General features: G+C 41.8%; 1 long non-coding RNA gene across 1 annotated transcript; it reads right to left on the bottom strand.

Annotated features, from left to right (window-relative positions):
* Positions 1-33,203: 33,203 nt before the first annotated feature.
* Positions 33,204-70,752, bottom strand: LOC113910200. The gene is made up of 4 exons (XR_003515962.1): positions 70,645-70,752; positions 69,110-69,236; positions 64,335-64,463; positions 33,204-33,318 (listed from the first exon to the last, which is right to left on the bottom strand). It is a non-coding gene; the product is annotated as an uncharacterized LOC113910200 (long non-coding RNA).
* Between the last annotated feature and the right edge of the window lie 1,337 nt (positions 70,753-72,089).

Here is a 72,089-nt window from a genome sequence, read left to right as displayed (position 1 = left end):
AAATAAAGGAAATTTTCAACTTTGATGTTCATGAGCCCTGCTCCTGGGTTCCCAGGGAAGCTATTCCCTAACATTTACTAAGGTCAAAATGACTCAGCAAAACCTCAAACCATGGGCTCTATTTCTGCCCCGAGCACACATTGTACATATGCTTTGTTAAAAATAATAATAATAATAGCCAGAAAGGAGTATTCCAAAGATAAGACAAAGAAAAAAAACCTGCTTGGTTCCTATGAGATTAAAGTCATACAGCCTTGCACATACCAAAAACATAAGATAAAGTCTGTAACTTTCTGGAATGTCCTTCGTCATGGTCATTTGTAACTCTTTGTGTAAAGAACAAAACAAAACAAGTGCACCGAAAGCTCCTTCCCTCAAGCACTCTCTTTATGAAGATTTGTATCCCGGGCAGCTGTCCTAACTTGGACTCAAATAAACTCTTTTCTTTTTCCTTTAAAATTTTTTAAAAGGTTTGTTCATTTTGCACGTCAATACTGGTATGGTTTTTTTCTGCTATTTTATAGGACTATATGATGATTTTCCCAACAGACCTCTGTCCTGAAATATAGGCTGATTGTAACTGTTGTGTATCTGGGTAAGATATATTTAACAGAAGGCTTTTCTTTAGGGTGATCAGTAATGAATAAGCTACCCAAATTCCAGAAGAAAAAAATGCTTTATTCTGGGGTAGCAAGAATCTCCAAGTGTCTTAGCTTTCTATAGATTGCTTGTTCTCTTGATTTAGAGAAAGACAACAGTTTTCAGTTTTGGATTGTTTTGCTTTTTATTTATGTTTTTTGTTTATTTGTTTTTAGTCTTGGTGAAAATCCAAAGTACTAATTATTCTATAAAGGGAGGCCAAAGAGAAGGTGAGAAGAGGGCTGACTTCTGCAGCTCTCATCTTCAATCAGTCCTTCTGACTATTGCCCTCCATACCTATTGACTCAGAGTCCAGAACCTCTTAAAGGTTTCACAGGTAAGATCAACTTCCACCCCTCTGCTTCACTCACTAATCAACACATTCCAATTTTCCCTCTTCTGAAAATTTCTTAAAATCATTTATTCACCAGTGGTCTCTCCAAATTGTGCCATTATAAGCTTATTCCTCTCTATGTTTCTCTAAGTCCTGAATTTCAATTGAGTGTCAGGGAATAAGGGGAGTCCATGAGTGAGTAGTTTTCACATGTTTAATTAGAAGCCTCCAAACCTTGTTTGGGGGTGTTTAGACAAGAGGAGAGCAGTATTTCCCCTCCCCCCTCGCTCAGGGCCAGAGCAGGGACATCAATGTTTGTTGCCTGGGGAGGACAGTTGTGCCCAACAGAATGGCTCTTCATAAGATTCATGAGCCACAAAGGCTGTGTAGCAGCAGGGCAAAGAGGAGAGAGCAGAAGACCTTGAGAGTATGGTGAGTCAATTGTCCAGATCAGACAACTGTGAGTCCGTGAGTCAGTTGTTGGTGGAACTCTGATAAGTAACTGATAAGTAACTGGGAGTCTCTTTAAAAGAGAGTAGAAAAGGGGCACCTGGGTGGCTCAGTTGGTTAAGCGACTGCCTTTGGCTCAGGTCATGATCCTGGAGTCCTGGGATCAAGTTCCACATCAGGCTCCCTGCTCAGCAGGGAGTCTGCTTCTCCCTCTGACCCTCCCCCCTCTCATGTGCTCTCTCTCTCTCATTCTCTCTCTTTCAAATAAATAAATAAAATCTTAAAAAAATAAAAAAAAGAGGGTAGAAAAGAGGGAGTTAATTTCTAAAACTGGGCAAACAGAAGCTCATTTCAACATATGTTGGGGATAAGAAAGGAAGTGTAACCTTATATTGTAGTCTGAGCTGCTCTTTATAAGTTTGCTTCCATAGAAGTGTTAGTAAAGTTCAAGTGAAGATCAGTCTTTAGAATATAGAAGGTCACCTCCAGGGACAAATTTTTGTTTGGTACAAGTAATTTGCCTCTTATATAATGCCTGATCCAAGGTGAGGGTAGGATGGTGTGGAGGAAACCAATATTTATTAAGACACTACTACATGTTATGAATGTTGTATATCTTATTTCATTCAATACTCACAAGAACTCCATGAGATTCATTCAGTCCTTGAATTGGCTAAATTTAATGAGCAGGCTATATATACCAATAACTGTGCTAGCATGGGGAGTACAATGGTGTATGAAAACCATCGTATCCTTGTACACCACCACTGGCTCACTGTGTTTACAGTCTAGTGGAGGAGACAGACTTAATTAAATAATCACTTATTTATAAGTGTAAAATTATAACACAAGTTCTATAAAGTACTATATCATGCCCATCAGAATGCACAAATAAGAAACCTGACCTTTAATGAGGGAAGGACCAAGGAAGGCATTTCTAAGAAAATGACATTTGCTCTGAAATCTAAAAAAAATAATGATAGTTAACCAGTTGAAAAGGAGGAAGAGGGTATTCTGAGTAGAATACAATATGTGCAAAGGCCCTGGGGTGGAGAGAGCATGGCATTTTTAGATGTGTGAAAGAAGCACCATTTGGCAACCACCATAGTAATAATTATTTCAGGCAGGAATCATCACTGTATTCTAATATTAGAAAATGAAAGTTTGATAAGGAACAGGATTCTACATAGTCTCAAAGTAGCTCTCATAAGATTTTTTTATTACAAAGGGAAAAATAATAACATTTCAGTGGAGACACCTGATAGATATCACTTTAACTAACTGACCAAAGTTAATATCACAATAGCAGTAATGAGATAAATTGATATCACATGCTTCCTGATATAATGCACTAAGAAGAACACAAAATCGCTTCTATGGTATTCCTGCCAAAAATGTATAACCTGTATGTAATCATGAGGAACCATCAGACAACTGAAAATGAAAGACATTCTCCAAAATAACTGGCAGGACTCTTTAAAAATGTCAGTGTCATAAAAGACAAAGAAAGACTGAGGAAGTATTCCAGATTAAGGAGTTGAAAGAGAAATGGCATTTTGTAGAATGTGTGATCCTGAATCCTGGAGAAGAAAATTTCTTCTTTATAGCAAATTTCTTTTGCTATAAATGACATTAATGGGGTAACTAGTGAAATTTGAAAGAGGTTTGTAAATTAGAAAACGGTACTATATTATTTTTTCTATATTTAGAGTTTAACATGAGAGGAATATGTGTAAAGGGTACACAAGAACTCTTTGCACTGTTTGTACAATCTTTCTTTAAGTCTGAAATTATTTCAGGGTAAAAAGTTAAAACAACAGGGGCACCTGGCTGGCTCAGTCAGTAGAGCAGGTGACTCCTGATCTCGGGGTCATGAGTTCAAGCCCCACCTTGGGTCTAGAGCTTACTTAAAAAAAGGGGGGAGGGGTTAAAACAACAAAAATATGTGACAGAAGACCTCAACAGGTGGAGCTCAAGAGACAAAGAATGTGGGCACCTGGGTGGCTCAGATGGTTAAGCGTCTGCCTTCGGCTCAGGTCATGATCCCAGAGTCCTGGATCAAGTCCCGCATCGGGCTCCCTGCTCAGCAGGGAGCCTGCTTCTCCCTCTGCTTCTCTCTCTCTGTCTCTCTCTGTCTCTCATGAATAAATAAATAAAATCTTTAAAAAAAGAGAGAGAGAGACAAAGAATGTGAGGCCACATGAAGCTGAACTAGTAGAGAAAGGCCAACCCATGTTGTCCTTGAAAATCACATTAAGATGTTGGTCTTTATCCTGAAAGTGAAGGGAAGCCACTGAAAGGTATAGGCAGGTAGATGACATGATCAGATCGGCATTTTGTAAAGATCACTCGGGTTGCAGGGCAGAGGAGAGAGACTGTAGAGCATCCAGAATAACTAACCATAGGAAGGCCAGTTAGGTGGGAACATCATGGATGGCAGTGGGCAAGTGGATGGATTAACAAGCTACTTGGTGGTTAGCAATGACAGTGCTTGGAATGTGCTGGAAATGGGATAGAAGGGTGAGCAGAGAGAATGGGAGGAACTGAAATGGACCCCTGGGTTTCTCATTTACATAATTGGGTAGACAACAGAGACCTCTCTCAGGGAAGATGGAAAGAGGACCAGGTTTGGGGAAGTCGAGAGTCTGACTGTGGGTGTGTGAGGTTCATTTCCCTCTGAGACATCTAGGTATGGCTGTCGGTAGGCAGTTGCACCTGCACAGGGGTAGGAGTGGAAGGTGGGGATGTGGCTGAGCTCCCCTAGAGAGCGGGGAGCAGGTACAGAGAGGAAAGAGTACAGGGCCTAGGGGGGAGGCTTGAACACCTCTGTAGGGTCTGTCTGTGTTCTTTCCCTCATTTCATAGATGAAGAACAGGCTATACCAGCTAGTAAGTGACAGGGATTGAAGTGGAGTCTGACTTCCAATCTCTGCCTTCCCCAGTAAGTTCTCAAAAAGTGCAAGATGTAGCCTTGCCTTGGGTCCTTTTCCAGTTTTATGCAAAATCAGCCTGAAAAAAAATGTATTAAGAAAGAGGTGACATGGAAGAAGAGATTTCCATATCCTCCTGTCTCTGGATGCCTAGTTAGGTAGGATTTTTATCACTTAGGAAAAACAAAAAGCCAGACTTTCTTGTACAGGTTTCAAAACTTGCTTCTTGTCCATCTTCAGAAGCATATTGGAAGGGCACTCTCCTTCTTATTGTAAGCAAATCCTTGTGTGTAAGGAGTAAGAAGAATCTATCCCAGGTCTGGGCATAAATTTCCGTGGTTAGGGTTGGCTGAGTTGCTTCCTCCCTGAACTTTAATATTTGTCTCTAGTTACCATGTAAGAAATGAGAAAATTGGAGTCGGCAGCAGCCAGCTTAGCTGGGACCCATGATAAAACTGGAGTAATCCTACTTCTCTGTCTCATCTCAGGCCATGGCTTTATAATTCGACTAAGGAATTTCACGTGTTATTTAGAGATTCCACGTGTTACCTAGCAATTTCATGTCTAGGATTCCATTGACCTTTCCTCACTTAAGCAACACAAACTCACAACTGTCCATTGGACATCTGGTAAGGAAGCCTAGGATAACTCCCAGCTCATGAGGTTGGCGGCCGGTGAATCCCAAATCCCTAGGATGCCATGGTGGGGTGTGAGAGGCAAGCCTTAGAACTCAGTGAACAGAAGCATTTAAAGTGACAGGCTAAAGGAAGAGGCGCAATGATATGAAGTTCTGAGATAAGTCAGAAGCCCACCTGGGCTTTTAGACAGTTTTTAACCTTTTTAAGTACATTCACACATTCATTTGATCTCTCACTGTGCTTTACTGTCAGCAAGTATCCTCATATCCACACTTAAGAGCAGCTCTGACCCCAGGCCCGAGACTTCTTCCAGAAACTCGTAGTTATCTTTGGAAGGAGCAGTGTATTTTTCAGACAAGCAGATAAATACAATGTTTATATATGCTGTAAACATAAGGGGAAGCTGGGTGAAAGGTAGACAGAAATTCTACTAGTTTTGTGACTTTTTTGGTATCTAAAATTATTTCAAGATAATAAAGTTTTTTTAAGATGACATTCTACTATCTTCTGGTTTCTCTCATTTCTGATAAAAGGTGAATGACAAATCATTTTTCTTCTGCTATAACACGTCATTTTCTCTGGCTGCTTTCAATATTTTCTCTTTATCTTTGGTGTTAGAAATTTGCCTTTGATGCACGTAGGCATGACTTTTTTGTATTTATTCTATGTGGTTTTCATTGGGATTCTTCAATCTCTAAATTTATGTCTTTCAATAAATTTGGGGAATTTGCATCCATTCTATCTTTAAATATTTTTTCCTGTCTCAGTGTCTCTCTTCTCTCTGGGATTGCACTTAATATAGATTTCACAGTGAGATCCTCTTAATTTATTGCAACCATATTTTCCTTCATTAACAGTATTTATAATGGCCATTTATTTTTAAATCTTTGTATGCTGACTCCAACCAAGAACTGATCCTAAATAATTTCTCAGGATTTTAGTCTGTTTTTGTCTTTCCTCTTAACACTGAGGAACATTTCTTGGTTCTTCATATGTCAAGTTATTTTAATTTTGAATTGAATTAACCTTCTGAATGCTATGTTGTAGGGACATTGGGTTCATTTTTTACTCCTTCAAAAAATGTTGATGTTTTGTTCTAGTAGTTAGGGAAGTTGATTTGACTCAAATTGTAAATTCCGTCTCTTGGTTCAAATCTCACATCCGAGGTTTGGGTTTTCTCTGTGGTGCTTGGAGTATGTCCCTGGCATGCATGGTTCATGGACCAGCCAGAAACTTGGGCAGAGTTTATACACAGAATTTGGGACTCTGATGCTCTCTTTTCCAGGATTCTAATCTCACTTCCCAGTCACCATGGTATTCCTGATCTCTGAATCTTTGGGACAGAAAGACAGAAGGACAGGTTTTGTATCAGAGTTTTGTCATCTCATACAGTACTAACTGTGGTCTGCCATCCGGCTAAAAGTCATAAACATGGGGCTTTCCTCCTTATTGGTCCATTCTTACAGGTTTTCTCTCCCCTGCAGACTTTGCCTCCGCCCCTGCTGAAGATCGTAGTTGCTCTCGCTGGGCTGGTAGGGTCCAATGGGAGCCTACTCAGGCATGCCCTTAGCTGCTGTTTCCTGACCTGCTTCTCTCTGGGCCAGGACCACTTACTACTTGACACATGGGTCAAAGAAAAGAACTCAGACTCTTGGGCTGATTTCTCAGCACTTCCCTTTGCAGAAGCATCTTCAAGCTCTTGCTTACTCAGTAGCCTTGAACTCCAACTGCCTCTCCCAAGCACCATAACACAGCTGAAAACTGCTCAGCCTCTCTCCCTTTTCACAGCTGCCTTTTCTCTTACCTTCAGTCCCTCTTCCCAGACCACTTAGGAACTGGCAAATGCCCCAGTTGAAAAGTAGCACAGATTGTCCAGCTTACCTTGATGAATTTCCCTTCTCTCTGGGGGTTTTGGCCCTCCTGTCCTGGCTGCTTTAGTAGCTCTCCAACATTTCAAACACGGAGTTTTGTTTTGTCTTTATCCATGTTTTCAGGTTATTCATGGCAGGAGGTTTGGTCTTCTACATGCTAGTTTGCCAGTGCTGGAAGTAGAATACCATCATCCAAGTTTTTAAAAATCAACCTACATGAGTCACTTACGCATAGAGCAACAAGAAGAAGTATTTAGGGTTAAATACTTATAAGACAAAAGTAGTTATAAAAATCAGAGTTTTGAAGATGTAATTCAAGTCAGTGAACTCCACATATCATGGTGAATAAGAACATTTGCTTTGCAGTAGCCAGATCTCAACTCAAAGCTTATTCTGCTGCCTCCTAGACAAATAATGCTGGGCAAATTACTTAAGTTCAGCTTTCTCACCTGTAAAAGGGTAATAATAGTACTTCCCTCCTTTTAACTAATAGTATCCTAATAGTTATTATGAGAGAACTAAATGCATTACTCTTCGTTAAAGTCCTTGGTACAAATAAATATCCATGACGTACAGGTATGCCATATATATGTATAGGATTGACGATAGATAGATAAATAGATAGATAGATAGATAGATAGATAGATAGATAGATAGATAGAAAAATAGATAAATAGATAGAAAGAAAGAACAGGAATGCATATATAACAGGGCCTAAAAATCGTTATGGGTAAAGAAGAGGGCACAAAAGCCATAGTGTATTATGTATGCATTAGTTTTCTTTTGCTCTTATAACATATTACCATAAACTCAGTGGCTTACAAAAAACACAAACTTATTATCTTACAGTTCTGCAAGTCAGAAGTCCAAAATGAGTTGACAGGGCTGTGCTCTATCCAAAGGCCTTAGGCTCTATCCAAAAGCCCTTTGCCTTGCCTTTTCTAGCTTCCAGAGGCTGCCTGCATTCTTTGGCATGGGGTCCCCACATCCCTCTGGCCTCCACTTCTGTTGCTGCACCTCCTTCTCTGACTCTGACACACTTGCCTCCCCATTATCAGGACCCTTGTGATTACATTGGACCCACTCATACACTTCAGGATAATCTTCTCATCTCAAGATCCTTAATTTAAGGACATCTGCAAAATTCCTGTTATCATGTAAAGAAACATACTCACAGATTTGGGGATTAGCATGTGGAAATACGGGGGAAGAGGCACTGTTCTACAATATACCACAATATAATACCACCTTGAATTTAGTGCCATCCTTCTTACAACTGAGATAAGAGCCACCAAATACATTGGCTTTTAAATGAATTTGAGCATCCACTTAAGTTTCCCCTTTATCATTGTTAACATGGTCCAAATCCTAAAAAATGGCTTTTTAAACCCCTAGGTAGCTACACATCAGATTCTGAATTGCGAGACAGTAGGCAATCATTTCTTTCTTAGAGCCATCAATTCAGATAACATTCTTACAAGTTACCCAGGCTTCACCCTTGAGTGAACGGTTTTCAAAAGAATTTCTATCGTCCTGCAAGTGTCAGAGAGATGATAAAATAAGAATCGTTTGGCCATTATCTTCCTATTTTTTCTAAAAGTCCTGGATAGCCCTTTTTTATTTTCCAAGTAATTTTTTTCTTGCACAGACATCCTGGGGTTAGGCAATCAACTACTCTAGGAATTACACTATAATCTGTTCCCTGCTAGATTATCCCCCCTTTCTACATTACCTTCTTCCTTCTATACATGTATCCTCTTCCCCAGGACCCCGTTAGCTCTCTGCCCACTTGAAACACCATTGTACAGGCTGTCTGCCTTTATCACCATCATCTAAGGACTTAAGACCTCTTCCTTTATAATGTAAATGCACTGGGCAGGCAACCTAACCATTGTAACCACCTGTCCCTCCAAGTGGAATGACCCAATAAATGCTATTTCTATATCATTGCCCAATGCAGGTTGGTAGTATGTATGGGGTAGCTCTATGTTTTACACAGTAATTCAGGGACCCAGGCTCCTTCCACCTTGAGGCTCCACACTCCTCAGGCTCTGTGGAGGCAATAGATGGAGAAAGAGAGAGAAGACTCACACGTGGTAGAGTTTCATGGACCCTAGAAGTGGTATATGTCACTTCTGCCCACATCTGACTAGCCAGACTCTAGTCACTTGGCCACACCTAATTAAATACCCAAGGGTGTCTGGGAAAAGAGTCCCTGGGAAGAAAAGAAAAATATCTGGTGAACAAGTAGCCAGTTTATGCAGCAACAAATATTAGATTATGTTGTATAGTAGATTAGATGAGAGGGGATATCATATAATGATACTGAGGATATAAAAATTGTGTATCATCTATATTCCTGGCTAGATGTTGATGTCTTCTAGGATAAAGATTTTATATCACTTTTTCTGCAATAGTATCTAACACAGTAGTTGCCCAATAAATGTTTGATAAATGAATCACAGTGTATTGAAGCTAAAAGAGTCCATGGAGATTTTCTAATCTAAACCCTTCATTTTAAGTGTGAAGAATCAGAAATCTAGAGATGCTAAGCACTGTGCCCATGTTCACTGGCAGGGCCAGGACCCATCTATCTCATATCCCAGATCAAATGAAACAATCTTTGAAACCAACTTATCTTGTTTCCCCGGCCAAATGAGACTCTCTTTTTAACCAACTTATCAGAACTTACACATCTAAACAAGTATTATTTGCCCCTGAGAACTCTCCTTGTGAGTTCTTATACCAGTCAAATACTATTGCCATTTAAAAAATTTATGGAGCTATAAACATTGGGTGCACGTACCCCTTCGGGTCCCTACATTTGTATCTTTGGGGTAAATACCCAGTAGTGCAATTGCTGGATCATATAAGTCAATCAGAGAAAGACATGTATCATATGACCTCACTGATATGAGGAATTCTTAATCTCAGGAAACAAACTGAGGGTTGCTGGAGTGGTGGGGGGTGGGAGGGATGGGGTGCCTGGGTGATAGACATTGGGGAGGGTATGTGCTATGGTGAGCACTGTGAATTGTGCAAGACTGTTGAATCACAGATCTGTACTTCTGAAACAAATAATGCAATATATGTTAAGAAAAAAAAAGAAGATAGCAGGAGGGGAAGAACGAAGGGGAGTAAATCGGAGGGGGAGACGAACCATGAGAGACGATGGACTCTGAAAAACAGACCGAGGGTTCTAGAGGGCAGGGAGGTGGGGGGATGGGTTAACCTGGTGATGGGTATTAAATAGGGCACATTCTGCGTGGAGCACTGGGTGTTATGCACAAACAATAAATCATGGAACACTACATCAAAAACAAATGATGTAATGTATGGTGATTAACATAATAATAAAAAATTTTTTAAAATTTTATGGAGCTTCCTTGTAGGAATTACTTTCATGGCCTATGGTATTTTCTTTAGAATTCCATTAATAGTGGCTGATAAATATTCATCCTTTGAGGATAGATTTTATTTTTGAGAAACCCAAGTTGTTTGGAGCCCATTTTGAAAGATAAAGGTGAGTGGAGGTGATCTGGCCACACGATACTGGAAAAAAAAATTCAGGTGTTGATCCAAAAACAGGTAAGACTGTGCACCATTTAGTGACAGGCTCTCCTGCATGATTTGCCAACCAGCTTGGGGAGAACTCCAGAAGAGGAGATGTGTGGGCATTTTGAGCAATGGCATCATTGTTGAAACAAGTGCATGGAGTCCTAAGGTGATTGGTTTAAACAGAAGTAATAGTGGGCTGAAATGTACATTCTAGTTTGTGTGACCCCCCTTGTCAGACATACCTGTGCTGTCAAATGCCCACTGTAACTATTCTAGTGCCTTTAATATTCTACTACCTCCTTATTCAGAAACCTGCCATAAGATGGGAGGAAGTATTATTAGAAAAATGGGGGAAAGGGACACCTGGGGGACTCAGTCAGTTAAAGGTCTGCCCTTGGCTCAGGTCATGATCCTGGGGTCCTGGGATCAAGTCCTGCATCAGGCTTCTCCCTCTGCCTGCTGTTCCCCCTGCTTGTGCGCACTCTCTCTCTCTCTGTCAAAATAAATAAATAAAGTCTTTAAAAAAAAGAAGAAGAAGAATGGGGGAAAGATTTCTGGATAAGACAGTAGAAAGTTGGTAACCTGATCCACTCTTGTCATGGGAAATACTTAGAAAAATATAACAACAAAAGGCTACAAAATGCTAGGAGGTTGACTGTGTGCCCCAATCAACCCTCCAGTTCAGGAGCCGAGAGGATTTTAAAGGCAACCACGTGCCCAGGGAGGATCCAAGACGAAAACTGCTGCCCTTTCCATCAACAAGCCCCAAGTCAGAGAGCCTTTCCTCCTTAGAGATAATAACCAAACAAACAAGAAGCAACAGGGACCTCTGAGAAGAGTTTGCAACACAAACTAGAGAGAGCCATGCTCTAGTATAAAAGTGTCCAGGGCTCTGCATTACACTACATTAAGCTGGGGAAGAAAGAAGTCAGAGTTCAGAATCATCGCTTTTGTTTTGTGTACTATATAAAAATGTAAACACCAATCTCCTTACTTTACACTCACACCTGGCTTGTTTTGAGCAGCTCCCCGGTATCTCCCTGAACGGTCCAATTTAAAGATTTTTCAATTGCATAATTACACTCTTTTGGTAAATTACCATTTTGGAAAATTTTGAGCAAGGGCCCTGCATGGAGGGAACGAAGTGCCGGGCACGCACTTCCGGGGAAAGCGCTGTTAGTGTAATGGGGATCTTTTCTAAAGTAAACATTCATTTTGGGAAATAGAAACATATGCTCCTGTGGCCATGACATAATAATCCAATGATTCAACGAAGACCCCAGTCTAGAAAGTCTTTAGCTGGCCTCTTGTGCCCACACAACCACACATGACCAGCAATCACCGTGGTTCCACCACCCGGCCATCCTTCCTCGGGCTAAGCTCTGACGTCTCCTGCAGGCGACCCTGCCAGAAAAAGAGAGACATGCACAGGCACTGCTGGGCGACCTGTCCAAGCACAATGGCCCGACCCATCTAGCTGCCTCACCCCAACAGCTGAGCCTCTGGAAATTTTTTTCCCCTTGGACCTTTAGATCACACTTAGCTGAGGAAGTGTGGAGCCTGTCTGCACCCTCCTGAAAGAGCGGTAATTCAGACACCACCCCTGGGAGTGTCAACTTTCACCTCCCCACAGTCACCTCCAGATTAAACTGTCCTCAGTGAAGAATCCAAAGCCGACCCCTCTCTCTGCCCAGTCCTGCGACTCCACCTGGGATGAGGGGCCCAGCTGTGCTCCTTTCTGCCTCCCATGTCTTCAAAAGTACTAAAGCCTCAGCAATTGGAATTTAGCTGTCAACTTTGCTGATGAGGCAGCAGGGAAATTAGAAACCATTTCCCGGCCTATAGCTGTGTTGGACCCAACAAATGCTAACTGGAGCAAAAAGTCATAGCTGGGCACAGAAGTCAGAGGCCAGCACTGAGGCTTCGGGAGCCAATGTATTGACTGAGAAAGGGGCATTTTAAAATAGTCATGTTGCTGCCCCTGGCTCCTACTTTAAAGGAGGCTTCTCTGATAATTGAGGGTTGTTTAAAATCTGATCTCCTCTGTTAAAACAAAACAAACAACTTAGAAATGCATCAAGCAGATTCCCTAGAGACCAATATAACCCAGAAAATGTAATAATGCAAAGCCTAGGCAGCTGAGTTTTTATTTGTGCCTAGCTTCAGAAAGCCAAACCCCTAAGGGCTCTGAACCCAAGGTTCATTTATTCTTAATAAGCTCAGTTCCAGGGGTGCTGTCAGCCTCCAGCTAATGACAATGCACCACCAGCAGCTGGGGTAGCTGGATTCCAAAGAAGAGTGAGGATCTAACTGAGATAAGAAATATAAGCATTGGGGAGGGTATGTGCTACAGTGAGCGCTGTGAATTGTGCAAGACTGTTGAATCACAGATCTGTACTTCTGAAACAAATAACGCAACATATTTTAAGAAAAAAGAAAAAGAAGAAGATAGCAGGAGAGGAAGAATGAAGGGGAGTAAGTCAGAGGGGGAGACGAACCAGGAGAGATGATGGACTCTGAAAAACAAACTGAGGGTTCTAGAGGGGAGGAGGGTAGGGGGATGGGTTAGCCTGGTGATGGGTATTAAAGAGGGCACATTCTGCATGGAGCACTGGGTGTTATGAACAAACAATGAATCATGGAACATTACATCAAATAAAAACAAATGATGTAATATATGGTGATTAACATAACAATAAAAATTTTTTAATAAAAGAAATATAAGCATGACTCATGCCACCATTCATTAGTGTCCAGACCCTACATCTTATGTTTTTAACAACTAGTTCAGCATGAATTCTCCAGCTCCCAAAGAGACAGCACTTCTCCGTGCTAATCAGAATGGCACTGGGGATGGAGGCAGTAACAGGCCCCTCAGTCCTGTGTCCATGGATCTAGTTCCACGGCTGCTCAGAGAAGCTGGTCCCGGCTCACAAAATACAGACGAGGGCCTGCCCAATGTCACACTCCAAACTGGCTGTCTCCTGGTCATGAGAGTCTTCAACCCAGCTGACGAGTCATGAACTCTTATTTCATTCCCTTCCCAGTGTTTCCTTCCTGATGGATCCGAGGCTGCTAGAGCCTGTGTGCCATGAAGGATCTGGGGCAACAACTTAGCTGTAACTCTGGTCAGGCTGATCTTGTAAAGCAATCATCCTAACACAGGCCTTACCCAAATCACCTTCCCTGGGCTGCCAGACTAACTCAAGCGATCCTCCCTAGTCTCTTGGTCACCCCTGTCTGTAACAGAAGCAAAGCATTTCCAAAACTGTGTCAGCCAAGGAACAGAGAGAAGTTAACTGGCCCAAAAGGGAATGGTTCTTGTTCTAGATGGGCCTGGGTTGTATTTCCCTAAAGGCACATGGAGAGGGGGTTCCTACCTGAGGATACATCAAAACAGACTGAGGGATATTCTTGATAGAAATAGCAGTATAGAAATGCTAAACCTAGCAAGCTTCTCTGATTTCTAGTTCCCGCCTGTGTGCAGCCAAGGCCAAGTTCAGAGCTGTATGCTCCAGGAAGACCTGGAGTTTTGCTTTTCACTGATCTCAGGATTCTGTAGTCTGACTCATAGATTCAGATCGCCAGGTTGGACCTCTCTTCGGGTCTGGGTCTGTAGGACCAATGCCTATTCAACATCTCCCCTTAAACATTTCAAATGATTCTTGAATTCAACCCAGCCCAAATGAGATTTGAGATATTCTTTCCAAACCACCTTCTCTTCCTATGACCTCTCCATGGGTGTCCCCATCATCATCATAGTCCCTTCAGGCAGAAACAAGGAGTTGTCTTTGACAAATCCCTCTCCATCACCAACCCTCATATCCAGTTGATCATGGAGTCCTGTGTATGTTATTTCCCAAATGTCTCTCAAGTATGGCCCCCTCACCATGTCTCCAGTCATTCTCTCTCTAGTCCAAGCAACTGATATGTCTCTCCCAGCCCACTACCAATGACTCACTCCTCTTTGGTCTTTCTACTTACCCCCTTGCCCTCTACATACAATTCTCCACACAGTATCCAGAGTGACCTCATCATAATACAAATCTGCTGTCACTCCCACATTTATACCATCCAATTGCTTCCCATGGCTCTCAGGACAAATGTGAAATCCTTAGCGTAGCTTATAAGACTTTCCACGGCCTGGCTCCTGCCTACCTCTCCAACACCTCTGGCTGCTCTCTAAGTACATCAACTTTTCCTCAGTTCCTCTCAGGTGCCATGCTTACCTCCTAGGGCAGGAACTTTGCACTCAGAGCTCATTCTCCCTGAAGTACTCGTCTCCCTCCCCTTCACGGTCACTTCTTCAGGGACTCCTCTCTGACCTCCTAACCAGGGCAGTCCTCCTGCTGCATACTCTCATGAGTAGTCTGTACCCTCCTTTTCAAAGCCCTACCACACTTATTTGCTGTTGTTGTTGTTGTTTGTATGATTAATGGACTAGTCTCTCTCTCTCTTCCAGTTTGCTGCAAGCTCTGTGAAGTCCATTTCTGCTCATTAAGGTGTCCCCTTATACAATGATGCATAGCTGGCATTCAAATATCATTGAAGAAATTCATTAAATTAAGTGCCAGGAGGCTATAAAATAATGTCTACGGAATCTTGAAGGAAAAATGTTATGACCCAAGAGATTGCTTTAAGTTTTAATTTTACTTGGAATGCTTCACACATTCCTTGCTTCAAAAAAATTAAAATCTTATAGTTAATACCAACAGGGTCGTTGATCACTAACCACCCGCAACAACACACACACACACACACACACACACACACACAGACTCAAAATACCCATTCCTTACTTAACAGAGATAATAACTGTTGAAAATTCCATATGTAACCTTCCAGAATTCCTCTGTACCTCTACATATATGCATGAATAGTTCATACTAGTTTGTGAGAATGAGGGGCTAAGTCCTCAAGAACTTTAAACTTGGATAGGTTGTTATTTACTTGGGAAGACAAGAAAACATTTCCAGATATACGAGCACTAAATGTATACCACTCATATATCCTTGAAAAAAAAAAGCTTTTAGAAAATTATTTCATCTAAGGGAAAATAAAAATTGTGATAACAAAGGTCTCCATGCGTCATCTCCACGCAGTTTAGACTCCAGAGTTGTTATGTTTTCAGATGAGCTCTGTAGTCAGAGGAAAACTTTCTTTACAATGTTTCAAATTAATTAAAAAAAACATTGTTTCAAATTATTTTTCCCTTTTTGCTTCCACACCTTCCAGTGTGCCAGGAAACTGGGTCTTGACCCATATTTCCCATTCCCCAGTGATTGCTAATTCTGTTTAATAACATCAAAAAACAATAATAATGCTGTTCTAGTCCTTGCTAATTATGATCAAACTCCATGTGGATAGGTTGCTGTCCCAGGAGAATTGCTAGAAAAAAATCTCTTTTTTCTTTTCTCCACAAAACATAGCTGTAGGAAGAACATATTGTTCATTTTATTGCCAAGGAAATTGAGACAAGATTAGCTACTTTAAAACTCATACAGCTTTTTTAAGTGGTAAAGGATAACAAGCCAAATGCTCTCTCTGTTATTTCACTTTATCTTTTATCATTTTCAGTATCTATGGAGGTTCTGTGTTATTGGTGCTTAAAAATCAATACACAAATGAACTATGTTTTAAAATATATATAAAAATAGATACACCAAAATGTTAACAACTGCTACATCTGAATTTAACTATTCATTCAAATAAATATTCATTGAGACCCTAATAAACAACAGATACAAAGGATGAAGCAATGAACAAAACAAAGGTTAGTCAAATTTTGGCTGCCTTATCTATATTTTATACTTTATAAAATTTATACTTTCTACAAGTTTCAACATTTCTCATACTTCTAGGTTCATTACCATTAAGCTATTAGTAATATTCTTTTGTAATATTCTTACACTTGTCTGCTGCAGTTTTGTCCCTGTTTCATTCTTGGTATTACTACTTTGTGGCTTCTGCCTTTTTTTCTTAAGTAATCCCACCAGAGATTTATCTATTTCTTAAAGCTTTCCAAAGAAAAACTTTCATTTTTCTTGATCACTCTAGTGTTACTTTTTTTTCCCCTAGATCAATCATTTCTGGGTTTTGTTGATTATTTTCTTTCTTCTATGTTTTTAGAAGTTATTCTATTCTTTTTAACTTCATAATTTGGATGCTAAGCTTATTTATTTCCATCCTTCTTTTCTAATATGAGCATAATAGACCATAAATTTCCCTCTAAGTACCACATACACTTGACTATAAATTTCCCTCTGAGTATCACTAACTACCACACAGTTTAATATGTCGTCATTCTTTGCTGTTCAGTCCTAAATACAAAAGATTCCTGTAAGTAATACCTACAATCTGTACATTGCTAGTTTACAACAGCCACAATCTGTCATACTCTACACCTGATCCACATTTTCCAGTAATTCCCAAACAAGAGGCCATAGAGTACCGATTAGCATTAACAGCATTATGAATAAGTACGAATCTGGGCATAAACTCTGTCTTTAAGACCTGAATACAAAGACTGGCCAAACAGGCTAAGACCACAGGGCAATCATTCCCTGTGAAGGTGTCAATCCATTAATTTGGTAAGCAACCTAATCTTATCTTCTCTCATCCTGTATAAAAATCCTTCCCCAAGGATCCTTGGGAAGTCATTTTCCTGACTTTATCTCATTAGGCATCTATACCTCTGTTTATGTATACAAGTCTTTTAACAACATTTTAGCTAGTGCTCAATTCAGTTACTGCTTTTTGCTTATTTTCCAATATTTTTTAATTCCCATAATTTCTGACATATGGATTATTTAGAAGTAAGTGTCAAAGCTGACAAATGTGGGTTTTCTTAAGTTTTTTTGTTTGTTTTTAATTTCCAATTTGTTAGCTTTAGCTTTGCAGTCACTGTATATGATCTGAATAATACCAGGTCTTCAAATGTGAAGACCTGGTTAATTACTTAGAATGAATTTTTATAAAAGTCCATGAAAACTAGTACAAATATATCTTCCCCGATTGTTGGGTGAAGTGCTCTATATGCCCATTAAAACAGTCTTGCTATTTGTCTTGTTCAAATACTCTATGTTCTTATTGATTTCTTCTTTTATCTGCTTGATCTATCAATTTTGAGAGATGTGTATTAAAACTCCCACTTTGATTGTAGCTTTGTCTTTTCCTCCTTGAAGTTTCAGCAATTAAAAACTATGTAATTAGGTGCATCCAAGATCAAAATTGTTATATCTTCCTGGTGAATTGAAAACTTTAATATTTAGACACCTTCTTTATCTCTATTAGGCCTTTTGCCTCAAAGCCTATTTATCAGACAATAATATACATGGTTATGCCGATTTCTTTTGGTGACTATTTGCATAGTTTTTTCTCGTTCCTTTACTCTCAACCCTTATATGTTCTAATGTTTTAGGCGTGTTTCAGAAAAAGCCATTGGATGGATTTTTTTTTAATTCAGTGTGACAAGCTTTGTCTTTTAACCAAAGAGTTCAATTTTTTAAGTTAATTGTGATTACCAAAAAATTTGGATTCATTTCCAACATCTCATTTTGTGCTATTTGTTCTTCTTATTCTAGTTTTCTTCTCTTTGATTAAATTTTATCCCATTTCCATTTCATTTTTCCCCTCTACTTGTTTGGAAGTTGTACCTTTTATTCTATTCCTTTAGTGCTGACCCTGGACATATTAATTACATATGCATTTTAACATAATGTCTACAATTAAGGATTGTAATTAAAAAGATTTAATCCTTTTTCTTAGCAATACTTGAATATTACAATATTAATTCCTCCCTCCCTCCTCTCTCTCTCATATGCACTCACAGTGAATTAATAAATCATATGCAATTCTTACATAGAATTCAAGTTTTCTTTTGCTATTTCAGCTTCTCAAATTAGACATTATTGTTATTCCTTTACAAATGTTTGTCTATATTTATAGATGTGCTTACAATTTTATCTACTCATCATTCCTTCTTGAATCTCAAACCTTCCTTGTGGAACAATTTTATTTTTATTTGAAGCACATCATTTAGGAATTCTTTCATGATAATCTACAGGCAGTAAATCCTTCCAGGTTCAGTTTGTCAAAACATGACTTTATTTACCTTCATTTTTGAAAGATCATTTCGCTCAGCACACAATATGAGATTGCTTGTTATTTTCTCTCGGCCCCTCAAAGATCCCCCACTGCCTTCTGGACTCTACTGTTGCTGTTGAAAGTCAGTTGTACCTTCTTTGTGGGTATTCTCTCTTTTCTGTCACTGCTTTTAGGATCTTTTCATTGACTATTGTGTTCTGCCTTTTTACACATCAGTTGCACGTCGGTGCAGACAGAATGATAGCATGAGTGTGGGTTTCTTTTAATTATTAGGCCTGGGATTCTTGGAGTGTAGTGACCCTGGGATTGATATCTTCTATTCATTATAAAATATTTTCAGTTTTTACACCTTCTAATTTTCTCAGAGAGAGAGATTAGACATGTATTAGAACTCATCTTCCTATTTATCCATCTCCCTTAACTTTTCTTTTCTATTTGCCACCTTCATGTCTCCCTGCAATGAATTCTGGGAAATTTATCTAGATCTTTAGATGTGTCTTTCAGCTTACTAAATATCAACCCAACTGTGTGAGTCTGCTATTTAACCAACACATTAGGTTTCTGATATTCATCATTTTATTTATCAGGCAAAGCATTACCTTGATACCAAAGCCAGATAAGGACACTATAAAAAAGGAAAACTACTGACCAATATCCCCTATGAATATAGATGCAAAAATTCTCAACAAGATACTAGCAAACCAAATCTATCAGTACATTAAAAAATCATGCACTGTGATCAAGTAGGATTCATCCCTGAGATTCAAGGATGATTGAAAATATGCAAATCAATAAATGTGATATAATACATTAATAGAATGAAAAATAAAAATCATATGATCATCTCAATAGATGCAGAAAAAGCATTTGACAAAATTCAATACCCATTCATGATAAAAAAAAAAACAACTCTCAACAAATTGGGTATAGAATCTCAACATAACAAAGTCCATACAAAACAGGCTCACAAAAAAAAAAAAAAAAAAAGGCTCACACCTAACATCATACTCAGAACAAGACAAGGGTGGCTACTCTCACCATTTCCATTCAACATAGTACTGGACTTCTACCTAGATCAATGAGCAAGAAAAAGAAATAAAAGGCATTCAAATTGGAGGGGAAGTAGTAAAATTCTCTGTTTGAAAATGATATGATATTATATCTAGAAAACCCTAAAAACTCTACCAGAAACTGTTAGAACTAAAAAGGAAATTCAACAAAGCTGCAGTATATGAAATCAACATAAAAGAATCGGTTGTGTCTCCATACACTAATGACAAACTATCTGAAAAAGAAATAAAGATGCTATCTCATTTATAATAGCATCAAAAACAATAAAATACTTAGGAATAAATCTATACACTGAAAATTATTAGACATTGGTGAAAGAAATTGAAGAAGATATAAGTAAATGGAAAGATATGCTGTATCTTGATGAAGATATCCATCTTCATGTATCAGAATTAATATTGTTAAATATTGTTAAAATGTGCATACTATTCAAAGCCATGTATTAATTCAGTGCAATCCCTATCAAAATTCCAACGTTTTTTACATAAATAGAAAAAACAGTCCTAAAATTTGTATACAAACACAAAAGACCAAAAGCCAAAGCTATCTTGATAAAGAACAAAACTATAGGCATCACACTTCCTGATTTCAAACTATATAAAGTTTTACTTTGTACTATAAAGTTTACTATATAATCAAATTAGTATTATACTGTCATAAAAAAAGACAGATTGACCAGTGGATTAGAATCAACAGCCTAGAGACAAACCCACACATATATGTCAACCAATATTTGACAAGGGAGCTAAGAATACAAAATGGGGAAAAGATAGTCTCTTCAATAAATAGTGTTGGGAAAGCTGGCTATTCACATGCAAAAGAATGAAACTGGATCCCTATCTTACATCACTCACAAAAATTAACTTGAAATGGATCAAAGGCTTAATTAAATATAAGACCTGAATTCATGAAACTTCTAGAAGAAAACACAGGGACATAGGAAGCAAGTTCTTTGACATCAGTTTTGGCAATGAGTTTTTGGATATAACACCACAAGAAGCACAAGTTATAAAAGCAAAAATCAACAAGTGGGACTACATCTAATTAAAATGCTTCTGCACAGCAAAATAAATGATCAATAAAATGAAAAGACAACCTACAGGAGAAAATATTTACAAATCATATGTATCTTTAAAAAAAAAAGAAATAACACAATTTAAAAATGGGCAAAGGACTATAACAGACATTTTTCCAGAGATAATATTTGAATGGCCAATAGGTCCATGGAAAGGTACTCAACATCATTAATCATCAGGGAAATATGAATCAAAGCCACCAATGAAGTATCACTTTACACCTACTAGAATGACTATTATCAAAAAGACAAGAGCTATCAAGTTCTGGTGAACAGACTACCTTATACATTGTTGTTAGGAATGTTATATGGTACAGTTATATGGAAACCAGTATGAAGGTTCCTCAAAATTCCCACTTCTGTGTATATATGCAAAGGAAATGAAATCACTATCTTGAAGAGATAGTTGCGCTCCCATGTTCACTGCAGCATTATTTATAGTAGTCAAGACATGGAAACAACCTACATGTCTGTGACGGATGAATGGATAAAGAACTATGTGTGTGTGTGTACATACATGCAATGGAATGTTATTTAGCCATTAAAAAAAAAGAAGGAAATCCTGCCATTTACAACATGGATAAATCTTGAGGTCATTATACTAAGTGAAATAAGTCAGACAATGGAAGGGCAAATACTATATGATCTCACTTATATGTGGAATCTAAAATAATAATTTTTAAAAACCTCATAGAAACAGTAGATTTGTGGTTCCCAGGAGTAGAGAGTTGGGGGTGAGGATTAGGTGAAGGTACCAAAGGGTACAAACTTCCAGTTATAAGATAAGTAAGTTCTGGGGATCTAGTGGACAGTATGATGATATCACAATACTACATTGCATACTTGAAAGTTGCCAAGAGAGTAAATCTAAAAAGCTCTCACCCCTTCACACACACACAAATGTTATGTGAGGTGATGGATGTGTTAACTAACCTTATTGTGGTAATCACGTTGAAATAGATACATACATTCTATCATCACATTGTACACCTTAAACTTACTTGATGTTACATTACAATTATATCTCAATAAAGCCAGGAGGAAAAAGTACTCTCCATGTTACTCCATATTGACATAGGGCTGGCTATAGGTTTATTATTTTTCCTGAACCATTCCATCATGTAGTTATATATTTCCAAACATTGGAAGGGTCTGATTTGTATATATTTACCTACTACCTATCTTTCTTTCTGCTCATCTGACTCCCTCCTCAGTTGCTTCCCTACTATTATTTGCCATTGGCTGGTGCCCTTTGGTCTCTTCCTTAGACCTCCCACCCCTAACCCCCAGCCTCAGCACAGGGGAGTCTTATCTTCAAATTAAATTTGCAGGGCCTAACACAGTGCCTGAGCCATAGAAGACCTTCAGTAAATGTCTGGTGGAGGGTAGAAGGGCCATCCCATGGTTTTTTGAACGACGGCCTTCTGGAAGGCCAGCTGGAAGATTGTTTTCCTCTCATATACATACAAAAAATTCCCCAGTGCAACCAGGCACAAAACCTCACACTCCATCATTACAAGAACATGCTTTAAAAAAAAAAAAAAAAAAAAAAAGTCCTGTTGTTTGAGAACTTTATTAAAAATAAAATGCAAGAAGGCCAGTAGCCCTGACAGGAGCAACAAATCAACTTGTTTTCACTCATGGCTGCTTTACCTCTAATCCTCTAATTACTTAAACTAATTAGACAGACAACTGAGGGAGAATTATGAGCCTGGATTCAATTCACAACAGTCCAAACAAATGCTTGAGACTGTTTTCTGGGCACTGGGAGAAAGCAGAAACAGGCCAGCTAAAGTCCAAAGGCAGATCAGATTCAGGTAGGGTAATAAGCAGGAGGGCGCAGCCTCAGTGTGGAGGGCCGGCATCTGCCTACAAAGTTGTTTGAGGTTCAAATGACACAAAATACTGATGAACTAAAAAGTCATAAGCCAATCTTGGGGCTTCTTATTATTGTATAAAGAAAATGCTTGTGAACTGCTGGGAAGGCTGTCAGCCCATTCAGGATTCAGGCTGGAGCTGGCCCTGTTCAGCTATGGGTGGAGGGAAAGCAGGGTGTGTTTGGGAGGCTTCAGACTTTGTGCTTGTCTACACTGCCATGCTCCTGGTTAGCAACAGACAGAAATAGACTTCTGTGTAATTTACATCACGGGGAGCGATTATGACAAATCCCACAAGTGCTTTCAGGGATATTGAGTCAATTGGGTTGTTTCCTTCACCCTGGGGAGTTTCCTCTCAGAAACCTGAGCAGCAAGCAGGTGAATCCCCAGCAATCCACCCACACAACCCCCTGCCCACCTTCTCCTTCCTTTTAAACACATCTTAAGGAACAATCAGCCCTTCAAGGCCCAAGGACAGCTCCTTGTTGAAATGCTTAGCCAGCACACCAGGGTAAGGAGGACACGTTAAGGCACAAAGTCCGCTTCCCCAAGCAGACTTACTCTGTGAATTCTCCTCTCAGCTTCACACTCTCCTGCCCTTACAGCTCTTAGCTAATTTTTAGAATGAAAACAAAATATGATTCCTTAATAGCCAATGCTTTATTTGTTCAATCTGAATATAGGGGTTTAGCATAGACTGAGGGAATTAAACAAAGAGGCTTGCACTGGTAGTCATCCATTTGATGAATCCCAATTTGAGTTCAAAAACGATAGGAGAGAAGGACCATGAGGGCAAACAGAACGAGAGGTCCCACCCTCCAAATAACTGGTCTTTGCTTAGAGACATGTGTTCAGGGGATTCTAAACAAGAATTTTAAATATTGGACACTGAAAAACTCGTAAAGGTCCTTTTCCCCTTGTCTGCAAAAATCGCACCCCCCTTGCCATAGCCTCTCCCCACAGGACCAGAACAGACCACTCATATTTGAGTGGAAAAAGGAACCACCCAAAAAGAGAAGTAAAGAAGATATATATGGAGATAAAATACGGCAGCTTGGCAAGGATGACAGCTTTGTCACAGCCCAGGCTCCTTCCTCACACTGCATATGCTTCCACACGCATAACCTTGTCCTCTGGCTGAACCCCCATCACTGACACTGTGATAACTCAACCAAAGAAAACCCAAGGACTTTTGTTTGTCTCTCCAGTGCCTCTGTGGCCCGATCTTGTACCTATTTTTCTAGCCTCCTCTCCCATGGACTCTGGAACCATACCACCGGGTGTCGAATCCTGCCTCTGCCATTTACCAGTGGGTGACCTTGGGCAAGTTCCTCGGGGTCTCTGTACTTCAGGATAATATATTTCACAGGTGCTATCCTGACCTACTTTTGAGATCATAGCTACAAACTTCTCAATTCCCCTTTGCAGACAGTTTGCTAAACCCACACCCCCACTATTTTCCTTATGGGGCTCTAACACTCGGCGGATACCACATACCTACACCCAACTGCCATGAGGCCCTGCTGTCAGCCGTGGAGAGATGGACCTTCTTCCTCGCACTTGCAGAATCCCCAGAGGCCTGTGAGATTTAGCTGAGCTCACCGCCCCCTCCAAGCCACCTCCTACAGCACCAGCTGGCTGCTCCCTTCCCCCAGGTTAACCCCTTGTGTGGCTCTGTGTGGCAGCCTTCTTTCTTTGGGAGCTGTTTTGCCTCTCATCTTTCTCAGGATCATTGTCTTATGTCCTGCCTTTATCAGAATCTAACAAATGTTAGGTTGGGGGAAATTGGAGGGGGAGACGAACCATGAGAGACTGTGGACTCTGAGAAACAAACTGAGGGTTCTAGAGGGGAGGGGGGTGGGGGATGGGTTAGCCTGGTGATGGGTATTAAAGAGGGCACGTTCTGCGTGGAGCACTGGGTGTTATACACAAACAATGAATCATGGAGCACTACATCACAAACTAATGATGTACTGAATGGTGACTAACATAACATAATAAAAAAAAACAGTCTCCTCATTTGTAAAATGAGTATAATTAGTATTATTGGTTATAACTACCTCAGAGCAGTGTTATGAGAATTAACGGATTTATTATTTGGAAAGAGGCTACCCCAATATTTGTGAAATAAAGAAAAGAAGCGGTCAGATCTAACCACAGGAGACTGCCTGGACTTGGTATCCATATTCCATCTCTGTGACTTTACTCTCAGCTGCTGCTTCCTGCAGGATTACTGGTTTTTCCCAGCCATGTTTTTTTTTTTTGGAGGGAGGGGGGTGTCCAAATCTTTCCTATTCTTTAAGTACCAGTTTAAATGCCATATCTTTTGTGTCATTTGGGTTGTGATCCTCTTGCTCTGAGTAGTTTCCTCTCTGAAACCTGAGCACCACGCGAGTGAGTCTCCAGCAATCCACTCCCTACCTTCCTTTTAAAGATACCCTACAAAGCAATTGCACCAACAAGGATGAACCTCGATTCCCGCAACCAAAGTAACCTGTTCCTCCATTTAACTCTCGCAGCACCTAGTTCTTAGTCGCATAAAATCACAGACCTCTGAAGCAGGAAGGAAGCCAAGCGTAAACACTTGTCAAGCAGAAGCTCAGTCTACAACATTTCCGGCACATGGCCTTCCAGCCACTGCTCAAGAGCGGCAGGCGTTCGAGTCTGGCCATTTGTAGCTCTGACAGTGGAGAAGCGCTGGCTTTCTAGAACGTCACCCAGTCCCCTCTGCAACTTCAGAAGCTCTCATGCTTTCCTCTTCTCTTTTTCCAGATCCTGGTTCTACCTTCACTCAATAAAGTTCTAGAGTACAGGTTGCAAAATAGCAGCTCACAGAGCCAAATCTATGGGGGTTTTAAATCCTATGTAGAGATTTTCTTCTTCATAGTGTTTTTGATTTGTGAAAATAATTGCCAACCTTCAAAAACAGAGATTTCATATAAATCTCTGGATTTCTGCCTCCTTTTTAAAAACTGAAAGATTTGGTTATGTGGAGCCCACAATTCCAGGAGGCAATAATCAGCGGGGGCTGAACAGGGGCTGCCTCTACGAAGGGCCATGCACCCTCCGCAGTTCTTGCCTGACCTAGGGCACTTCAGGTTCATTATGTCACCTGAATGTTCCCTTTGGAAATTTGAGTTTGAAACTCTTTTGCATGCAGGTGTACACTTTTCCCAGCACCATTTATAAAAGAGACTGTCTTTTCTCCATTCTATATTTTTGCCTCCTTTGTCACAGATTAACTGACCATATAAGTGTGGGTTTTTTCTGGGCTTTCTATTCAGTTCCATTTATCGATGGGTCTACTTTTTGTGCCAGTACCATCATGTTTGTATTACTATATACTATTACTATATGCATTATACTATGTGATTACTTTGAAGTAAAAGTAAAAATCTGGAATTCTGATAACATCAGCTTTCTTCTTCTTTCTCACAATTGCTTTGGCTATTTGGGGTCTTTTGTGGTTCCATACAAATTTTAGGATTATCTGTTCTAGTTCTGTAAGAAATACTATTGATATTTTCATAAGGATTGTATTGAATCTACAGATTGCCTTGGTTGCCAGAAGGGAAGGGATGTGGGTGATGGGTGAAATAGGTGAAGGCGATTAAGAGGTACAAACTTCCAGTTATAAAATAAATAAATTACAGGAATAAAAACTACTGAATAGGGAATAGAGTCAATAATATTGAATAACTTTGTATGGTGACATATGGTAACTACACCTATCATGGTGAGCATTAAATAAAGTATAGAATTATTGAATCACTATGTTGTATACCTGAAGCTAAAATAACATTATATGTCAACTATACTACAATTAAAAAAAAAGAAAGAAAGAAAGAAATGCTTGACCTTGAGAGTCTGGCTAGTATACACATCTACGTGTATACTCAAATCCAAAACATAACCCTAGGAGAGCTATATGTGTGAGAAAAGCATGTTTCTTCTTCCTTTATTGCTAAAAACTTTCCATTCAAAATGGAAACAAACTGCAGGGACACTGTTGAAATCTTCAAGTTGTAAGAACTGGGGGTAATGTTTTGATGGAGCCATAAGGAAGGACCCAGAGATACTCAAGCCTTGCCCAGGTGGTCATCCTAAACCCTTGCTCCTGCCCTGTAAGCTCCTCCTGAGGGACTCTTCACAACCACACCGTGTTAAGTGGAAAAATAGGACAATGGGATTAGAGATGTAGGTTGGATAGAAATTGTAATAAAAATCTCACCCTCATGTTGTTTTCTATCTGGGTTACAATTAAACAAATATAATGAATTTTCTGCTTTAGCCAGAAAGACTTGCAGATTTAGCTTTCTGGAACAGACTCTAATTGCATTAGAAAGAAAGATGGAGATGTGATTTGGAGGGTAGTAAAAAAAAAAAAAAAAAAGGATTTGAACTCAAGGGGAAAAATAAATTATTCACAAACTTAAAATGGGGGTTGGGGGAAACCAGTGACTTCACAAGGCACTAGAGCAAAGCAGCTGAGAGCATGATCTCTAGAATCAGATAAGGCACAGAAGAGTCACCCTCTGGATCAGACACAACTCAAATATTCCACTGCTACAAATTCCACCTACAGATATGGGTGCAAATCGGAGGCCCTGACTTACTCACTTTGAGGAATTGAGCATATAACTTCTCTGAGCCTGATTTCTTCACTTATATAATATTACCTACCAGATAAGACAGTTGTGAAGGTCAAATGAGGAAAGCACTCACACACTATATCTCACCATTTGCACTCAATAGATATTGGCTACTAACTATAATTATTATTGCTGGTGTTATCAAGAACTGCAGCACTGTTTGGATCAAAGGGAATTGCTTTTCGCTTACCTTACAATTTAAAGCCATATTTTCATCTATTTTCTGCTTCAACAAGTTCACAATCATAACATCAGGGTCTGTCTTTTTGTTCACTGCCCTTTCCCTAAACTGATCTGCTACATGGATGTATTTACTCTTGATGGTCCAAGATCTTTGTTTCAGCCATGTGTCTGCTGAGCATCTGCTATTTATTTATTTATTTATTTATTTATTTATTTGATAATAAAAGATGGGAGACAAAGACCCTAAATGCCTGGGGCTTTGAGGAATGGGAGGAGGGCCCTAAAGTGTGTGGAGGACACCCACTCCAAGTTGGATTTCCATTGCATCCACCTATGTGAGCATCTTTTCCAATGTGGTTTGAGAATGTTCCTATATTAAACACCTTTGCTCTGTCCAAAAAAAAAAGGTCTTTTGAAGTTTCTTTTCTGAAGTTGTTTAAGCTCTTTGAATCTATCTCTCTAAGGACTTATAGGAAACAGCATAGGACGTTCTAGTCTGGCTTCAAAATGGAGACCTTTTTGAGGCCAGCTATAAAACACTGCTACTTCTTAGTGAAATGCTTGCACTGCATTTTAATGTCTGTGTTTTTAAACATACCGTCCTAAAAAGAATATCCTTGCTCTTCAGCGGGTTTCTGCTGGTACAGTTCACTGAGAATAGAATCACTTGTTTGGAGCTGGAAGTTATCCTGGAGACTGCAGATTTAATAATTTTTAAAAGTAGACCCAGTGAGGTCATGGAAAGTCAGAGCCACTCATCTCTTCAGAGGCAAAGCCTAGAACCAAATTTCCTCATTTGCGGTTCAAGGCTCTTTCTGTCCACATTCAGAAGAGAATGGTCAGGATTTCCCATTCTCGTCAAACACCCATTTACTCCCAGTTTGCTCACGGCTCCTTGGATGCAGCCCTTGGCCACAACTGTCTGCCAAAGCTTTCTGGTGACTTCTCCAGGCAGCAACCCCTCTTTTCCCCTCTGATACACTTGCACCGACATTTCCAGAGAGCCAACAGTTCTCCAGTCAAAATGGAAATGGACAATTTGTATTGTGACCCCCTACAAGAAAGGTTAAAAGACCCGATGGTGTATTTTCCCCAATCTCTTCAGGGTGTTAATCCACAGACAGCCTTTGAACAGCAAGGGTTTGGACCACCCCCCCACAAGGCCTCTGCCACCAGCTGTGGCTATCAATGTTTGGGAGGAGAGAAAACTACCTGATTTTGCATCTAAAAAGCAGGACTCCCCAGGAATAGGGAGCCTGTTTGCTGAGGAGACTGTCCTCCTGATTGCATTCTGAGAGGAAATAGAGAAGCTTTCTCACTGAGAGCAGGAAGAAAAAAAAGGGAGGGGGGGAAAGAACCCCCAAAACTGAGAAATTGATACTAAGATAAGAAAAAGCACAAGAGAAAAAGAGGAAGAAAACAGCCACATAAAAAGAGGAAGAAAATAGGGGTGCCTGGGTGGCTCAGTCGGTTAAGCGTCTGCCTTGGCTCAGGTCATGATCTCAGGGTCCTGGGATCGAGCCCTGCACTGGGCTCTCTGCTCAGCAGAGAGTCTGCTTCTCCCTCTCCCTTTGTGCTCGCTCTCACTCGCTCTCTCTCAAATAAATAAATAAATAAATAAATAAATAAATAAAAATCTTTAATAAAAAAAAAAAGGAGGAAATGAGAAAGCTAAATAGTAGGATTGGGAGCCAGTGAGGCTCACATGGCAGAAAGAGCATCCAGGACGGAGGTGACAGTTATTCCATAGAATCACCCAGCAGTAACGTCATGGCTCTGAAGGAGAGCAGGATATATCACATGCCACGTTGGCATAAGGGTTATCTCGAGTGAAGCAAACTGAGAAGAAACAGATACAAGAAACGCTCTCTGCCCTCTATTTGTCTAAACGCAGGGTATGTATTTGTAAAAGGCTTCCCCCTCCACTCTCTACCAAGGACAGAAGTTGGTCACCTAAGAGAATTCTATGCCTTTATCAGCCCACACATGGCTCCAGAGGGGCCTACATAAGAAACTTTACTGACTAGCCCTTATCTTCCATTAGTTTCCCCATACATTTACCTTCCCACAATTTGTCACCCTAAAAACTCAAGGTCCTTTCTTTTCCTTGTCACTTCTCAAAAATATGTTGTTCTGTATTAAGATGCCTTATAAGGCCAAGTTCTAAGCGCTCCTTTCAGTTACTCATTACTAAGTGTTCCCATGTGTATTGGGATCAGTGCAGATGCCAACAAACTTCTGTTTGTTTTTCTCGTGTTAACCTATCTTTTGTCAGTCTAATATGCAAAGCCCTAGCCAATGAACCTAAAATGGTGCTACAGACTGAGAATTTGTGTCCCCACAAAATTCCTATGTTGAAACCTATCCCCCAGGGCATTGGTATTAGGAGGGGGGGGACTTTGGCTGGTGATTAGGACATGAGGGTGGAGCCTCATGAATGGAATTAGTGTCTTTATAAAAGAGACCCTAGAGAGACCCCTCTCCCCTCCTGCCATGTGAGGACACATCAAAAAGGCAGCCATGACCAGACACTGAATCTGCTATTGCCTTGATCTTAAACTTCCCAGCCTTCAGAACTGTGAGAAACAGTTTTCTGTTGTTCATAAGCCACCTAGTCTATGGTACTCTGTTACAGCAGCCTGAATGGACTAAGACAGATACAGAGAAAAAGAATTCTTCTCTTCCTCTGGGTCACATTAGCCAGAGATGATGGTACAGCCTTCAGGACAGAAAGGAGTTGCTCATCTAGACTTTCATGGCTTGACAGTTTTTACCACTTCCCCAAGTGAGGAGGGATGGATGGTGCAAGACATGTAGGTTTGGTTCTAGGTATCTAAATAATAACACTCGGTAAATCATAGTTAAAATCCCACCCAAATGTCCAATGTCATTTGAGACATTTTGGGGAGACACTAGGCTGATGCTACTGAAGCCTGTTCCCAAAGAAGAGCCAATTAGGAGCACCCCTGACCCACTCACAGGAAGCAGCAACAAGGATTACAGAATAGAAATTTGGATGTAGAAGACTGCAGTGACACACATCAATGGGATTGAGTTGCTACGTTTCCAAAGTGGAAGGCAAAGTACTCCAGATGACAGGTAAGGCTTTCCAGAGCATTACCTAGGAATGTATGGCTCACACATCTGGGCCTTTTTCCCTATCAAAAAGAATAGAAAATCTAAGAGAAAAAGCACACAAAAGCATAACCCTCCTGGATCAAACACAACATTTCAAATATTCCATTGCTACAAATTCTACCTACATCACAAATGCCTCTAGCTGTCAGATTTTTAGATTCAATTTCACTCCTAAAAAAAAAAAAAAAAAAAAAGAAGAAGAAGGGAAAAAATTCCTTCCATGTATGAACTCAACTTCTTGGATTTTTCTTTCCGAACAACTCTGCAAGCCGGGGGAATTTTCTGAACTTGGAGCTTTGGTTCATAATCCTCCCAGTAGCAGATTGGGTTTTTATATTTAAGCTCAACATTTTGTAGCTTTGCTATTACACTTGTAATTAGCTGCATATACCTAACCTAAACATCTTTAAAATCTTAAAGTTTATCTACAGTACTAAGTGAAGAAACTCTTGTTAGGATCCCCACATGAAATTCTTAATAAGGGATAAAGTAGAGTATGGCAGATATAGACTGGTTGGCCCCAGTCCACTGGGTGCCTCCTCCCCCTTGCTCTCCTGGGCTACAGAGTGCAAATGCCAGAATACACACCTTCCCATATCATCCCTGAGGTGGTTTTCCCTTCCCAAGTATGAAGAGGAAATCTCGAAAGGGTAAGAATCAGGGCTCTCCCCACTTCTTCCTACCTGAAATTCAGAGAGAACTGCTTGGAGGCACAGGTGCCATCTGGAACCCACCGAGATGAAACTAAGGGTAGAAGGCAGGAGGCAGAAGCCTGGGTCTAATGCCTCTATAAACCACTGCACCAGCTTAGGACTGCTTATCTACACGTTTCTTAGTACCTGAGAAAAATAAATGCCTTACTGGTTTAAGTCATCATAGGGTAAAGGAAAAAAAAAAAAAAAAAAACTGAAAGACTTTGAAATGGACCAATTATCTTCAAAGGAAAATTAGGCATTGTCTAGTGCTCCCTTCCAGGTTATCTGATTCTATGGGGTCTCTGAACATTTCAGTGTTGTTGAGCTATTTTACAGCTCTGTAAATTACATGGAACTGCCAGCAACGCAAATGATTTTTTGTCCATAAACATGCAAATGAATCTTGTCTGGTAGAGGTGTGACTGATCTCCCACAGTTTTGCTCTACTAAGCAAATTCATTTTAGTATTCCTGATTGCCTGTATATGTCTCTGCTCTTCAGAATTTCCTTTGAATTGGTTGTAATATCTTACTAGTGTCCTCTTCAATTAATGGGTTAAATAAAATCACTGGCATGTGTTTAGTCTGTATTTATATGAAGGTCATACTTTTACCTTTTTAAAAAAGATATATCCTTTAATAAGAATTTTCTATGACTTGCAGTCTTACTAAAGCAATCTTAATTGATGCATATACTTAGCATGACCACATCGAAGTAAACGGGTACCTGGACAAGAGCTGAAGCCCCACCCCCACCCCCAACCATAGAAAAGCAGAGCAGGATTTAACAAGCAAGTACTGAATTCTTTCTATGTGCCTGGAGAGCAGGAGAAATCACTCATTCTAGCAGGCTCTAATCAAATGGGTGCCACCTGGACTCACCCACACACGGCCATTGTCCTATTCATCTCCCCCCACGGCAGAGAATGAGCAGGGGCATTGCTCAAAAAGAGTTGGCTTTCCTTGCAAATTCCTGAGATATTTGGCAGGAGAGGAAGCTGGCTATCAGAAAGTCTGGAAGAGTCTGTGTGGTTTTTACTTATCTTGTAGGTGCTGACAGTGGAAGGTCTGATTTGCAGGTGAGCGTGTGCACACTATGAGAAGAACCATGACTCCTGGTCCATCCACCCTCTTCCTCTACCCACAGCCAAAGAGTCCACAACGGAGGAGGAAAGTTAATCAGGGCTCAGTCTCTCCGGTCTCCGGCATGGGGAAAAATGTGGAAGTGTCCTTCTCCTTCTCTGGATTATGTGTCTGGTCCTCTATAGCCCCAGAATGTGTCACATCTTTGCTTGATGGAAATGCCGTGAGGACTGGGGCATGTCTTCGTGACGGATCTCATAAAGCATCCAGCACACCAGGGGCATTTCATTTGAATAAAGAGCATATTGGTAATTGGAATAAGAAATTAACATTTTTCTTTCTCCCAGGGATTTCTCTGCAACAGTCCCTGAAGATGCTCTAAGTTACATCCTAATAAGCATGGGGACATTTTGCATGAGACTATTAGACCATGTCATGTTTCATCTGACCTTCAGGAGGCTCTGTGGGAAATTGAATTCCACTGCCTGCGTTTAAAGATGTACTCTCTTGTGTATTAACATGTTAAAAGTTGGTGGCAGCCCAGAAAGCACATTCTAGAGACTTGGGTAAACAAGGGACCAGAGTTTGAAACGGAATATCTTAACATTGGAAAGATCCTATTCTAACAATGATACAGTTTAAGCCTAGGCATACTTGATCTCAAGGACAATCAAAAAACTCCCCTGGGAAAAAGAATGCTTAAAAACTGTCCTTCCCCAAAGATGTGGATTCTACTGGCTGGGTCTGAAGTATTTTCTTTGGGAAGTAAATTACACATTTACGCTGCTAGTATTTGAGTGATTGTAAATGGTCCAGGACGGGTCTTTGGAGTCAAACAGACCTGGGTTGCTGTCACCTGAAACCAGGTCCACAGGGAGCTTGACAGGATGGCTGGCTTGTAGCAGCGGTAGGTGGTCATCACTGATGAGGCCAGCAGAAGTGTACCTGGCTTATGTGACTTGACCTTCCGGGGCTTGCAGCCTGGACTTAGCCAGTGAGGTTAATCAGATGAAAGACGACCTTTTAAAAGAGAGGCTCGTAAGACAAAAGGCATTGGAACTGATTAGAGAGAAATAAAATGAGGGTAGAGACTTTGCCTTATTTACCCTGTGTCTCCAGTGTCCAGGCAGGGCCAGGCACATAGAAAGACTTCAGTACATACTTGTTAAATCCATTAAAGGTCAAACAGCAGGAGGCCCAGCTCCCTCCCAGGACTCCTGAGCGCTCCAGGGAGACAGGGGTTTCTGTTCCCTCAGTGCTGTCACTCCTGCCCTGTGAGCTCCAGTCAACTCGGGCTCAAACCCTCTCCTGAGTCTTGTTCACCACGTGTGGACACAGGCACACTGGCCCCTTTCTCTTCTAGTCCCCTTAACATTACCAGTGCAGGCTATTGTATGAAGCCCACTTATTCTCAACAGCAGATGAAGATGATAGCATTGTTCAGGAAGTCAGGTAGACATCACTGCTCCACCAGCCTCTGGACTATTCCTGCCACAGAAGACCCATTGTAGACCAGCCCTTCTCCAAGCTCTGACATCCCATCAGGTGCTTGGGCTGGTTCTCCCATCTCTGCTCTCCCTGGGAAGACTCCCAGTGTTGGCTCACACACTGACAGATTGGGGTGGCAGAGGTGGGTGGCAGTGCTCAATAATTCTGCCTAGACAAAGCAGCTAGACCCCTTTTGTCATAATCTCTTTCAAACTACACCAAAATATTGACTTTCAGAATCAAAAAGGCTATTCGCCAGTTTCTTAAAATGATCATTCCCCTCCCCTTTTTTTAATCCCCCCTAGCACACTCTTATCCCGCCCCAAAACCAGGTTGAAAGGCACTTTCAATTCTTTCTATTTCATTTTTTTCTGGTATTTACTTCCATATTCTATAACATGATGTTTACCCAGCTATTTCTTGATTTATTAATTGCAGACATTATTAACTGACTTCCATTCCAGTCAGACTCCATAAACCAATGCCAGATAATCCAATGGAGGGAAATTTAATATAGGATATTAATTAGAAAGTGTTAGAATTGCTGAAAGAGTAGAGATCAATAATTCCATCACCCCCCCACCCCCACCCCCACTCCCCAGCCCCCCCCCAACCCCGGACTGGAGGGACAGGAGAAAGAGGTGTTCCTTGGGCACCCAACAGGAGGGGTGGCCACCTGGCAGATTATGTAAATATTATTCACTGTTGAGTCAATACTGTAATTACATTTTTCTCATAGTTTTTTTGTTTTTCTTGAAATAATTGTACTTTCTGTGATTTGCTTGGTTTACTATATAACCAGCACAAAGTGTTACCAAACACTCAACAGCCTATGAAACCTCTCAATGCTCTCATCCACTTGGTCCAACACAGATGAAGGGGTTTGGAACATGCCACCCCGATATATATTGCTTTGGCATATTGATTATTTTGAACCAAAGACACTTGAGAAACAGCAGATGCAGGAACGGCTCTCCCAGCTCCCTGTATCTACCCAAAAGCAGATCATAAAATTCCCCAAAACAAAGGTACCCATCCTGTACCAGGAAGAGAGGAACAATCCCATCATGGGAGTCTGGGAATCGATGCCAGAATGGACCTACACACACAAACCTACTAAAGTGAGCCATGATTTCCCCCACATATTTCCTAGTCTGTGTCCCATAATTCACTGCCCTGAGCCCAAGCCCCCTTGTCTCATCACATCCCCATAATTTATCACTCTTTATGTAAAAAGGTAGATAAAGCTTTGGGTCCTAATGGCTTCTTTGGGTCTTCATTTACCTTTTGAAATCTGCCATGTGCACATAAAAATATTAAATAAATTTGTATGTTTTTCTCCCATTACTCTGTCTTCTGCTAGCCCCAGAACCTAAGGAGACAGGAGGAAGCTTGCCTCCTCTACAGAGACAAGCTATCAGATCCATGTACTTTCCCGGAGACCCTCCCTCCCACTGCCCTGCTCCTGCCTGGGCCTAGGACACGCCTGCCACCCCGGTATCTGCCACCACTGTCCTGGACAGAGGACTCCATCACTTCCTCTTTCTCGGCTTATTCTCTTTCTGTACCAAAACACTCCCCCCACAGAAGACAAAACTACCACTTTTGAATCATAGCTGTCTGAAAACACCTTAATCCTATCCTTACACCAGATTAAATTCTAGGTTGAAAGTTGTTTCTCCCATAGTATTTTAAAGGCATCACTCCACTTTCTTGTAATCTTCATGGCTGCTTTTGAGAAGTTCAGTCCAGTTCTGATTTCTGATCCTTTGTATATGACTTCATTTCTCCCTGGAATCTCTTGGGATTTTTTCTTTCTCTCTAGTGTTCTACGAACACACAGTAATGTCCTTGGCCTGGGTCTTTTACATTCATTGTGTTGGTCAATCCAAGGATCTTTTGATTCCAGACCACAAATCAGCTAACTTTTTCTACAAAGAACAAAATATTAAGTATTTTAGGCTTTGTGGGCCATATGATCTCTACATCTTCTTAACTCTATCATTGTACCAAAGCAGCCATGAACAACATGGAAACAAAGAAGCACAGCTGTGTTCCAATAAAACTTTATTTACAAAACATGGCAGCAGGCCAAATTTGATCCATGGACCATTGTTTGCCAACCCCTGCTCTAGACTATAGATACTCATGGCCTTAAGTTCAGGGGCGTTTTTTGTGTTATTTCTTTAATAATACCCTCCCCTCCATCTTCTCCATTCTCCCTTTCTAGATCTTCTATTAATCCGGCATTGGCCTTTTTAGATTAATGCCCTAATATTCTTATTTTTTCTTTCTTATTGTCCACACTTGTCTTTTTGTTTTACTTTACGGGCGACTTCTCCCACTATTGAGTATTTCTGTAACTCTGTTTTTAATTCCTAAGACCTTTCTTGTTCTCTGATTCTTTTGTTGTTATGGTTCTGATTGTTTTTCTTTCATTCCTTTTTTTAAAAAAACAGTAGCCTGCTTTTGTTTTGTAGGTGAAATATCTTTGTCTTTCTAAGAAAGAAGAGTTTATTTTTTTTTTATTTTGTTCTGCTCTGGGCAATATCTCTGTTTCCTCTGAGCAACCCCCTCCCCAGCCTTTCCCCCATTTGTGGGAGGGAGCAGTCATTTCATTTCTCTGTCTTTTATCGTTGGATGCTCTCCTCACACTTATGCTGATGCTTATCTGTTCATTCATATTTAAAAGTGAGGTGGAAAAAAGTGATGGGAGAATAAAAGTCACCAAAAAGTAGGAACTACCAAAATGTAGTTCCTCTGAGCTTATCAGACCAGGAAGGGAAGTTATATTCACCATAAACCCTGAACAAAATGTGAAAAACTGGAGCCCCTGGGTGGCTCAGTTGGTTAAGCATCTAACTCTTGATTTTGGCTTAGATCATGATCTCAGGGTTGTGAGATCGAGCCCCACTTCAGGTTCCATGCTCAGTGGGGAGTCTGCTTTGCTCGCCCTCCCTCTGCCCCTCCCCCTGCTCACTCGCTTTCTAATAAATAAATAAAACTTTATAAAAAATGTAAAAAAAACAATTATCTGAAGGCACTGAAGAGTGACCAAAAGTAGCCAGATATTGGAGAAGAGGTGACAAGCACTAGGTCATTTCTCATTCTGTTACAGCTTCTAGCCTAAGTCCCATTCTGTATCAAGCAGAGGGTGACAATTCTAATAGAAACCCCCAGGCTCTCCGGCTTAAAGAATCAGAGTCCTAGGCAGCAACAAAGTAAGGGGCAATCTGGAAAAGAGAGATTCAGACACAGGAAGCCCCAAACTTCATGTATAAACTCCCACCCCATCTCTGGCCACCTCCTGAACCCCAATGTGCAGGCAGAGTCTAAGCAGCTCAACTAAGGCTAAAACACAGAACTGAGAATTCAGCTGCTGCCCACCACGGGGGAAGACAGAGTCTGCATTTTGAGTTCGGGCAAGTTCACTTCTTAGTAATTTAAAAAAATCATTCATTCATTCATTCATTCATTCATTCATTCAAAGCAACAAATACAATTAGTAGTGATGAGAAATTTGGGATGTGTGGGCCAGGCTTATGAATTTCTAAGGTTTAAAGGGATCCTCAAACATCAGGAACTGTAAGCATGTCCTGCTCAGTTCCCCACCCCTCCTCACCCCAGAAGAAGTAGCCTCTCCCACAGTGGGGGTGGGGGGTGGGGAGTAGGGGCTGGCGGTCAGCATGTGAAGGGCGGGGCAGGGGTGGGTGGCTCCAGGGCCCTCTCATTCGGAATGTAGACATGTCATTGACCTTCATATTCAACCTGTGTGTTACTTCCACTACCTGTGATGCATGATGTTCTTGAGGCCTGAGCCTCTCCAGCCTCAGTTTCTACAGGGAGAAATTGGGAGTGTTGGAGGGGAAGGGTTTGGTTATATCACCTCTCTGCAGGAAGTGAGGAGGGACCTGGGGCTCTAACACAACCTGGACAGATTTTCAATCAATCCCCTGGCTCAGCCCATGTGTCAGGGTCCCTGCAGCCTGGCTGGAGCCATGGGCTTGCTCTCCTCAGTGCTTCTCTGTGGGCACTGAAGCTGTAGCTTTACCCTCTTGGCGGGGGGGGGGGGGGGGGGGGGGTGGTGTCAGTCACCATTCTTTCACCTGCTCTCCATCCTCCAAGAATGTGCTGACATCTTTCATAGTTTCCCACATTTCCTCTATCCTACCCTTCATAACATGTTATTCTCTGGCAGTCATTTTCTCAAGGTTTTAGGAGGAAGAAGAGCTGACTGCCTGGGTTCATCTGCCATATTTCACTGGGAGGAACTATGATCTGGAAATATGCTCAGCACCCAGCACCTACAATCACGGCATCGGGCAGCCCAGGACGGAAGGCAGTGAGAGCGCTGAGCAGCCCAGCAATGGTAGCCCTGGAAAGCCTGGCACAAACGGAGGGGGATCTAAATTTGTTCGGGTGTCCAGAGCTGTCCTTTATTTCTGTGTGAAGGAGGTAGCAGCAGGGGCTAGGGTTTCCAGCTCTGAGGTGTCTGATTTGTAGGCAAAGGAAAAGGAAACACAGCCCATTTCCCTGGCAGGTTGTCAATGGATTAAAGCTGAGCGTGTCTTGATGGTCTAGGTGAACCCACCCTCCTTTCCTGATGTCCGTGTAATTTATGCTAGGGCCTCTCCCAGGTGACAGCTGCCTCTCTGTTCACCTGGGCAGAGCTTCTGGCTGCTTCCAGATTCCTTTTGAGGAAAGACAAAATAGCGTTTTTCATAGAACATGATGGGCTACCTTGGGTCCAAGTTTCTTTCCCAATTACACTGCTAGAGGGGAAAGCCAGCAGCCTCCCTCCCATCTGTACATTTGGCAGTTTTCACATATCCGGAAATGGAGCCAAACGTGCGTCACAGGTGTGTGAAGACACAGAGATCTGCCAGGAATGGAGGCTGGCATGCAGTGGGCAGCAACCCCCAACAGCGATACTAGTGTTGGTTGGAATTTACAGCTGGAGTGAACCACTGTGCTCACCCCGTATCCCTCAGGGCCAAGCACAGTGTCTGGCATGTATAGTACGAGCTCAAAAGAAGTTTTTTGAATGTGACAGTGAATAACAAGAGATTAAGTACCTGACCAAGTCCACACAGCCAGTCCCTGAGGGTGAATGAAAGCCACAGCTGTCTGACCCCCCCGCCCCACTCATATCTGACCCAATCCCAAACTGAGTCAGCCTGGATGAGCCTCCTCTCTGCTTCCTTAGCTAGCCAACTGTGCAGAGTTTTTCTACAACTTGAGCAGCCTAGTGCAGCAAATCGATACTCTTGGATCAAGGGCTGCCACCTTCCATCTGCAGGAAGCCTGCCTTTCCACAGTAAAAGAAACCAGTCCTTTCCGTAGTTACTTTAGCCAGCCCTCCAGGAGGACAAGGCAGCATCTCCTGCCCAGACTCAGGCACTTCACCCAGCAGAAGACAGGGAGGGCATCTGCCTGGAGGCCTCAGGTGGGCCCTTCAGGGCACTTTCTGGAAGGAAGAGAAATTGGGGGCCACTGAAGGATGGATGATCCCTCCAGACATGAGCTGTGCCCTCTCCAGCCTCTGTGCCCACAACTCTGCTGGATGTCTTCCTGTCATGATTGACAAACCATCCTGCTGGTCCATGATTTCTCATTTTGAGGGACATTTCTCATTTCTCATTTTGAGAGACATTTCTCATTTTGTCCTCACTGAGGAGCCGGAGAGAACCTTCCTTCCCTCAGCAACCCCATCTCTACTTCCCCTGACAATGAACAAAAACCCTTGCCAGCCCCAAGCAACCCAAGCAGCTCTCAGAAGCTTCTGGAAGTAGGGAGAAAAGCATCAATCAGTAACATCCTTTCAAAAGAGAAGGCTAGAAATGGCTTCTCTTCGGCATCAAAAAGGATTAGTCAATCTCTCTTGCCTCTCTCCTTCCTACTCTTTCTCCTGCTGGCAGACCAGGTCTCTCTCTTCATCGTTAATCCCTCATAGCAAGGGGATAGTCCTTCTGCCATTCTAGATACCTGGAAAGCCTGACCCTAATTTTGGGAACCCCAGATCCCCAAGGAGCAAAGGGATCATGCAATACAGATATAAAATAGGATTTATAGGGGGAATGTTTATAAGCAAAAAAGCAGCTGGACACATGTAACCCCTGGACTTCTCACCATTGCACAGCTCGTGCCAAGTTGGGATGGTCCACATGCTCCACACGGCATTCCCATCAAAGGGGCCCATGCCTAGAACAATCTACATATTTAGACACACAGGGAGCAGCTTTGTGACTGCAGCACAAAGCTCCCTGGTAGCCTTGTAAGGGATGGGGCCTTGAAGCCCAGTGGCCTGTCCAGCTATTAGGCTTATTCATGCCTGCTGAGCCAGCACCTGCCAAGCTGCCAGGAAGGGAAGAGAATGAGCTGCTGGGCCAGCCATATTTGTCTCTCAAAACAGAGAGAAAATAAGACTGCAGAGATGCACCATTCCTTTGACTGGACACAGGCTTCAGGCAGTCCCAGTCTCCCAACAAAGGGTCACTCAAAAGATGAACATGATCTTCTCTTTCAAAATCAAGGGGAGGCAGGGTCCCTTTCAGCTACCCCTGGGGAGCGAAGTCTTCAGCTTTCCTCCTGGCCCATCTCTGTGCTCCTTCCCTGTTCTCAGCATTAGCTCCCATCTGTGTCCCATCCCACCTCCTCCCTGGAAAGGGACTCAGTAAGTCATTAAAATCTTACAAATAGCTATAATATGTAACTTCTGTGTAGCACCTTTGTGTCCATTCTCATTTTTACATGCATAGTAATTATTTAATATATGCCTGGCAGGTACCAACTACTGCACTAAAGGATGGGAGTCCCTAGCAGAATAGAACTTCAATATCACCCACATGTCTGCTCCCTGTGTGTCCCAAATTATCCAGGTCACCCCGCCCTTCAGTTTGAAAAATAAAATGAATTGACTTGCACTCCCTCATTCCATTAAGCTGCAAGATTTCTATGTGTTTCTGGAAGGGCTCACATACTCATGGTCATCCCTCTATCTGGTTTCCCCTCCCCATTAAATTCTCATTTTCCTCTGAGAGCTTCCCTCTCCAAGCCACAGCTCCCTCTCTCCTCCCAGGCCCCACTCTCACAAGACGTTTGGCAATAGTTTCCCATTAGAACAAACTCCAAGAGATAGTCCACAGTTTTCTTTAGGACAAATTTTCCCCTCATTGAAGACTGCTCACTGATACAAATAGGCCATTGGGAATCACTGGGATGAAGAAAGTTTCATTGCAGTGGTATTTGCTATATGGGATTGCACCCATGTTTGAAATTATCCATTGGCTTCAAATTGAATTTCTTTCCCCTGACCTTCCAGAAAGTGAGATGCAGTTGCCCCAAAACACCATCACAATTTTTAATGATGTGGAGCTATCTGCCTCCTCCCCCAAAGAAACAACCTCTCTTAGGGTCCCAGGAAAATCTGGTGAAGACAGAAATGTTTCTGGCCTGTGCCATATTAAGAAAATGTACTGGCCTCATGACACACGTTAGCATCTCAGAAATAGCCAATACAACATCTCAAGCCTACCCCAAGGTAGTAAATTTTGTCCCCAAATATATATGGGTCAGATTCTTCCCCATATTACCTACATCATATTTTTTGTAATACCCACCTAGTTCAACATTCTCCTGACTTCCAAAACAACATTCTATAAAAAGCAGTAGCTGTGTTATTAAAAAAGATAGAAGGGCAAGTCTTCAGATGCAGTTCGTGCCTTGATTCAAAATTGCTTGTCTGCAGGCATCATATCTGATGTTGTTATTGAAAAGTTCCTGGTCTCTTATGAGAATCCATTGCCCACAGGAAAGGTCCTCAGAATGCTCACAAGCATTCCCAATGTATTGGATACCAAGGTTATTGCTGTATGACCTTCCCACCATACACACATACACACACACACCTCCTCTCAAATAAATTGTCCAACAGATGCCAAGTTCACATAAATCCTAAGAATCATAGTTCAGACAATCTACTACACTGCAGTCACAAAATGAGTCTATAAAATTCTCTGAGTAACCTATATGGCAATGTAGAAATTCACTGGGGCAGGCAATTGCCTACCCCAAAAGCATTCATGCAAAGGAAATAAAAGTAAAGAGAATTATAGGCCCAGGCATGTGTGAAATGTCTATTCATTGCCCCTTAAACTTGGTACTAAGCTTGGTACTTAATTTACCTCAATTAAGTTTGAGTATCTCACCTTTTAAAACTCTACAACTCATGTCACCTAACTTGGGGACTGCCAACTACCCCTGAGTTCAGTCACTATCAAGAACCTGGACATAAGAATCCAGCTTGTGCTGGCTGACAGCATGTGAGAAGCTGCCAGTGAGTGAGTCTGCGTGCGTGGGGTGCCTTCAAATCCATTTCAGTTGGGCAGCTGCTTATCAAGACTTTTCCCCAGAAACCGATTTAGCCTAATGATTGTGAGTAGCAATGACTTTTGCTTAATTAGTACAGTAATCAGTGCAAATTCCCCCTAAATGGTAGAGACCCGTTTGGCAGGTGCCAAGTGATATTTAACCAGGTGCTAAATAGGTGTGAAAGCCTCAGTTCTGGTCTTCCCCAGCTAGTTGCCAAATACATAAAGATGAAATGGGGTTCTAAGTATGCCTGGATGGTTGCGTTGCTTAAAACTTCCCTCTAATCGCTCGTAAGAGCCACCCTACCCTCATCCCTTCCCTCAGTGAGGCTTTGTGAAGGCAGAGACCACACCAGAAGCAAAATAGAGCAAAAGTCAAGTCAGTAATGCTTTGATGTCTCTGCCTCTGATTCCCAATTCCTCCTCTTTCCCAGCCCCCACTCAGCCTTCCTTTCCTGGTCATATGTCCTAATTTCTGTACTTAAAAGTGGAGCTGCTTTCATACACCACACAAGCCCAGGGCTACCATCCCAGTCTGCACTGTAATCCACACTGATGGGAAGTGAAATTGTGCCCTCAACTGAAGTAGGGAGGGAAGAGAAACATTAAAGAGAAAGGACATTCCACACACAGTCAGGTGTGCAGGTGTAATTGGCCCAAAGAATATTCTCTTCATTATTAGGAAAAATAACTAACTTGTATTGAGTGCTAGACATGAGCCAGAAATGCCCATGGGTTTCCTACTTGATCCTTTTCAATACTCAGTCCACCTCATGCTACACCAACCTGTGCATGTCATTTGGCTGCTGGCTATCGGTCCATGGGTAGGCATGTGTCCTAAGGGAGTCCAGACAGATGGAATAGAAGTGCATGTATTCAACTGCTGGGGAAGAGCTTTTTCTCTCTCCTGCACTGGATGTGAGGGAGAAAGCATGCTGCCCCAGTCACTGTGGATGACCCTCTTGTCATTTCAAAAGGAGCCAGCCTGACAACAAGGCTGACAATCAGAAGAGGACAAAGACAAGAGAATTGAAGAAAACTGAAACTTGGCTGCAATTACATTCTTCCTGGAGCCTTCTTTACCTCTGGACTTTTCCCTATGTGAGCAAATAAATTCCCACATTGTTTAAGCACATTTGAGCTGACTTTTCTGTTATTTTGCTGCTGAAAGCATCCTAATTAAAACTACGACACTCTAGGGAAGGAATTGTAATATCCATTTCATAGCTGAAGGACCTAAGTGCATTGGGGTTAACTAACTTGGCCGAGGAACTGGTTGTATCAGGGTTCAAACCCAGGGCTGCCTGGTATGTGGGTTGCCCAAGTCGTCTCGCCAGGTATAAGAAGAGCCTGATAATACCCTCAAGAGTGACACATCCCTGTGATGGTTAATTTTACCTGTCAATTTCACTGGGTCAAGGGGTGCCCAGATACTTGGCTAAACTTTATTTCTGGGTGTGTCTGTGAGGTGTTCCAGATGAGATCAGCATTTGATTTGGGCTCAGTAAAGCAGATTGCCCTCCCCACTGTGGGTAGGCATCATTCAATCCCTTGAGGGACTGAATAGAACAAAAGGCTGGTGAAGGGAGAGTTCCGTTCATCCCTTTCTGCCTGTCTGCTGTCTTCTACCCTCAGACTGAGATATATACCATCAGCTCCACTGGTTCTCAGGCTTTCAGACTGAAGCTGAGTCATGCTACTGGCTTTCCCAGGATGTATCCCTAGGATGTATGTATCCTGTTGGTTCTGTTTCTCTGGAGAACCTTGACTAATATAATCCCTTACAGTTATTATTTTTAAATGAGTAATTGATTTACTTGGAGCCAAGTTTAGAAAATCAGATGGGTGGTCAGACAAAGAAATGACATTCTTTTTTTTTTTTTAAGATTTATTTATTTCTCTGCGAGAGAGAGAGCGCATACATGTGTGGGAGCAGGGGAAGAGGCAGAGGGAGAGAAAGAGAGAAAATCTCCAGCAGACTCCCCGCTGAACACAAAGCCTGACACAGGGCTCCATCTCACAACCTTGAAATCATGACCTGAGCCAAAATCCAGAGTCAGCCGCTTAACCAACTGAGCCACCCAGGCGCCCCTGGAAATGACATCCTTGAGTAAAGTTAGGGGACCTTTCCTGTCTGGTTGAAAGGAGTCCTGAAGGACGAGTTTCCAATACCTTTAGTAATGGCGGTATTGCCAGAACAACACAAAAATCTCCCTAGGTAGCTACTTTAAAGGACCTGCTTGTTAGATCCACATACTCTAGTGTGTTTAAGAAATCATGGAGTCTTGATTATCATAAGCCCATCTCACCCACATTCAAGGCCCAAGTTTGAATCTCTGGAAACACTGGAGTCCTCCCTTTCTCTCTACCTCTGCTTACACACAAAGTCCGGGACATTCTTATCCCATCATCGTGTCTTATGAATTCATCTTTTCCTTTCCACTTGCCTCCACTTTTACCACAAACCCCTTTCTCATTTTTCTCCTCACGTGGCAATAACTAATTCACTGTTGGCCTCTTATAATAGTTGCCCTACCTCCAGACTCTACTGCTCTGACCTCCTCACCTCCCCAAACAACTTCCATTATTTGGGCCTCTAAAAAGACTCAGAAACCTGCAGGGTAGCATTGCACAAAAAAAATGCAGGCTTTGTCAGACAGACGTGGGGCCAAATCTGGTTCTGCTGTTAATTAGCTGTGTGACTTTGCCCTATTGAGGTTACTTAGCTCTATTGAGAAGTTACTTAGTCCTACTGAGTCTCAGTTTTTTGGTCTTTAAAATGTAAGTAAAAGAAGTCCCTTACTGGATTGCTTTGAAGAGTATAGTGGGCAATGAATACTTACTTACTGATTTAAAGAGTGATTAGGTAGATGGCACATGAAACATCAACTGCAGGACCAAGCAGATATTAGAGGCACCAGTCATCATTCCTATTGTATTTACCATATGTAATTACCATACTGTATACGGTGGCCGTCACCAGGGATCTAATCTCTTGGTTTGGCATTTAAGTTTTACCTGGATTCCTAGGCTTATGTTTCTTTCTTTTATTTTTTTTTAAGATTTTATTTATTCATTTGAGACACAGAGATACAGAGAGAGAGAGAGCACGATCAGGGGAAGAGGCAGAAGGAAAGGGAGAGGGAAAAGCAGGCTCCTCGCCAAGCCAGGAGCCCAATGTGGGGCTCCATCCCAGGACCCCAGGATCATGACCTGAGCTGAAGGCAGACGCTTAACCATCTGAGCCACCCAGGCGCCGCCCCCCAGGCTTAGGTTTCTGCCCTCTCTTACATCAACACTCCACTCCAGTCATATTCTGTTCATTGTCTTCTAAATATGATTCATGCATCCCCAGCTCAAAATACTAGCTCCCTCTGCTACCCCTGCCTGGAGCATTTTTCCCATGCATCTCTACTTATCTAAGTAGTATCCCTCATCTTTCATTACCCTAAGCTCCTCTCTACATCTTCTCTGACTGTACCAGACCAGAGCAATTTCTCCATCCACTGAGCTTTTCCTCCCTACCAAGCAGCCACCACTTAACCTAAGTGGGTCTTCCCGACTTGAGTACAAACTGCTTGAGGGCATGGAGCTTACCCTATACCTCTTGGATCCACAGTGCTTAGCAAAGTTTCCAACACATAGTAGGAACTCAATAAATCTTAACCATTATCATTAACCATTACAGTTTCAGTGAAACCACAACAACTTTTCAAAAAATCATTATCTGACACTATCAAGTATGTATCAAGCAAAAGTCTTCTATCCCAGATTTTTGAGGTTCTGGGGCTGAGCATGTATTTCCAAAGTTAGAATTATGATTCCAGGAGAAGTTCATGCAAGTAGACCTTGAGAGAATTGATATCCACAGAAGCTGCTTTAGCCTTTACTTTTTCCAACTTCCTATGTCTGAAGATATATAGAAAGATAGATAAATGGATGGGCAGAGAAAGAGAATTTTTTTCGCATAATTTGAGGTTTCAGTCATTCACAGGTGACAGTCCTGGAAACTTTGATTGGATCAGTAACAGCAGAGCTAGCTTCTCTGTTTACTGATGACAAATCAGTATGGAGCAAAACTGCTGAGTTTCCACTCCAGGGAAAGGGCCACAGGAAAAGTAAATTAATAAAGGTAAAAATACTTTGTCAACTGTAAGACAACAGCTCATGGATGAGTATTACAATTGCCATCACCATTGTTATTACCTGCTGATAAAAATTAAATCACAGGGATTCTCTTAAGGGCAGGGGATGGTCTTATACTTCTTGGAATCTCCCCTAGACTCTAGCACTTCTTTCCTTATAGTGAGCAACTAGAAAAAACTTTGAAAGTTTTGCTTATTAATAATACCCCCACAGAGAAAAAATATGAGAGCTTAGCTATGAGTGAATAAATGTCTGTGTGTTATAAATGACCCAAATTTCTCTAGAAATACCTGGAAGGAACCCCACCTTCTGACAGCGTCATTAACAAGCTGTGTGCATCCCTTGTCTCCGTCCATGGAGCTCCCCACCGTGAGCAGGAATCTGTGATCTAGGACCAGCTGCTAGGCAAGCACAGATTTTTAATGAGGGACTCTGCAATGGGAAACCATAGCTGTCACTGCTTTTTACATTACTAGGGACTGCTGACTGACACCCAGAGGGCTTGCCAAGGTCTTGGGGCACGTGGAAGGGAGCAGTGAGCTATGTGCAGATACACTTTTTATACATTGTTGACAGCCAGTGAGAAGCAAGATAGACAAACACAGCTCCAGGCGACACAAAGCTTCCAAAAATTAAACTTAACTGGATAGAAAATACAAAATTAAACTTAATTTCACTGAGCTGCATGCCATTGCATTTCAGGGGGAAAAAAAGAGTTTGTTTGTTCGTTCATGAAAACCTTTCTTCCCTCAAACCAAAATTCTTCTAAATAACCAGATCCAAGATTTAGAGTCAGAAGTTCTGGATTTAAATCCCAGCTCTGCACCTTACTTATTAGTTGCGTGGCCATGAGGAAATCACTTAAATTCTAAGGATCTCGGTTCCTTCATTTATAATGAGAACAATGAAAGTCATTTTTTAAAAATTTAACTCTCACAGAGCAGCTGGGAGAATTCGGTGAGATAATATTTATTGTCCTGGGTCATGTCTCCCAAAAGCAGAGCCCAAGACAGGATTCACAGGCAGGTGATTCAACACAAAGTGCTCCCAGGAGAAAAAGGCCAGGCAGCAGGAAGAGCAGAATAGGAAGAGAAAGAAAGCAAGGTGGGCTGCAATTTCAGGCGAAGTTCCATTGACAGTTACCTCTGCCTGATCCCACAAGCAAACTCAGGAGCATGAAGTATGCCTGAGTTTGTCCCATCAGAACCTTAAACTCTGTGTGGGAGGAGAGGAACTCCAGGGGCTGGGAGCAGACTTCCGGGAAAGGAAACGGGGGTGGGTTGATGGAAACAAAAGTGCACCAAAACTGGGAAAGGAGTGTATTTACTTGGAGTTAAAAAGGAGTCAGGAGCAGACCCCTGCCTGGCACACTGGGGTGCTGGATCTCAATCTGCCCGTGGCAAAAGGTGCATCATCTATTTCAGGTTACAAGATGGAAGATTCTATGCAACTAAATATCTAGAAGCCTGAAGGATTTTCTGAACTTGGCCCTGCCCAAAAGCTACAGGTCCATTGCCCTAGAGAATCTCAAAGCAACTTCTTAGGAAATGATCAATATTTCTTTCTCATTGCTAGTCAGGCTGGGAGCGAGAAATCGAGATGAAGTTGATGTTAAAATAATGAACAGGAAGCAATTCAGGGGAAATGAACTCAATTCTTCTTGAACCTTTGGAGATTTTTGGCAGAAGATGGAAAGGGGTCAGGAAATGATTCCAACCTTGGTAATAGACAAACCCTCAGAGTTGACTCTTGGGACAAATTTCACAAATCCTCAGTAAAGATCTCTCTAGCCACAACCCTGAGGCCAAACCAGCTTCAATATTTACAAAGGGCTCATCAGGCAGCCACCCTACAGACATCCCCTGATTGTCAGCGGCTTGTGTGGGGCAATTTAACGTTCAAGGAACAGGAAGAGCCAAAACTGCAAAACTGAAAAGAAGCCTAGATGTAACTTTTGATTTCATCCGTCTCTGAAATCAGAATGCCCCCCCCAAACCCTGGGAATCCTTGCACTTTATCTCCCATGAGGCACTAACTTTGGAGATTTAGTGAGTTGATGAAAATTTGACCCCTCCTGTGTGAATAAATGACTTTCCAAGCACATTAGTTGTTTCTTTCTCCAGGCAGAGAGGCAACCACGCCAAAAATATTCAGTCTTCTTGCAGAAGAACAAAGAGGGAGAGCTGAAACAGAACCCGGAAGCTCTTCTTACAGCCCCACATTATCATTCCAAATAACAGGTATTTATTGAGCTGTCGCTGCAGGCTGGGCTCCCTGCTACCTGTCCCGGGGGCAAACAGAGCGGAGGGAGGTGGGTCCTGCATTTGCACCCCAAGGAGGGCTGCACAGCGTGGGGGCCTCCCTCCCTGGAGAGCAGAGCCTCTGACAGTGGAGGCCAAGCTCGGAGGGGTGGCCTGAGGGAGGAGTCTCAGGGCTGAGGCGGAGAATGAGGATGGAGAAAATCAGAGGCATTTTGAGGAGGGTCCGAAGCCGCAGGCGCGGTGAGTGCGGGTGAAGAAGCAGCAGAGGCAGCAAAGATTGCTTACAGCAGAACGATTTCTCTCGGCATTCTTACCTTGAACCTCTTACTCAGCATTCTTACCACAGAAATATCTGCCTCTTGGGGAGCACTGGGGAAAAGAGCTTCTGTGCTTTATTCCCTCCCCTCCTCTTGCCCCCACAAGGCCGGAGAGGAGTCTCCCCCGAGAGGCAAATGACACCCCAAACCCCTAGAGACCATCCACAAAGATGGTTCACAATAAACCGGGAAGCAGATGAAAAGGAGAGACTGAAAAGGCGAGCAAAACAAGAACTATTTCAAATCAAGAATCGAGGTTTAAGGGAGTGGGGGGAGGGGGCTGCAGAAACGGTGGTGACTATGTGTCCACGTTTTCTCAGGACAGTCCTGGTTTTGCCGGTGGTCCTGGCTTCATTCTTAATAACAGCCCCCTTGACTCTCAATAGTGTCCCAGTTTGGACAGTAAGTTATATGGTCACAATAAAGGAAATGGGATCAAGCACATAGAAGAGAGGGTAGTTAGTTTTGATAGAACATCCACTCCTCCGAGGAAAGAATAAGGAAAAAATGGAGATTTACAAATGAGAAGTTAATTCAAGTAACCAAAATAGCAGGTAATTATATGAACCCAAGGAGCTGGGTTAGATTATTTCTTAGGCCTCCTCTAGCTCCTAAATTCAATAATGCTATGATTTTTTCCCCAATAAGAAGGGAAGAGGGGAAAAATGGGGGCTTAAATGGGTTGATTGTTTGCCAGAGTTTCCAAGAGATAATTATCTTCTGATTTTCTCTACCTAGTATCTCACCTGCAGGCTTCTAGCTCCTGCCTATTCCCTAAAAACAAAAACCCAACTAAAGGAGCTTTAATCTCCAAGAAATGACTTGGAACCTAATTTAAATTTAGTGAGAGAAAGTGGTCTTCAAGGAGTCGAGACAGGTAGAGACCAAACAATAAGCATTTACTGGTATATTTTTAGGACTGCCAAGAGGATAATGTGGCCTTTTTATGAGCTTTACTTAACAAATAACTTTTAAATTATAACTTGTGGATTTACCTACACAGAGAGAAGGAGCCAAGCAGCCAATTCAGATTAATACACACATAAATACATACTTACCCCCACCCCACCCCAATAATTATATATTCTCATTAGATATAAGTAACTGAGATTTTCCACTTATACATCAAGCTCATATGAGTTTGGTGAGTGTGAGTCACTTCCCTTAGCCTGGCCTTCTCAGAACAAACAGACACTCATGTTTCTGAAATCAAAAAGCTAAAAAGCTGACCCCAGCTGGGCACGGTCCCATGAGGCACTGAACTGAGCTGCCAGCCCACTTCTCTTCTTGGTAATTCTGTCTATTCTTTCTTCAATATTAGTACCAAGGAACTCTGAACAGCTTTGGAGCCTCTGGGGTCCCTCGGCTGTGGGTAAGGAATGAGCAATTCAAAGAGCCTCTGTGGTGGGACCAGAGCCCTGATTCTTCCTCTCTGCATCCCCTGAGCACCACTGGACTCATCCTGGATTGTTCATCTAAGTCGTCTAAATCACCACCTAATTCCCTTCTCTTTGGGACCAACTCCACAGAGTGTACAGACTAGCCACCCTACCCTCCAGGATGCCTTCTGTCTTTGAAGAACCTTCCCAGGCAAATGGAAGTTTTCCTCAAAGCAGTTTGAATCTCTTTCTTAATTTCTTGTCTTTGCCAACCCACATGACTTAGCAAATATGATCTCCTGCTATTCTCCAACCCCAGCCAGGCAGATATGACCAGCCCCATGTTCTCACCAGTATTCAGGTCCCTCTCCTGCAGTTTTCTCTCCCTTCCTTCCAGGCCCAGCCTTCTTTGTGGACTGGTTCATTTTTCTAACCTCCCAGAGTTCTCTAATCCTCATACCAAACATCTAGCACCTGTTGATACTCCAGCATCAAGAAAGAAGCTAGAATAAGGAAGGTGAGCATGGTCAGCCTAGGGCCCAGGCTATAATCTAGAAGGAGCTGTGTCATTTGAGGCCACCCACCAGCCAATGGCCATTTTAGATTTTTAGGCATGCTGAAAGTGATGTTTTATGAAGGAGAAGAACATTTTCAATAATACACTGGCATAGGATGCTGTTAGTGCAGAAAGCAGGCGGGAAATGCCTACTCATTAGTATGCCTCTGCATGACTGCATCTTTCAAGCTTGATTAATACTTAATGTGATTGTCTTTAAAATCTGTCACTGTTTGGCAGTGATCAGATGAGTGCCAGTGACAGAAGCACAAGTATTTGTATTAGGGCTATGCCGTCTGCTAGGGTTATATGGTTAATAAATTTTGCCTGGTCACACACAGAGATTTCATTTTCTAATTTATCAGCAGTGGTATTAACCAAAAATGCTGGAACAAGTGTGAAAAAAGGAGAGGAAGGGCAGGTTGTTAGTCGCTTTGGGGTTTTTCCTTTAATTATTGAAAGGGTAGCCCATTGCTTAAAGGGACTGGCTGACAAATATAAAAGTCCTCAAAATCCTGCTAGAACCAGAGCACTCTTGAAACCTGAATTTCATCAAGGCAGATACAGCCTGAAGAGAGGAGAATGTGCCAAAGAAATGCTTTAAAATTAAAAAGGGGGTAGGGAAGGTGGGCATAGAAAGAGACAGAGGTTTTACTGCAGGGAGAACAATAAGACCCTTTTTATTTTTTTAATTTCAGAGTAAATGCACACAAAATACCAGATGCTGTAACTTCAACAATTCGAATAAAGCCACACTAAATATTTCTGAGCCAGAAAGAACACTCTGAAAGGAGATGGAAGGGAGGAATGCCCAGGCTCACTTTGCCTTGAGAACAGTTGTGAAGTAATTACCAAAGGCTCTGCCTGCTCCAGGCAAATCCGAAGATCTGCCTTTAACTCCTCAGTGATCACAAGGTAGTCACGAGGTTCTAGGTTTTCTGATTTCAGGTGGGAAGAAAGGCCTCCGGTTATCTCTCCAGGCCTTCCTAAGGGATCAAGCTAACTATGCAGAATTGCAGCATCCTGTGGGTGGGACTGGGGCTCAGAGCATGGGTTTCAGTCCCTCAGACCTGGGTTTGATCGTATCTCTGTCACTTTACTAAGTATGTGATCTTGGGCAAATTACTTAACCTTTCTGGGCTCAGGTCTCCTGGCTTACCTGGGTATTCACCTCCATGACACACAGAATCGTCTTTCTACAAAGACATTGATCCAAACAAAGGAAGACAGCAGTCCCTACAGGATATAATACTAACAGAAAGTGTCTAGTTCAATCCCCACTATATTATTAACATCATCATCATTAATTAGGTGTCTGCTGTGTGCTAGTTTTATAAAAGATGACTAGCCTCCTGTATCCTATAGGATAAGACCAATAAATTGCTGGCAAGGCCAAATTACTTTATGCCAAAAGCCAGATACTGTACAAGGTAGGTTGGATGTAGAAGGAAGAAGCCCACAGAGGAGAGGGGTTTGGGCTCAATGGCCAACTCTGAAAATTGGTAATTGCATAGAAGGAAGCTCATCGGGAATTAGGGGTAAGCCTGCTTTATTGAGATACAAGTGATGTATAACATTGTATAAGTTTAGGGTATACAAGGTGATGATTTGATACACACATATATTGTGAAATGATTATCACAATAAGGTTAGTTAACACATCTATCACCTCACTTTTTTTTTCCTTTTTTTTTTGGTGTGGTGAGAATTAAGACCTATTCTCTTAGCAAATTTCAAGTATACAACACTGTATTGTTAACCATGATCACCATGCTATCCATTAGATGCCCAGACCTGATTCATCTTTTTTTTTCAAAGATTTTATTTATTTATTTGAGAAAGAGAATGAGATAGAGAGAGCATGAGAGGGAGGAGGGTCAGAGGGAGAAGCAGACTCCCCACTGAGCAGGGAGCCCGATGCGGGACTCGATCCCGGGACTCCAGGATCATGACCTGACCCGAAGGCAGTCGCCTAACCAACTGAGCCACCCAGGCACCCCCTGATTCATCTTATAACTGGAAGTTTGCATCCTTTGACCACCTTTATCCATTTCCTCTACCCCCACTCCCTAGCACAACCTGGAAACCACCAGTCTACTCTTTTAGAGTCCTTTTAGAGTTCTTTTTAGAGTCCACAGATAAGTGAAATTATATAGTATTTGCCTTTCTCTGTCTGACTCATTTCACTTAGCATAATGTCCTCAAGGTCCAACCATGATGTCACAGATGGCAGGACTTTCTTCTCTTTAGTGGCTGAATGATATTCTATTGAATACACACACACACACACACACACACACACACAAAATATGTCTACATATTATGTCCATTGAAGATATATATATAGACATATAAAATTTTCTTTATTCACCCATCCTTCAATGGATACTTAGTCTGTTTCATGTCTTAACTATTGTAAATAATGCTACAATAAACATGGGGGCCACAAGTATCTGTTCAAGATAGTGATTTCATTTCCTTTGGATATATACCCAAAAGTGGGATTGCTGCCTTGAAATTACCAATGACCGGCCCACAAAGGAATCACACCCACCACCTATATCTACATTCAAATAAAATTTTTGAATATGAAGCCCCAACATATATAAATGCAAATATAATTACACACATAAATTCATATATGTTCTAAAAATCTGAGCCTTCAGCCCCTTCAATAAGGAGTGTCTGCTTTCAATCACTTCTATTTAGTTGAACAAATCCTAAGTATGAGCATCTTCTATGATCTCCACTCTATAGTGCTGGAGAGTCAAAGCTGAACATGCCAGACCCAATCCTGGTGCTCAAGGTGCTCACAGGCTGGTGGGAGAGGACCACAGGAAACAGACCTTGTCAGCAGAATGCTGGAAGTTTGCCCTTGGGTACTTAGTGCAGCTTAGGAAGGAAGAGTGAGCAACGCTTCCAGGAACACATCTGAACCTGGTCATGAAGCGTGAGGAGGAACCAGGGATTAAACGATGGTGGTCGATTGAATGACTACAAATTAGTGTCTCCATGTAGCCTTCCAAAAAAACACATCAGTGAAAAAGAGAGCAGTGGTTAATGGAACCAGAAAAATTGAGGGTTAAAACCCAAAAAGAATATAAAAGGGCATAGGTAACATGTCTTGACCTATGAATAATTAATTTGGAATTACACTAAGTCTAAATGTCAAAAGCTTGGCACCCTATCCCTAGCTTGCCAGCCAAATCCCTGAGAATCAGAAAGCAAGAGCATTTAGAGCTCCATGACCCCATCTATAAAATGAGGTGTCAACAGATCACTCACTAACTGTAGAAAATCCTTTAATCATTAAACATGCAGAAATCCCTTGTAAATGTAAAAACATGCTATTTTGAAGCTTCCAAATCTAATCTAATTCCTTGTCTAAGTATCAATTAGCAGAGTTTTACTACCCCAGTGAGCTAGGGCAGAAAATGAGACACAAGGGTGGCAAGAACCTATCTCCTTTGGCACTGCGGAAGCCTATCTCATTATCAAGTCCATACTCCTACAGCCCTGTGGGTTCTGCCGTAGGCCCTCTTCCCCATTCTAATTTCTTCCTAGTGACCTCACCACTCCCATGAAGGTGCTGAGAACTCCCAGCTCCCTGCCCACACATCCAACTACCTCCTGACCATTGCTCCACTAGATGTCCCAATTGAAATGTCTAAACTGAAATCATTATTTTCCCTTGATAAACCTGACCCTCTTCCTGAGTTTCTTAGTTTGAGGATGGTAGCACTATCCACCAGATTCCCCCAGCCAGAATTAGGGAGTTATTCATGCCTCCCATTTCTCACCCATCAATCACCCAGGAAAATAGACTTCATCTCCTAACCAGCTCTCAAACCTCAACTCCCCCACACCTCTCCATCCCTCTGGCCACTACCCCACTGACCATTCCTGAAACAGTGTTCTTCCCTTCCAATCCACTTTAAAATGTCACCATTATCATGGTACTCTCTTGCTTAAAACCCTTCATGATTTTCCACTGCCCTTAGCATAAAATTCAAACACCTTAACATGGCTTATATGTCCCTTCGGAACCTGGCCCTGCCTACATTTCCAGCTTCGTTTCTCATCTCTTCCCTACTCAACCTCTATGTCCCAGCCATGCTGAATTCTCTCTGTTCCATGAATGTACCGTACTCTCTCTCACTACTGGCTTTCATATGTAGTTCCCCTGCTTGGAATATTCCTCCCTCTTCGCTTGGTTAATTCCTTATTTCTCAAACAATCTTCCTCTAGGAACTCTTTCCTTATCCTCTCAATTAACATGCTATCCCTGAAACACAGTCCCAATTCCATCCGTCCTGGTCAAGAAAATATGGGCTGTGCTGGGACAACAATCAACTCTAACATCTGACTTAATAACATTTTATTTTAAACACTTAATTTGGAAACAATTTCATACTTAGAAAAAGTTGCAAAACTAAAAATAGTAAGTACAAGGAACATCCAAATACTTTTTACCCAGATTTGCCTGTTGTTAACATTTTACCTCCATTTGCATTTAACTTATATAACATGTGGCTCTGGGCGCCTGGGTGGCTCAGTTGGTTAAGCGACTGCCTTCGGCTCAGGTCATGATCCTGGAGTCCCGGGATCAAGTCCCGCATCCGGCTCCCTGCTCAACGGGGACTCTGCTTCTCCCTCTGACCCTCTTCCCTCTCATGCTCTCTATCTCTCGTTCTCTCTCTCTCAAATAAATAAATAAAATCTTTAAAAAAAATAAATAACATGTGGCTCTTTGTCCCCCAATACTTCAGTGTATATGTCCTAAGAACAGAGGTCTCTTATGTAACTAGAGTACCACTGTCATCTTCACAGGTGTACACGAATACAATACTTTTATTTTTTCATTTTTTTAAGATTTTATTTATTATTTGAGAGAGAGACAGAGAGAGCACGAGTGAGAGGAGGGGCAGAGGGATAAGCAGACTCCCCGCTGAGCAGGGAGCCTGACACGGGGCTCAATCCCAGGACCCAGAGATCATGACCTGAGCAAACGGCAGATGCTTAACGGACTGAACCACTCAGGTGCCCCTAATACAATACTTTTTAAAATCTATTCTAATATTCATATTTTAATTTCATCAGTTGATCTAATAATGTTTTTTGTAGCATTATCCCCCCTTCTAGTACATAATCCATTCAAGGGGCAGATACTGCAGTTAGTTAGTTGTCTCTTTTGAATCTAGAATATTGCCACAGTCTTTGTCTTTTATGACACTGACACGTGGAGTTTATTTCTCATTCGCATCACATGTCTGAAGAGACTGTGCCACCCTCCTCCATCTTGTAGCTATGTTGTCTGGAATACAAGGACTCCAAAGTGAGCACGGGGAGAATGTGCCCTGGATGAAAGTGACACATCACTCCCACGCACATGGCCTTTGGTGACAATTAATCGCACACTGCTACGAAATGCAAGGGGCTGAGAAATGTAGAAACGTAGATAGATGAGGGAGGGCTCACAGTCTCTGCCGTGTTTCCTACACTTCTGCTGTCATGAAGCTTATCCTGTCTTATTGTAAATGCACATGGAACTAGTTGTCACACAGGGATTTTTGACCGAGTCATGGCAGGGTTTGCCTTGGTCACTGCCCTCTCCCCAGTACCTAGTGTAATGCCTGGAACATAGGGCTCGTTAAATAATACGTGGAATGAATGAATGACCGAATTTGCTCAGTCTACATATCATTTCAGATATCATGCACCCTCAAGAATTCTAACAAATTTCATATGCCCTCAAGATCTGCAACAACTTTAGAATGCTCAGAATAGAATCTAAGCATTGGGTTTGGTCAAAGAATTTTCACTAAACTCCCACATCAGTTCTAGAAACAAAGTGCAAGCCTCACTAGTGACCATAAATAAAGCCAGGAAATAGTTAATAACTACCTAATTGTGGTTGGGAAATTGTTTCTTCAATAGTCACAAATTCTAAAATGCCCACCTCCTGCTGGATAGAATATATGAATTAAGAAGAAGCAAATATTCCATTTAAGTCATATAAATATTGGCCCCATCTCCAACTGAGATCTCTCTGGAGCCTTTAGCAATTTGTTAGAGAAGATTCTCTGTCTCTTCCTTAAAGACCTTGGACGAAACTTAATGCATATATGGAGGTTACTAAGAATAATATGTAAGACCTTAAAAACTTATAGCCCATAACGGTAGAGACTCAATATCACAAAACTGGCAAGTGACAACGCAACATTAGACGGAGATTTCTGAGTCTATTGCTTACGCTAACCTTCCCTCTTACCCAGTAACCTGGTCAAGTCCCAGCTCTGCAAAGCTGTTACCACCTTAGTTTAGTTCTTTCTAACCCATCATCCAAAGTCGTCGCTCAGGCTCGGTCAATGTTGTGCCCCCACGGTGCTGATCTCCAGGCTTAAGCTTAGACATTTCTACTTCTATTTGGGAAAGGCTACTTCCATGCCTGCTTCTCACATCTTGCTCTGGGGGATGGGTCCCTGTTGCTTTCACTTACATTTTCCCCAAGTTGGCATGTTAATTGGCCAAAGTCGTTACAGATCTGATGGCATCAGCTCCATGGCTCTTACGCTGTTCCATGATTTCTAGTCAGAAACCTAAGCTTTGAACTAACCTGCAATTGGAGCTGGGACATCTAAGCAGTTGTGATATGGCAGGCAAAGGCTGAGGAAATGTATGCCTCACCCTGGCTCCTGTAATGGTGGCTTTCATCATATTTCTTCCCTTTAACACAGCACAGTTAGCTCTTTTGTAAAGGCTTTACCTTGAACATCTCTTACTAATTAAGCCCATTCCTTCCTGGCAGTCTCTTTGTACTGCAAATGGGATTCAGTGCTGGCTGCTGTGTGATTTGCAGCCACCAGAGTACAAAGGTGAGCGGGTCCAGAGAGCCCGTGGCCGGGGGAGGGGAGGCCGGGGTCGGGGGGGGGGGGGGGGGGGGGGCAAGGGGAATGATAAATGGGTTATTTGTTCTAAGTAAAAATTACATAACCCCTCCTGGACTCTCCTACTAAGCACTGAATTGTTTTATTACCTAACATTGAAAAGAGCCAGAAAATAAGTATTAGACATGTAGAAAAGCCTACTTTAAAAGATTAGTTCATTTGGCAAATCATATGAAACAGCCTTTATTTCAGCCTTCCATACTCTTAGCCAACATACATTTGGTGATTACTTTATGCCAGGTGTTTTTAAAGTATTTAATGTATCCTAATTCTTAAATCTTTACATCCACCTTATAAAGTAGATGCCATTATTATGTCGACTTTACAGATGGGGAAACTGAGGTAGAAGGAGCTTGAGTATAGCCTGGTCTTACAGTATTAAGTGGCAGAGCTAGGATTTGAACTTCAGAGTCGATGTGACTTAACCTCCATACCAAAACTTCACAGAAAAAAGAAAACTGTCCCTAAATTTCCTCCCTTGGTTAGTGTTTTACCCTAAGCAAAATGCTTAATCTCAATCTCTGTCTCCTCACTGGGACAATGAGGCTAATAGTATCCACTGTGCCAGGTGGCTAGGATTCGTGGTGATGTCTATAATGTTCTTATGACAGAAAGTCACAGCATGGACTCCCTAAGAGTACTATTATCTTTGTCATTCTTTATATGTCAACAGGGACTGCACAACAGCTTCTAATGTAAACAGAATCATGCAAAGGTATACTCATTTAAACCCAAGGCCAGAGGCACTGAACAAATATTAGTATTTACAGTTTTTAGTATTGAAAATCTGACCTCAAGTAGACAAATGTCGTGAATCCAAATACCTAGCAGAAATTTCCTGAAATCTTTCCCTCTCTCTCCCTGTGGCTTTTTGGGTTCTGGTCAGTGCCCAGGGCCAGCCTCACCCTGAGGGGTCCTTGGGCAGCCAGGTCAAGTCTAGGCCCTCTGGGCCCACTCAGGGTATTGGTTCAGGGCCTCCCCAGAGCATACTTTCTTTCAGAGTTCTGCCCTAGAAACCCCCCAGTCACCCAAGAGCTCTCCAGTTTGGCTATGGCCTAGGTTAACCACATGGAGAAGGTCCAGCTTGAAAGAGCTCCCTTGGGACAAGAGGGAGAGACAGGTGAAAAAAGAAAACATTCCATGGCCTCAGAGTTTCCTGGGCCAGGTTAGTAAGCCTTGTACCAAACAGAAGCCTAGTGGAGCTCAAAAATGCTTTTCAGCTTCCCTACAAACTTCTCTCATGGAAGACAAAAGCCATAAAACACACAGCTTCCTTCCAGGGCCTTGTGACCACAACAGACTCCCAGCCTGAGGATGGAAGCCCAGAGGAAATGCCGGCTGAGAAAAGGGAGATTAAAGGAAGTGGAGCCCCCTGGAAGTTCAGCCACATGGAGGCATCCCTGATGGGGGGGGGGGGGGGGTAGGTGTCAGATGAGGTGTCTGCCCTGCCTAGGTCCCTGGGACAGAGAGAGAGCCTCGTTCTTTCAACATGGGAGGTCCAGGAGTGGCACTGAAGCTGGTGCTTTGAGAATGGAGTTGAAAGGGGTAAGCCTAGCGTGCAGTTTTGTCAGGATAGGATCAAAACTGTCACTAGAGAAAGAATATTGCTCATGAAATGGTCTATTCAGAAGACTGAAAGAAAAACGTCTGCTCAGCTGCTGAACTTTGCTTGAAAAGCAAAGAGAAAACTAGGAATGAGGGGAACTGACAATACCTCTGCTCGGGGCAAGGATTTGTGGTAATATTAAAACTTCAATTTGAAGAAATTGTTAAAATCCCCAGACATGAAATTAATATAATTATTTAATAGCTCCTGAACTTAGATCTTTCAGCAAGCTGAGGGGGGGAAAGGCAGCTAGATTGGACCTCATTAAAACTGAATGAACAAACACCAGCTTCCAAAAGAAAGCCGGGGTGGGGGTTGGGGGGGGTGGACCATGCTGTGAGTGAGGCTCAGGAAGGGGCAGACGCAGAAGGATGGAGCTCTCCATGGGGTGTCAGGAAACCCAGCTTTGTGCCCTGCTGGCAGCTACGTGACCTTGCACAAATGGCTCAAGCCAGTGTTTTGTTTTGTTTTTAAAGACTTATGTATTTATTTTAAAGAAAGAACGTGCACACCACTGTGTGCGTGCAGGGGCGAGGGGAGGGAGGCAGAAGGAGAGGGGCAGAAGGAGAGGAGACAGAAGGTCTGGCTGCACCTTGAGACCATGACCTAAGCGGAAACCTCGAGTCCAAGGCTTAACTGACTGCACCACCCAGGCACCACTCAAGCCACTGCTTTTAAAACTAGAGCCTAAATCAGAATCCTCTGGAAGGCTGGTTAAAATGCACATTGCTGGGCCCCACCCCCAGCCCTTCAGAGTCCGGAGGTGGTGCAGTGGGGGACCTGAGAAGGTGCATTTCCATAAAGTTCCCGGGAGAGGCAGATACTGCTGGTCCCCACACTTGGGGAACCACTAGGCCTACCTGGCCCTCAGTTTCCAAGTCAATAAAATGAAACAGGAAACCAGGTGATCTCGAAGCTCTGCTCTAAAATTCTGTAAGATGAACGACCTGAGAAAGCAGGGCGGTAGCAAGAGAATTCCTCGGCAGGAGAAGAAACCGCCTGCCTGCTGCCTGGACTCTCAGGTCGGGAAGGCACAGACATGCTGCCCGAGGAATCACGCTGAGTGACCCTAGACCCTCCAGCAGGACACGCTAGGAGCTACGCATCCCAACTGGCAGCAGCAAATGCTTTACACCCCCCCCCCCCCACCTGCTAGAAGAAGGAAAAGGGGAGTACAAGAAACAACAGAAATAGCCTCAGTCAAAATGACGTCACTTTAATAAGAGTCCCAGTCATTCTGTGAAGAGCAGCCATGAGTGACTAAGGAAAGATACTCTATTTATGATTCCGGGAGAACTATTTGAAAAGATACACGTTATCCTGTTTTAAATGCAAAGTCAATTGTTAGTCTTTGACACCCTTGACCACTTTCGTTAGCTTCTATATGAACATATGGGCTTTCAGTAGGAAAAACAAAGCAACTATAAAAACATTACATATAATCTCCAGAGCTCACTCAAGACTCTAAGAGTCCTCTGTCCATTTTATACTTGTTAGTTTATGTAAGTAAATAGAGAAATAAACTTTATGTCTTTGCTATTCCTTGACTATTCAGTCTATTCCCCAAGCACTTATTAATAAATATGTATCACTTGCAACCCTAACATGTATGTGAGAGTGTGTAAAACTGATATAGTTAAGGACTATTAAGTAAATCTGATAGAAATAGTATTTTTATTCATTATTAATAATTAGTTGAGTTTATGTATATATGCATATATGTATATATAATTAAACCTATATAAGATTTTTAGAAAAACTCATATAAGTTCACATATACTATTCATATACCATCTCTTCCACAATGTCTCTCCCATCCAAAAAATCAGTTTCAGGTAGTAAAACAATCTTGCTTTTAGATGACAGCCTTGTCTAATGTATATCAATATATGTATACTCAATTACTTCTGTGGTTAAAAATACGACTTTGGAGTGAAAACACCCTGAAGTTTAAGTTGGGCTCCACCATTTCATGACTAAGATGTTGGGCAAGTAACTTAACTCCTCTCCAAGGGAAATGGTTCCCCTCCAAGGGAAATGGTGTAAAAAATGCTTCATAGGGTTATGTGAGGATTCTATGAGTTAATATATAATAAAGCACCCCATTTATAAAATGGTAGCTATTATTATAAAATAATGTGATGTGTTTTTTCATTAAAATGTTTAATAAATTATGTATGGGAGCCTTGATGAATATTAAATTAACATAATCAGTTTTAACTTAAACATTAGACCTCTATTTCCAAGGTTAACTTCAAAAATGTTGTGGGACCTGCCAAATAGATCCCAAGAGGGGGACATGTTGGTCAATGTGGTAACTTTAACAAGCAATGACCATGACCTAAGGGAAACAGGATCATTTAATGAATTTGCTAGTTGGTCTTTCCTAGTTAGATCTTTAGCCATGAATAACAGCCAACGTTTCATGTTTGAAATGGCCTTTTTGTCCATATCTCTGACCTTAACTACTAGCTCTTCAGAGTCCCTTAACACCACTTTCAGCATGACAGCCTATTTGCTATTTCTGCACAGATGCCTCTTCCATATTATCTGTCTGGCATCATCCGGGCACATCTGCAGATAGCTCAGGACAATGGATTCACCTACTGTGTGCAAAGTATACAGAAAGACCCAGGCTTTGCCTTAAGCCGCAGTTCTTATCTAAGATCTTCAATTTTAGGTTTGATCAATAATAAATTATGTTTATTAAATCAGCAAGCATCTAGAGAACCACTCCACGGACAAGGCTCTGGGTTGAGCACTCTGGGAATGGGGGAGCTCTATGGCGACAAAAGCATGATTTTTAGGGTGTAACAAGAGAAGTAATATCTAGATGCACATCACTATCATAGGTAGAAAGTAGAATGCAATGAGTATCACAAAAGGAGAGCTCCAAATGAAGACATGTAGTTCAGAAGACAAAATCTCTCCTACTAGGAGAGGTCTAGGTAGGCAGGCTGGAGGAAAGGACATTGAGCAGTTTTGAAGTTTTATATTTCTCTAGAACAGCGTAAGTTGAGATAGGAAATTCCAGGATGAGAAGATGATATTTATAAAGATATAGACATATAAAGATGGGGTTTCCTTTGGCCACAGTAACATAGGGAGTGTAAAGGAATGGACAATAATCATTAATATTTGACATTTGCTGAGCAGCTGCTGAACCTTACATAATTTTGTACTTTATATACTTTATAAAGTATACTTATATACTTTACAAAGTAAGTATAAAATATAAAGTAGATACTTTTGTCCATTATTTTATGTAATCCTCCTAACAAAATTATGAGGTAAATATTAACTGAAATTTTCCTATTCCTGGAAACAATATTAGGACCAGGCAAAAATAGTTTAGTTACTTGTTCCTGAAATACTTACTCCTGGAAGATAAGTCTGTGAAGTACCTAAAATAGCTGACTTCCAGACCTCTGCCTCACAATGCCCACTCATCCAAAGCCATTGGTTTAAATTGTGCAATTCCAACCTCTCCTGCTTTTCGAGACCCACCTTAAAGTCATGCAGTCTTTAAAACCTGTAAGCCCCTCTCCTGACTTATTCCTCTGGAGACACTCTAGTCTTTGCCAAATGGTGATCTCTCCTTTACTGAAGTAAGTCTAGCAAACTGAGCTATGCTTGATCAACAGATTATTTTAGCTGCCTCTTGAGGCGTTAACTATGATATACTAATATTATATCCCCCATTTTACAGGTAAGAAAAGCTGAGGTACAGAAAGGTAAACTAACTTATTCAATGTTTCAAAATTAAGTGGCAGAGCTGGACTAAACCCAAATATTTCTGATGCTGAAGTTAGCTCCTTATCAGACAGTGGAGGCTATAAATGGCAACTTGGGAGTTTGGATATTTTTAGTACTCAAAGGGATGTTCAAAGGCTTCTAATCCTAAAGTCTCTCTGCTCCCTGCCCTGCTTAGGAACGCCCTCTACAACATTACTAGCAAGGGGCCATGTAGCTTCTGTTTCAACATTTTCAGATACACATCCTTGCTGACTCAGAAGACAGCCCCTTGCATGACTCAACTGAATTACGGACTCTTTAGCACTGGGCATTTGTAAAAGAAAAGAAGTCCACTTACTAGGAGCATGGACCTACCCCATATTCCTTCACCCCGGCCCAAGAGTAGAAGATGCTCTAGTGCCCTTCTCCTTAGTATGGAGTGGGCTATGGTGTCATGACTTTAATCATTCCATCTAAACCGTGGTTCAACTGAGCAGGTCCCTTGATTTTCATCCTGAAGTACCCAGGGGAGTAGAGTTGGTCTTCAGACATCTCCTGATGCTGCCAACCACAGCACTTCCAGTTAGCACTCAGGGCTCAAACATTTATGCTGCATTTCCAAACTTCTGTTCATCAGAGCACAGTCAACTTCTCACTGATCCTTCTTCCCAAGGCTATTACTTCAGAAACAAGAGCAGGATAGAGACGGGGGAAGTATGCAGGACAGTATAATTCATTAACTGATTTCCTCCTAAAACTCAGGCAGAGGATTCAGAGTCTAACTTCTATTTGACCAACCTCTTTTTTAAATGTAATAGGCAAGAACATCCTTCTGGCTGAGTGGTGCTGACTGGTACAAAGTTAACTTTCAATACATGATCTGTTCTGAGCCAAAATATAATTAGAAATTCTTGGCTTCTATCTTTTCCAAAGGGGATAAACATATACAGAGGAAATTTATCATACATAAGACAATATCTCATTTGTCTTTTTGTTCTAAACTCAAGTTTAGAAAAGTACCCAGAGAATTTTAAAAAGAATTCACTTCTTTAAAGATATCAGCTTAGCTCTCAAATTCATATCAACCACAAATCTGAGCATCAAGTCTTCCACCAAAATAATTGATTTTTTAAAAAAGGGATGAGAGCAGTAACAGGTTCTTGGAACACCTTTATAACCCCCCTTCCAAGTTTAAATTAATTCATTTAACAACTTAATATGCCAAACCATACCATCATCCAGGCCACACTGTTCTTCCAGATTCTCCATACGATCTTTCTTTGTTTGAACTGATCAAAATTCTAGTTGAAATCCAGATAAACTGAACCTCTCTCTACCACTGATCTTTAACTCTAATGACCCTATTAAGAGAGAAAAAACAAGACCAATCTGAGATGATTTGTTCATAGCAAACCCAGGTTCATCCCATCTACTTACTAATAAGTTTTATAAACCAAGTTTTATAGTTTTCTAGATATAGATATCAAACTCACTAGACTATAGAGTATAGAACTTCCTAAATTCTTTTTTTAAAATTCAGAAATCTACCTATCTTTTTTCTTTAAATTTTTTATTGTTATGTTAATCACCATACATTACATCATTAGTTTTTGATGTAGTGTTCCATGACTCATTGTTTGTGCATAACACCCAGCGTTCTACGCAGAACGTGCCCTCTTTAATACCCATCACCAGGCTAACCCATCCCCCCACCCCCCTCCCCTCTAGAACCCTCAGTTTGTTTTTCAGAGTCCATCTTCCCTCATGGTTTGTCTCACCCTCTGATTTACCCCCCCTTCATTCTTCCCCTCCTGCTATCTTCTTCTTTTTTTTTTTCTTAACATAGGTTGCATTATTTGTTTCAGAGGTACAGATCTGTAATTGAACAGTCTTGCACAATTCACAGCGCTCACCATAGCACATACCCTCCCCAATGTCTATCACCCAGCCACCCCATCCCTCCCACCCCCGCCACTCCAGCAACCCTCAGTTTGTTTCCTGAGATTAAGAATTCCTCATATCAGTGAGGTCATATGATACATGTCTTTCTCTGATTGACTTATTTCACTCAGCATAACACCCTCCAGTTCCATCCACGTCGTTGCAGATGGCAAGATCTCATTCCTTTTGATGGCTGCATAATATTCCATTGTGTATATATACACGAAGAAATCTACCTATCTTTAATCCCTCTACATCTTTTCAAATCACCACCATGCCCTAAAAGGTTACCCAGTTACTCAGCAGTTTCATCTAGACCTCTCTCACCTCCCTGGAATGAAATTCACCTTGGCCCAAAGATTTGAGCTGCTTCGGAAACTACATGTACTCTCATTACCTCCTCCCAAGTCTTGTGCTCACTTTCCTTAATAATTCTTAACGAGAATTATTTTTCCTTTCTGAGAAATTAATATTTCCCTCCTCTATACACATACAGCAATTTATTGATACTTCTAACCCTACACTTACTCCCTGTCCTGCTCTATAGTTCATTGTAAAGCAGCTTAAATGCAGGGACAAACTACTGTTCATTTCTGGGTCCCTTCAGCACCTATCACTGTGTGAATAGGAGCCCTATCACCATTGAGTTGTTGCTGAATGGAGCCAATGAAAACGACATTCTGAAACAGTAGATCAGGATGATTAACCTGGCTGTGGCATGTGGGCGACATGGGGGAAACGTGGAGAATGGAAGCAAGGAAATCACTTAAGGAGGATAGTATCTTAGGATGAGATTAGAAGGGCCTGATCTAGGGTGATGACAATGGAAATGGAAGTAGAGCACCAATATGAGAGAATATTTGGAGAATGACTGGCAGGTGATTGAAAGTGGGGTGAATACATGTGACCAAGATGGCTAGCTGATGACCAAAAATTAATGCTTCCCTAGGGTTTTGTCAGGAAGGGCCTGCCCTGCAGGGACTGCCTTTCCCTGCCCCCCCCCCACCTAGGTGGGGTCACACAGGTAGCTTTTGCCATTCAAACATAAAGCGAAGTGATGCATGTTACTTAGGGTTCAAAGTGAGTGAAAAACCTTCATGGTCTTTTGCCTCATCTACCACCCAGAAAGAGAGAATTCCAAGGTCCTGGAGAACGATGGAGACACTCTGAAAGAAGCCTGTGCTCTTGAATAACCACATGGAAGATCACCTACCAACTGAGAACTGAAAACACTGATACTGTACTTAACATGAGTGAGACATAAATTGCTAGTGTGTTAAGCCACTGAGCTTTTAGTTTATCTGTTATAGCAGCTAGTATTATCTTAATTAAAATAGAAACGGGCAAAAAAAGTTACGGATGCCTTGGGTCCCTGGTGGCATCCAGTACTTTGGAGAATGGTGGCACTGTCTTAATATAATGAGAGGTATCAAGAGGAGGGCCATGTAAGAAGGAAATATCAATACCTGGCTGAATGACATCATCATGTAAGGAAAGTACCAGAAACGAAGTCAGAAGGCTCAGCTCTAAACTCAGCTGCTCCCCTTACAACGTATGTTCTTAGACAGGTCCCCTAACTTTTCAGCCTCAACCTCCTCCAGAGGAAATATATGGGGACAAGTCATAAACAATAGTTATTCCCCTGTAAAATGTCACTATTATAACCTTATCACCCCCTTTTTAAAAGTATAGGGGACCTTATAGATCATCTACATGAGAAAACCACTAAATCTCAGATAGCAGTTTCTATGACTGGGCGCTGCATTAATTTACACCATTTTCATGACACAGATACTGTTATTACCATCACCAACTCATAGATGAAAAAACCACGGACAGGTTAAGTAATTCTCCCATGGTCATACCCCTGGTAAGTGGTAAAGTAGAGATCAAAACTCAAGCAGCCTGGCTCTCGAAATCTGTGCTTTTTACCACCACAAAAAGATGTCCTCTCTAGGTACAGCTTCCTCATTTTAGATGTGAAAACTCAGGTCATGCCACACAGGTGGTTATGCACCAAATATAGACTACAGTGACAGAGAAGGCAATTTTCTCCCCAGGAAAATTCTAGTTTCTCATAAAAGGCTGGTTCTGCAGAAAATCACTGAGCTGAGAATGCATAAATTACTAAAGAAACTGAACCAGATATTCGAGCAGAATTTATGTGGATAGGAGAAAAAACAAAATGAGCCTTATCCTTGCCTTATCTTTCAAATATGGAACAGGAAGGATAAGCAGATGGATTTATTTAAATGTTTTCCAGGCAAACTTTTCCTGTGGTTCTAAGACATATCAAGGTCCTTAGAGGAGTGAACTCCAGTCCCTTGAACCTCTTCCAATGCAGTGCAGAGAAATGGCCCTGGGTGATCATGAGCCCAGACCAAGCTCAACTCTGCCTCTGAGAGCACTAAGCCAAGGTAATCCAAGTCTGAGGAGCTGCTAGCAGATCCCACAACACACTATAATACACCCTCCCTCCTCCTCGGGTCTCCTGAGATACTCGTCCCTGTGGAACCTGCACATGCAAACAGGGATTGATGCCAACTGAATCTCTTTCTGGACCAAGCAACCTATGAACAAGACTCCACCCTCCAGATGCTGTCTGAAGCCACCACAGGCAAGAGACTTCTCTTGGTGTGACACCATTCACATTTGCTTACCTTCACATCAGAGAAAATCTCATGTATCTGAAAGCCCCAGGGGCAACATGATTCTTCCTTGGAACGGACTGATGACAGGATCCACATGTCTTACTCATCCCTACTGATTCTGTTTATGGAATGCCCTCATTCTCTTAAGACACAGATGGAACAACTTAGATGAATTTCCAGATGGCTAGTCTGCCCCTTTCCATTTCTTACACTCAGAAAGACACCGGTCCAGTGGTTGCTACAGACCTACACAGACCTTTATGGGTACATTTATCACCACTATGTGGACTGTTTATTTCTAAACCGTGCATTGACTTTGAATTATTTAAGAAGACCCAGAAGCCAAGACAAATTGACAAAGATCTTAGCTGTGAAATGTCAGGAAATAATAAGATAAAACCAAGAAGAAAAAACAAATCATAAAAAAAGAGACGGTAATGTAGGCGGCTTGGAAGTCTGTAGATGATGAAAAGAGAGAGGCCAATTATGACACAGACGTTTTTCTTTCAATCCCAAAGCCAAGGGACTAGAAATTCAGAAACACCTGCCCTTGCAGGTGCAAAAAGGCAGGGAAAACAGTTATTCTCTACCTTTGGACATCACCGTTCGCAAAACCTCTCCTACGTTTTACCTAATTTGTCCTCACAGCAGCACATTTTACCAGGAACTGCGGTCAATTTGTTTAAGTGACTTGCTCCAGGTTATAGAGTTCTAAACAAAACTCATCTACAAATCCCAATCCTGGGTCCTTTGTCCCAAGCTATGCTCCCTCTTGCATCACCTTGTGAATTCGTGAAAGAATACAGGTTCTCCCATCAGCCAGCCATACAATCAAGGCTGAATTACAACTCCGTTAGGGCTTAGTGTCTTCACGTGGAAAATGAAGTTATGCTAGAAATGGATGATCTATGGTTCTGAAAGTCTATCAACACAAATGTCTGTACATCCATGAATTTTAACAAACTATTTTTTTAAATTGTCAGTTATGATTTATTAATGGATTATGAAATTAATCTAGTGGGTAGCCACCATTCTCTCTCTTTTTTTTAATGAAAGAGAATGGAAAAGGTTTGAACAGAGAAAGGTAGGGTTTGATAGGAAAAAATGTAGTGTGATAGGAAAGATAAAAATGGCATCACATTGAAGTGATGGTGAATGTTGTTTGTAAAGTGGAGGATGTAAGACTGAGTCATAACATAAAATGTATTTCTTAGTATGGGACACAGTCAAAAACAAGCAAAACTGAGATTTAAGTTATAGACTCACTTGATACATAATAAAGGTTTACTATATTCCCCAAATATGCATACACCTGCTGTTTTTAGTGTTTCATTATGGTTTGACTTTCTTTCCCCTTTGGCATCTTTTCCTCTGGACTAGGAGTTCTCATGCCCTCTGTCCCTTTCTTTACTTACTTGGCATCCAACCTCCTTGGAGAGGAGGCTGCTGGCTCCTGCCAGAGAAGAAAGTTCCAAAGGAAAGGAAGTCCTCAAAGCGTCAGTTGGAATTGCAGGTTCTGCTAAGCTCATGACAGCTGGTTTCCTGAGAGGGAGAAACACAAAGAATGAGAACAGTCTAGTTGAGATGATACTGAAGGCCCTGGAGACTCTGGACAATGGTGTCATTGTCATCTGGAAGGGCCGGGGCTCCAATTTACTCCGTCTTCGGCTCTTCCACCCTTTCCCTGTAGGGAGGTGATTAATATGTGTCCCAAATCCTCACATGAAGGTATCCCAGAAGGGGACTTTGAGAAGGGAAATGGAAGTTGCATCTGCTTTCCCAAGGCTGGCTGCCCAAAAGAGATTGTCTCAATTTATAGAAGATATGGAAGTCTGGGGAAGGAATTGAAGACTCAGGCTTCCAGTCCACTGCTCAAAAACATTCTCCCCCAAAAAGGATTTCTCCCCCTAGTTCAAGTTTAAGCAGGTGAGACAGGAGCTCCAAGGGGCTGGATAGGAATTCCATGATTCTGGAGGCTTCCACGGGAGATTTCCAATCATCGCCCTTTCCTGGAGACTCTCAGCTATAAAAACTCTGGCTTCCTGTGTAATTCAAAATTTGGGTCAGTAGCTAGAGAATAAAGCCCCCTGTGCTATCAGATTCTTAGTCATTCACTGTCTGAGAGGAAGGTCATGAAAAACATTTGAAAGAGACCTTTAATTCTAAATCATCTGGGTGGAAACCCGAGATGTGACATCCTAATTCTTCCTGTCAGTCTGGTCTCAAGGACAGCTTGGTTTGGAATAATGTCCAGGAAATTATTAATAACGAGAAAACATCATTCTTAGCAGCCACAGTCTATTAAAGGGATGTGAAAGGTAAGTACGATCTCATGGGTTCTCCACAAATATTCTTTTTTGTCTTTCAATGGCAACACCATGTGTTTCTTTCAAGGGTTTGCAGGCAGAGGTGAGACAAGGTGGCCCCAGTTTCTAATTGGCTCCCTGTGCTAAGCTGTGTGCAAAGGATCACAGCGTCCATTTCAGATCTGTCTGGCAATGATGCCTTGTCAAGTGCTACTGTGTTAAGCAGCCTCTGTGGCTTTATAAAACAGTTGACCTGCTATTGACCTGTTCTGTGTCAGTGGAGCTCAGGAGCAGTCTCTCTGGTTAAATACTTTTGGGCCCCATGATAGATGATAATAAAGATTATAAAGGCACAACCAAGCCTAATGGCTCCCAACTGGCCCACAGTACAAGGAGCAGTTCCTGTTAGATGAGCATGGGTAAGCCCCTTCAGGGAGGCCAGGTCAGCAGCAATGACTCCAAAGTTGCTCTGTGACTTACCTTACCAACTCCTAGCCCTCGAGAGAAAGCCAAATGGTCCATCAGGGTCAACCCGACCTTTTTTTCAGAAAACAAACCTTTCCTTAATTAATTCCCAGACCCAAAGGTGGCTGCTACAAATTTCTACAGGTAAAGCCTCATCTTTATCATCCAAAATGACTTACCAGGAATTATCCTTCTATGCTTATGACTGGACCCGGGAGGTTAAGTATGACTTCTGTTCCAGCCATAGTCAAATAAGGTAAGCACTTGCAGACAAGAGAACCAAAGCTCTAAAGAGACATTTAGATTAGATTAGATCAACATCCAACATCCCATGTAAGACAGGAAGTTCACCAAGGATGACAGGAGAGGCCACTGGTGGTTCACATTTGGATGAGTTAGGAAAGGTTACAATATTTTTAAGTGCCTACTATGTATCACACATGTGTTAGGTATTACATATCTTTTATCCCGTTTAACCTTTCTCATACCCTTAGAGGGGAGGTGTTATTTCTCCTTTTCACAAAAAGAAACTGATGCTTAGTGTTTTTGTTTTTGTTTGGTTTGTCTTTTTTTGTTTTTGTTTTTCCAGCTTTATTAAGGTATAATTGACAATTAAAATTGTAGACATTTAATGTGTACAACTTGATGATTTGATATATGTATACATTATGAAATATTCACCACAATCCAACTAATTAGCATACCCATCACCTCACATAGTTACCACTATCTGTGTCTGGTGTTAGTGAGTTTTAAGTAACTTGCCTCAATATCAATTTCCTCTGGTGTATAAAGATTAAATGAGATTATGCAGGCACGTTCTTAGAACTCTTGATATAATGCCTAATATATGCTATTTTGTGATTGCTTAGGTTTTCACACCTTGAAAAGTCTGTGATTATTATCATTAGCTTTTTGGAAGAGACCTAATGGGACAATCAAGATAGGAACCTGGGTCCAGGAACTAAGCCCCAGAGCCCATTGCTCTTTCTAACGTGGTTTTGTTTGGTTGTTTGTTTAGCCTTCATTCTTTGAAATATTATGAGATGGCTCACAGGAAACAAATGCATGTTTTAAAATTCAGGATTAAGAAAAAGAAGAACATGGGGCGCCTGGGTGGCTCAGTCATTAAGCATCTGCCTTCGGCTCAGGTCATGATCCCAGGGTCCTGGGATCGAGCCCTGCATTGGGCTCCCTGCTCTGCAGGAAGCCTGCTTCTCCTTCTCCTACTCCCCCTGCTTGTGTTCCCGCTCTCTGTCTCTCTCTCTGTCAAATAAATAAATAAAATCTTAAAAAAAAAAAAAGAAAAAGAAGAACACATTAAGACCAGGCCAAGAACACAAAGGTGGAGACCATCAGGATTTGGGCAGTTGCTATAGCCAAACCTTGACTTACTGAGAACTGAGTTTCCTGGACACCAACACAGAAGGAGATATGATGTGTTACCAGCTTTCTTTGTTCAGGAGGAAGGAAGCATGTCAATCCCTTAGAGGAAGTAAAGTGTGTCCTTAAATTTTTCACTAAAATCTATTTGTCACATGAAGCATCATATTAGAAGCACTGCATGGATAATGTCCTCACCCACAGAAAATGCTCTTGTAATAGCGCTTTGTGAAAGACGGCA

The sequence above is a fragment of the Zalophus californianus genome, chromosome 6 (genome assembly GCF_009762305.2).
Source record: "Zalophus californianus isolate mZalCal1 chromosome 6, mZalCal1.pri.v2, whole genome shotgun sequence".
NCBI classification, from domain to species: domain Eukaryota; kingdom Metazoa; phylum Chordata; class Mammalia; order Carnivora; family Otariidae; genus Zalophus; species Zalophus californianus.
Note: the sequence above shows the minus strand (reverse complement) of the source record. Positions and strands in the feature narration are given on the sequence as shown.